Source organism: Zingiber officinale, chromosome 2A (genome assembly GCF_018446385.1).
Source record: "Zingiber officinale cultivar Zhangliang chromosome 2A, Zo_v1.1, whole genome shotgun sequence".
In the NCBI taxonomy this organism is placed as follows: Eukaryota; Viridiplantae; Streptophyta; class Magnoliopsida; order Zingiberales; family Zingiberaceae; genus Zingiber; species Zingiber officinale.
The window spans coordinates 165,910,169-165,981,711 of NC_055988.1; the positions used below are offsets into that span (position 1 = coordinate 165,910,169).

The 71,543-nt window shown below is 36.0% G+C and overlaps 5 protein-coding genes and 1 long non-coding RNA gene across 9 annotated transcripts; 1 reads left to right on the forward strand and 5 right to left on the reverse strand.

The window, feature by feature from the left end:
- Positions 1-14,026: 14,026 nt before the first annotated feature.
- Positions 14,027-26,208, reverse strand: LOC122043054 (E3 ubiquitin-protein ligase CHIP-like). 2 transcript variants are annotated; one of them, XM_042603499.1, is made up of 8 exons: positions 26,003-26,208; positions 25,585-25,656; positions 25,426-25,515; positions 16,763-16,834; positions 15,640-15,773; positions 15,383-15,530; positions 15,194-15,304; positions 14,027-14,339 (listed from the first exon to the last, which is right to left on the reverse strand). In XM_042603499.1, the coding sequence occupies exons 1-8, from the start codon at positions 26,186-26,188 to the stop codon at positions 14,214-14,216; spliced, it is 939 nt and encodes a 312-aa protein (XP_042459433.1). In that variant the 5' UTR covers positions 26,189-26,208; the 3' UTR covers positions 14,027-14,213. The 2 variants fall into 2 exon arrangements, with proteins under 2 accessions (XP_042459433.1, XP_042459434.1); XM_042603500.1 differs by having other exon boundaries at positions 25,426-25,489; positions 25,589-25,656; positions 26,003-26,207.
- Positions 26,209-26,927: 719 nt separating this feature from the next.
- On the reverse strand, positions 26,928-32,070 carry LOC122043056 (protein root UVB sensitive 6-like). Its single transcript, XM_042603501.1, has 13 exons — positions 31,603-32,070; positions 30,971-31,069; positions 30,734-30,847; positions 30,240-30,311; positions 30,049-30,159; positions 29,836-29,955; positions 28,958-29,059; positions 28,801-28,873; positions 28,095-28,178; positions 27,954-28,018; positions 27,739-27,840; positions 27,471-27,662; positions 26,928-27,357 (listed from the first exon to the last, which is right to left on the reverse strand). The coding sequence occupies exons 1-13, from the start codon at positions 31,933-31,935 to the stop codon at positions 27,289-27,291; spliced, it is 1,536 nt and encodes a 511-aa protein (XP_042459435.1). The 5' UTR covers positions 31,936-32,070; the 3' UTR covers positions 26,928-27,288.
- Positions 32,071-34,152: 2,082 nt separating this feature from the next.
- On the forward strand, positions 34,153-35,714 carry LOC122040249 (peroxidase 47-like). Its single transcript, XM_042599582.1, has 4 exons — positions 34,153-34,478; positions 34,561-34,746; positions 34,849-35,011; positions 35,085-35,714. Exons 1-4 carry the CDS (start codon positions 34,263-34,265, stop codon positions 35,480-35,482), a joined length of 963 nt encoding a protein of 320 aa, XP_042455516.1. The 5' UTR covers positions 34,153-34,262; the 3' UTR covers positions 35,483-35,714.
- Positions 35,715-38,203: 2,489 nt separating this feature from the next.
- Positions 38,204-41,419, reverse strand: LOC122043057 (glycosyltransferase BC10-like). Its single transcript, XM_042603502.1, has 2 exons — positions 40,272-41,419; positions 38,204-39,047 (listed from the first exon to the last, which is right to left on the reverse strand). Exons 1-2 carry the CDS (start codon positions 40,776-40,778, stop codon positions 38,406-38,408), a joined length of 1,149 nt encoding a protein of 382 aa, XP_042459436.1. The 5' UTR covers positions 40,779-41,419; the 3' UTR covers positions 38,204-38,405.
- LOC122043058 (putative methylesterase 14, chloroplastic) lies at positions 41,294-44,336 on the reverse strand. Of its 3 annotated transcripts, XM_042603503.1 has the most exons (7): positions 44,147-44,336; positions 43,534-43,827; positions 42,660-42,692; positions 42,251-42,490; positions 42,040-42,183; positions 41,796-41,930; positions 41,294-41,722 (listed from the first exon to the last, which is right to left on the reverse strand). In XM_042603503.1, exons 2-7 carry the CDS (start codon positions 43,789-43,791, stop codon positions 41,450-41,452), a joined length of 1,083 nt encoding a protein of 360 aa, XP_042459437.1. In that variant the 5' UTR covers positions 43,792-43,827; positions 44,147-44,336; the 3' UTR covers positions 41,294-41,449. The 3 variants fall into 3 exon arrangements, with proteins under 3 accessions (XP_042459437.1, XP_042459439.1, XP_042459438.1); XM_042603505.1 differs by lacking the exon at positions 42,660-42,692 and having other exon boundaries at positions 42,251-42,487; XM_042603504.1 differs by lacking the exon at positions 42,660-42,692.
- Positions 44,337-68,266: 23,930 nt separating this feature from the next.
- Positions 68,267-68,751, reverse strand: LOC122043059. The gene is made up of 2 exons (XR_006129431.1): positions 68,609-68,751; positions 68,267-68,542 (listed from the first exon to the last, which is right to left on the reverse strand). It is a non-coding gene; the product is annotated as an uncharacterized LOC122043059 (long non-coding RNA).
- Positions 68,752-71,543: the final 2,792 nt, after the last annotated feature.

Below are 71,543 nucleotides of genomic sequence, written 5' to 3' on the forward strand. Positions count from 1 at the left end.
GAAGCTTCATCCTCAAGGGAATGCACCGAAGGGAACAAGGAGGGAGCATACTCCTTGTTTCACATTCAAGATGATGAAGCCTCCACCTCTAGGATTGAGGGGGAGCAATCCTTGGTGACGCCGGATCAAGAAGAAGGAGAAGCTTCTACATCCGGGTCAAGTGAAGAAGAAGAAGATGGTGCCACCTCCGAAATTCAAGAAATAGCAAATGGAGGAGCAAGTGCCATCCCTACACAAGAAGGTATAAATGTTTCAATTAAAAATAAAAATCATATAATATGTTTTGAGTGTAGGGAAAGTGGGCACTACAAGAGCAAGTGTCCCAACTTGGCCAAGAAGAAGGGTCAAGTGGACAAAAGGGCAAGGAGAAGCCCAAGGAGACCACCCCCGGGACAAAGAAGAGCAAGGAGCACATTGTGTGCTTCTTGTGTCAACAAAAAGGGCATTACCGAAGTCAATGCCCCAAGGGGAAGAAGATGGTCAAGGCTCATGGAGGAAGCTCTAGTCAAGGGGGAGCCTCTAAGGTAAAGAAGAAGGTAACATTTATTGAGCCTACTCCTCTACATTATGGTAAAAAGCATGATAGTTCAAATTTATATCATTTTAATGCTATTTACCATGAAAATAGAAAGCATGATAGTGTTAAAGAAAAACATATAGCTTTTCATGCTAAAACTACTACACCTAAGGCTAGGATTGTAGGTAAAAATCTAGGCGTAAACTCTAAGGATTTTAGATACAAGCCTAGAAACAAAAATGCTCATGGGTCAAATACTAAGGACTTAGTGAGAGAAAATCAAGTCTTGAGGTCAAGACTTGATAAAATGGAAAAGACCCTAAAAAGGATGGAAAATATCCTATTAGGGCAAAATGAGCATAACCTAGGTCTAGGAGCACAAAGGTCATCTAATGGCCATAGAGGTTTGGGATACAAACCAAAGGCTAAGAAGGATGTGCCCTCTTACCATAGAGTTCCATATAGCTACGGAACAAACCCTAGGTCTAGTGGTCAAGCCAAAAATACTAGGGAAGTCATCCCTAAGAGTATTTTTGCAATAAATGTGACTAAGACTTCTAAGAAGTCTAAGAAAGTCACAAACAAGGTCACAAGGGAGGTTATCCCTAGAGTTGACCTAGAAAATGTGACCAAGGCTTCTAAGAAGCCCAACAAGGTCACTAGGAAGGTATCTAGGGAAGTTATCCCTAGTGAGTACCTAGAGCATCCAAGGAGCACCAATAGGTGTTGGGTTCCTAGGAGCATCTTCTCTACCCCATAGATGGGTTAGAGAGTGTCAACTCCGATTAGAAGGGTAATTAACCCAACTTTGAGGAAATTGACACTCAAGGAGCATTTTCAAGGTTTAGTTAACCTTTGAAAATGAAATGGACCTATTATTTACTCCGTGAAAGAGTAAAATGTGCCTAATGGTGGAAGATTTGATTTTAATCTTAAATGGCACATATTGGAAAATTAATAAGAACTATCAAGTTGGGTTTTTGGTATGTTCTTAGGCAATTTAAGGCAATCCGGGCCTTAAATTTAAAAGTGCTGCTCTTGAGGAAAAATGGAATATGCCAACATTTGAGGACATGTTCATTTTAATTGGCATAAATTAATCAAGGGAATAAGAAATGCAAACTTAGGCTTTGGCATTTTCTTGAAGCACTTTGGGCAAGCTAGGGTTTAAGTCTTAGGATTAGCTAAGATTAACGATACTTAGATAGGTAATCTAGGTATATTTTATTTATGCTAAACCTTGCCATGATTGTTTGCTCATAATATGCCATGACATCATATTTAATCTTATTTGTATTTTGCATTCATGACTTATCATGAAAAATACAAAAATACCATGTCATGCCATACATACATCATGTAGTTATAGGAATCTTTCTTTTGAAAGCTATTTTATTTTGATGTATGCCATAACATTATCATGCATTATGTTTATTTCCTTAAAAAAAAAAAATTAAGGACATATGGCATTAGTTAAACAAGTGGCATTTGTTTAAAACAGGTGGAATAAACAAGTGACATTTGTTTAACAAGTAAATCAACAAGTAACATCCTTTGTGGATGTCTACCTCTCAAAATGCCTAGATAGATATGCATGATCCCTAGAATAGGGCAAAACCAAAATCTTACATCTCACAAAGACCTATAAGGTGACTTATATGTGTTTTAGTGCATATTATATACAAGTGAGATGTTAGGATGATGAACAAAACTCAAGATGTTGATTTAGTGCATTCTTTTGAGTTTTAAGTTCATCAAAACACATAGTTATGTGTTTTCCCATCATTGGGAAAGCTAATGTACAAGCCATGTGCATTATGCCCAAGGAACATGATGGGATATTGGTTTTGAAAATGTTTTTAAAATGTTTTTGGAAAACCTTGGTGAAGGCTATCTTTTGATAGTAATCACCATTGAATAGTTAGACACAAACTTGAAGAAAAACACTAAAGTTTTTGCAAGCTTTCAAGTTTGTGTCAATCTTTGAAAATATGATGTATTTTCATAGAAAGCTATTTTCCATGATTAAGTATGCCCTAAATAATGTCTACACGAAATTTCATAATTTTTGGATTTTTGTAGAATTTTCTAGGGGTTTCTGAAGTTGACTGAAATGGAATTTCAGCAACTATCAGAGCTCCGATCGATCCATGGATCGATTGGAGTTCCATGAATCGATCCATGGATCGATTCAAATGGCAATTCCTCGAGCAGAAGCTCGCTGGATCGATCAGCCGATCGATCCAGGGAGTCTGAATCGATCAGTGGATCGATTCAGAAAGGTTCAATCGATTGGAACCCAACTCCAATCGATCCAAGTTGCTGATTTTGGCTGGGAAGGCCTGATTTCAGCATCTTTGAACCTATTTTAGTCTAGGTAACCATTCCAAACCCCTTAAATACATTTGTATACATACAAAGGGTGTTTTCATGTTGAAAACAAGGATGGATTGGTTAACGAAGACTAAGTAGAAGTTTCGGTTGAGGTTGTTTCAAATTTTGAATATTTGAACCTCAAAACTTCTAAATTTGGGTTTCCTAAAGGTTTAGGGATTCCAAGTCATTGTTGGTGCAATGACAGAAGTTACCACCATGTCTTTAGGGGGAGGGACTCTTTAAAGACATGAAAATTATTTTTCATGAACCTTGGAAGGTGGTTAACCTTCTGTTGTGAACTTGCTCAATGTTGAGCATTTAAACTTGAAATGGGAAAAATGAGGAGTGGATATCCTCATTATTTCAAGTGGACACTCAAGTGGTTGAAAATGCTCAAGGTTGGATATTTGTCAACATTGAGGGAGAAGTTAAGGATAAATGAAGGGTATGGGACCTTCATTATCGTGTTGATCACAACGAGTGATGTTGTGAACAACGATGAGCAACTCTTCAGGGGGAGAGTCTTCAACAAATGGATTTGTTGAAGTGTGCCCAGAATTGGAGCATCGGTTGATGTGTGTCCAACGATGGGTTGATGTGTGCCAATAGGGGGAGAATGAAAGGTCCTGTTACATGGGGGAAGTTAGGGGAGAATGAAAGGACTCATGAAAGGGAGTAAGTTAGACTTTCATTACCTAGAGGGAGTTTGCCCTCTTAGGGGGAGAATGAAGAGCTTAATTTATGCTTTCATTACCTAGTGGCATGAAGAAGGAGGCTACGGGATTAGTCTAACTTACATGTGGTATTGTAAGTGTTACTGTTGTATTGTCAAACATCAAAAAGGGGAGATTGTTGGTGTAACATCCCTCAGGTCAAGGTTGACCTGGTTGACCAAGCTTGAGTCTTGGTTTGGGTTTAGATGTTTGATAATAAGAAATTGATTGAAGAAGAGTCAAGTAGGTCAAGGTTGACCGGATACTTAAGTAGGAAGCCCTAACTGGGATGTTAGGCAGTATGAAAGTCCTGGTGAGTGAAGCCAGGCAGATGGGAAATCCTAGTGAGTGAAGCCAGGTGAAAGTCCTAGTGAGTGAAGCTGGCGGATGGAAATCTGGTGAGTGAAGCCGGTGAAAATCACGGTGAGTGAAGCCGGTGAAAGTCCTAGTGAGTGAAGCTAGGTGAAAGCCCAGTGAGTGAAGCCGGGCAAGGGAAAATCCGGATGGATCAAGGATGATCGGACATCTGGTGGAAGTCCAAGGGATTGACCGGATGGATACTTGGCATGAAAGAAAAGTCAAGTAGGTCAAAGGATTGGATATGCAGAGAAAAGTCCAAGTGGGTCGAAGGATTGACCGGACACTTGGTGGGAGTCCTAGCAGTCAAGGAGTGACTAGATGCTAGGCATGACATACCAACAGTCGAGGTTGACCGAATGTTGGTTAGGGATGTTTGGGACTTGGTTTTGGACAAAACCAAGTCTTGGATCGATCCGTGGATCGATCCAGCTCTGATCGATCGGTGGATCGATCCGACTGTCCCAATAAAGCTTCGGATCGATTCGTGGATCGATCAGATGTCCCAATCGATCGATGGATCGATTGGGGACGACTATTGGAATAGCCGGATCGATCCGTGGATCGATCCGCCGTTCGATAAGCGCCGGATCGATCCGTGGATCGATCAAGCTCCGATCGATTCGGAACATTCAAATCGATCGGGATCCGGCCGTTGGCGTGCAGGCGAGCGTGGTCTTCGGCATCTCTTTACGAGCTCTTCTCGGATTTATTCCAGCTCCTCCACAGCTCTCTACAAGCACGTGATCGCGGTTCTTGAAGGTTCTTGGAGGCTTTCCAAGTCAAGAGGCGGATCTATTGCAAGAGGAAGAAGTTAGGGTTAGGGTTTTTACGGCACATCTTGTAAGCTTTTGCTTAACTTGTATTTCCCTTTCTTCTTCTTGTATTGAGAGTGTTGTAGGGCTTCTCCGCCTTTGGTAGTTACCATAAAGGAGTGTTATTCATAGTGGAGGGTGTGTGCGTTGGTGTGGATCCTTGGATTAGTCACCTCTTGTGAGGTGGATACCAAGTAAAATCCTAGTGTTAGCGTGTTTGTGTTTGTTTCTGTATTTTCCGCTGCACATCCAAGAAGAAACAAGCAACGAAGAGCACCGAGCGAACGCGACGAGCTATTCCCCCCCCCCCCCCCCCCCCTCTAGCTACTTTTGGTCCTAACAGATGTATCATGGTAAGTTTGGATATTTTGTATTTAACGTTGACTTATCAGTACTTTTGGATGTTTATGATTGTCAGTACTTGATATTTGGTTATGTTTTATTTTGTATTAAATTTTGGAGATATGACCACTTGTTATATGTTTTGTATTGTTTTTTAGACAGTTTTATTATTTGTTTGTGAGCATATTGTATGTTGTGTTGGTCGTTGATTGTGTGGATTGTGATTATATATGATTTGTGTTTGTCTTACCATCGTTTGTGATGGTTTTTATTATATAAAAATTGTATATATGATAAGTGGGAAATGCAGGGCAGGGATTTCAAATTTTTTACTGCATATTGCCGACGAAATCTACATTCCGTCGGTAATTTATCGAACAACAACAAGTTTTTACGATACCATGCCGACGGAATTAACCTTTCCGTCGGTGTTCACCGACGGAATTCTACATTCCGTCGGAGAATACCGACGGAATATTGAATTCCGTCGGAGAATACCGACGGCATATTGAATTCCGTCGGTAAGCACCGACGGAAAATTGAATTCCGTCGGTATTCTCCGACGGAATGTATAATTCCGTCGGTATTTTACCGACGGAAAGGTTAATTCGGTCGGTGATTACCGACGGAAAGTTTATTTCCGTCGGTAAAATACCGACAGAATTTGATTCAGTCGGCAACCTCCGTTACATGCCGTTTGCCCTTTGCCGACGGGATAAGTTTTCTGTCGTTAATAAATACCGACGGAAGTCATACATTCCGTCGGTAATTTCCGACTGAATACAATTTCCGTCGGTAAATTAAGCGCCGACCCAATTCTTCCCGATGTCAGAAATTCCGTCGGTATTCCGTCAGAAAGCTCATTTACCGACGGAATGCCGACGGAATATTCAGTCGTTAATCGCGACTCTTTTTGTAGTGGTAGGAGCAATCATCTGATTGGGAGATTGCTGGAACAATTCCCCTCTAGTTAGGGTTTGACCAGATTGGTGTAAAGAAGAGTCAAGTAGGTCAAAATTAACCGGATACTTGACTAGGAAGTCCTGGTGAGTGAAGCCAGGCAGTATGAAAATCCTAATGAGTGAAGCTAGGTAAAAGTCTTGGTGAGTGAAGTCAGGCAGATGGGAAACTCTATTGAGTGAAGATAGGTGAAAGTCCTGGTGAGTGAAGCTAGGCAGATGGGAAGTCCTGGTGAGTAAAGCCAGGCAGATGGGAAGCCCTGGTGAGTGAAGCCAGGCACGTGAAAATCCAGGTGGGTCAAGGTTGAGCGGACACCTTGTATCGATAAGTCCAAGTGGGTCAAGGTTGACCGAACACTTGGCACGAGGAGAAAATGTCCAAGTATGTTAAAGGGATTGACCGGACACTTGGTAAAGAAGACCTAGCAGGTTGAGGGTGACCGGATGCTAGACATAATGTTCCAACAGGTTGACCGGATGTTATTTTTAGGGACTTTGGACTTGATTTGACAAGTCACAAGTGAGCCGAATTGATCAACCGATCTATTGACTCATACCCAATCGATCGGGTGGTCGATTGGGTGAGTCCCGCGACAACACTTCCTCCCAATCGATTAGTGGATCGATTGGGAGGGAATCGTCGTTGCACAGAACTTCTCCCAATCGATCAGTCGATCGATTGGGAGCCTCCAATTGATCAGCTGATCAATTGGGAGGCTGGAAAATCGCGACAGACCTTGAATCGATCCGAAAATCAATTCATCCAGAGAGCACAGAGGCACTCTGAATCGATCAACCGATCGATTCAAAGCCTCCCCAATCGATTGAGAGCAATTCAATCAATTAGGATCCGACCATTGAGTCGCGATAAAGTCGTTGCGAGTGTCTTCTTCGACAGAGATCTTCGATTCCTCTTTACGCAATCACAGCGACTTCTCCATAGAGACTCACGCCAATTCTTGAAGGATTCCTGGAGCAAGGGTTGCTGTCCTTCCAAGTCAAGAGGCGTTCTACAACAAGAAGAAGAAGTTAGGGTTGGGGTTTTCTGCTGTAAATCTTGTAAGATCTTACTTGTATTCGCTTCCCTTTCTTTCTTCTTGTACTGAGAGTGTTGTAAGGCTTCTCCGTTTTCAGTAGTTACCGTAAAGGAGTGTTTTCATAGTGGAGAGTGCTCGTGTGTGTGAATCCTTGGATTAGTCACCTTTTCTTAAGGTGGATACCAAGTAAATCCTTTGTGCTAGCGTTGTATTTTTTGTTTCTTGTTATTTCCGCTGCATATCAACACCAAGAAGCAAACAACGACGAGCGCGACGAGCTATTCACCCCCCCCAAGCATATTTCGACCCTAACAAGTGGTATCAGAGCGAGGTCGCTCTTCACCGGAATCATCGCCGGAAGGGGCAACAATGCTAGAGGTTGAAGAAGTTGGAGAAAAATTCTTCAAGTCAAAGATTTCATCAAGCTCAACTTCAAATGGAATTCGGAGATGGATTCAGATTCGACACGAGAGTGCCTCCACCATTTGTATCCATAAGCTTCGATCTTTGGAGATCAAGAATCGAAAATTTTCTTATGATGGAGATAGAGCAATGGTTTACTCTAATGGAAGGCTTTGAAGTTCCAACAAATTCAAAGGGTAAAATTCTCAAGAAGAGCAAATGGAGCCAAGAGCAAATTTAAAAGAGCGAGGCAAATAACAAAGTGACCAAGCTATTGATCAATTTGTTGCCAAACAATATTTTGGCTCAAGTTGGAGAATTCAAGGATGCCAAGGAGCTTTGGAGCAAATTGACAAAGATTCATGAGATCCCCTCCACTGTACCAAATCAAGAAGAATCCAAAGAGGGCGACTCAGTGAATCAAGATCAAGAGCAAGAGCACTCCGAAGTTGAGAGATGCTCAACTTTCGAAGAAGAAGTCCAAGAAGTCTCATCTTCAAAGGAATGCAATGAAAAGGGCAAGGAGGGAACATACTTCTTGTCCCATATACAAGATGAAGATGAAGAAGCCTCCACCTCTAGGATTGAGGGGGAGCGACCTTCGTTGACACCGAATCAAGAAGAAGGAGAAACTTCTACATCCGGGTCAAACGGAGTAAAAGATGATGCATCCTCCAAAAATCAAGAGACATCAAATGGAGGATCAAGTGTCATCCCTACATGCGAAGGTAAAAATATTTCAATTAAAAATAAAAATCATATTATATGTTTTGAGTGTAGGGAACATGGACTCTACAAGAGTAAGTGCCCAAAATTGGCCAAGAAGAAGGGTCAAGTGGCACCAAGGGGCAAGGATAAGCCCAAGGAGACCGCCCCCACAACAAAGAAGAGCAAGGAGCACATTGTGTGCTTCTCGTGTCATCAAAAAGGATATTATCGGAGTCAATATCCAAAAGGGAAGAAAGCAGTCAAAGTCAAAGGAGGAAGCACAAATCAAGGGGGAGCTTCCAAGGTAAAATCCAATGTATCATTTATTGAACCTATTTATTTGAAAAATGGTAAAAATCATGCTCATTCTAGTTTATATCATTTTAATGCTATTTACCATAAAAAATAGAAAACATGATAGTATTAAGGAAAAACGTGTAGCTCTTCATGCTAAAACTACCACACCTAAGGTTAGGAAGGTAGATAAAAAATTTAGGCAAGAACTCTAAGGATTTTAGTTATAAGCCTAAAAATAAAAATGCTCAAGAACACAATGAAAAACCAAAATCTAGGGATTTATGGAAAGAAAATCAAGTCTTGAGGTCAAGACTTGATAAAATGGAAAAAATTCTAAAAATGATGGAAAATATCCTAAAAGGACAAAATGAGCAAAACCTAGGTCTAGGAGTACAAAAGTCATCCAATGGCCATAGAGGTTTGAGATACAAACCTAAGGCTAAGAGGGATGCTACTTCTTACCATAGGGTTCCATATAGCTATGGAACCAACTCTAAGTCTAAGGGCCAAGTTAAGAATACAAGGGAAGTTATTCCTAGGAGTATTTTTGCAACAACGAATGTGACTAAGACTTCTAAGAAGTCTAAGAAAGTCACCAAGAAGATCACAAGGGAAGCTATCCCTAAAGTTGACGTAGAGGAAGTGATCAAGGTTTCTAAGGAGCCTAAAAAGGTCATTAGGAAGGTATCTAGGGAAGTTATCCCTAGCGAGTACTTAGAACATCCAAGGAGCACCAATAGGTGTTGGATTCCTAAGAGCATATTCTCTACACCCTAGACGGTTAGATAGTGTCAACTCTAATTGGAAGGATAGTTAATCCAACCTTGATGAAGTTGACACTCATAAAGTATTTTCAAGGTTATTGTTAACCTTTGAAAATGAAATGAATTATTTGATTACTCTTTGAAAGAGTAAAGTATGTCAAACCTTGAAGAATTATATGTAATTTTATTTGGCACAACAAATCAAAAGTAAAAGAAATGTCAAGTTGGGTTTTGACATTTTCTTAAGAAAATATGGACAATCTAGGATTATTTTTAGGTTTAGCTAAGGAATTAAGGACACTTAGATAGATAATCAAAGTACTATATTTAAGCTACATTACCATGCTTTGTTTGCCCATCATATGTCATGACATCATTTTTGCATTCAAATTTTATTATGAAAAATACAAAAATACTATGTCATGACATTCATACATCTTGTAGTTATAGCGAATTTTCTTTTGAAAAATATTTATTTTTATGTATGCCATGACACATCATGCATTATGTTTAAATTTCTTACAATTAAGGATAATGACATTTACTAACAAGTAACATCCTAGGTGGATGTTCATAATCCAAAATGCCTAGATAGATATGCATGATCCCTAGTTTAGGGTAAAATCAAATTTTACATCTCACAAAAAACTATAAGGTGACTTGTATGTGTTTTAGTACACATTAGATACAAGTGAGATGTTAGGATGATGAACGAAACTCAAGATGTTGATTTAGTGCATTCTTTTTGAGTTTTAGGTTCATCAAAACATATAATTATGTGTTTTCCAATCATTGGGAAAGCTAATGTACAAGTCATATGCATTGAGCCCAAAGAACAAGGTTGGATATTGGTTTTGAAAATCATTTTAAAATACTTTTGGAAAACCTTGATGAAGACTATCTTTTGAAAGTAATCATCATTGAAAAGTTAGATACAAATTAAAAGAAAACACTAAAGTTTTTACAAATTTTCAAGTTTGTGTCAATGTTTGAAAATAGGAAGTATTTTCTTAGAAAAATATTTTTCCTTGATAATATATACTCTAAGTAATATCTACATGAATTTTAATGATTTTTAAAATTTTGTAGAATTTAGGAAATTTCTGAACCTTGCTAAAATCAAATTTCAGAAATATCAGGTCTTCAATTGATCACCTGATCGATTAGAGTGCCTCAATCGATCGGGTGATCGATTGAGAAGGTTGTTTTTGCGAGTAGAAGCTCGCTAGATCAATTCTCCGATCGATTCAAACATCCTGAATCGATCCATTGATCGATTGAACATGTTTCAATCGATTGGGACCCAACCCAAATCAATTGGGAATGCTGATTTTGGCCGGGAAAGCTTAATTTCAATATTTTCAACCAATTTTAGTCTAGGTAACCATTCCTAACTCCTCAACACACATTTGTACACATTTAGGGGGAGTTTTCATGATGAAAACAAGATTGGATTGGTTAAGGGGGACTAAGTAGAGGTTTAGGTTGAGGTTTGGTTTCCATTTAAAATTTTTTCAACCTCAAAATTTCTAAATTTGGGGTTCCTAACTATTTGCGATTGCAAGTCATTGTTAGTGCAATGACCGAAGTTTGAAGCGTGTCTTTAGGGGGAGTTATTCTTTAAGGACATAAAGATTTATTTTCTAAAACCATTGAAGGTGGTTAAACCTTCGTTTAGACAAACAATGCTCAAGGTTGAGCATTGAAAAATAATGGAGAGTAGATATCTTCATTATGGGGTTATGGATGTTCTAGGATGAGCATCATAACGTGGAATAATGCTCCAGGGTGAGCATTTAATACAGTGAAGGGTATGAGACCTTTATTGTTGGATTTGTTAATGCTCAAGGGTGAGCGTTGAAGAAAATGAAGGGTATGAGACCTTCGTTGCAATGTTGTGTCCAACGAGTGAAGTTGTGACCAACGGTGAGTAACTCGTCAGGGGGAGAGTTCCTTTTGATGTGTGCCAATAATGGGAGAATGTAGGGTTTAAGTTAGGCCTTCATTACCTAAAGAGGGAGTTTGCTCAAGTATGAATGAAGGAAACCCTCATTCATACTTTGGCAGGAAAGGAAGTTGAGGCTATGAGATTAGCCTAACTTAAAGGTATTGTCAAACATAAAAAAGGAGGAAATTATTAGTGCAATATCTCTTGGGTCAAGGTTGACCGATTTGACTAAGCTTGAGTCTTGATGTTTAGGTTTCGATATTTGACAATACATGGAGTCTGACAATACGTGGAGATTGCAGGTACAATCATCCGATTGAGAGATTACTGGAGCAATTCCCCTCTGATTAGGGTTTGACCAGATTGGTGTGAAGAAGAGTTAAGTAGGTCAAGATTGACCGGATACTTGACTGGGAAGTCCTGGTACGTGAAGCCAGGCAATATAAAAATCCTAGTGAGTGAAGCTAAGTAAAAGTCCTGGTGAGTGAAGCCAGGCAGATGGAAAACCCTAGTGAGTGAAGTTAGATGAAAGTCCTGGTGAGTGAAACTAGGCAGATGGAAAGTCCTGGTAAGTGAAGCCAGACAGATGGGAAGTCCTGGTGAGTGAAGCCAGACAGATGGGAAGTCCTGATGAGTGAAGCCAGACACGTGAAAATCCAGGTGGGTCAAGGTTGAGCGGACACCTGGTATCGATAAGTCCAAGTGAGTCAAGGTTGACCGGACACTTGGCACGAGGAGAAAAAGTCCAAGTAGGTCAAAGAGATTGACCGGACACTTGGTAAGGAAGACCTAGCAGGTTGAGGGTGACTGGATGCTAGGCATAATGTTTCAACAGGTCATGTTGACCGGATGTTGGTTTTAGGGACATTGGACTTGATTTGGCAAGTCACAAGTGAGCTGAATCGATAAACCGATCGATTGATTCATGCCCAATCGATCGGGTAGTTGGTTGGGTGAGTCCCGCGACAGCACTTCCTCCCAATCGATTAGTGGATCGATTGGGAGGGAATCGTTGTTGCACAGAACTTCTCCCAATCGATCAGCCGATCGATTGGGAGGCTGGAAAATCGCGACAGACCTTGAATCGATCAGGAAATTGATTCAGGCGATTTCCAAAGAGCACAAAGACGCTCTGAATCGATCAACCGATCGATTCAAAGTCTCCCCAATCGATTGAGAGCAATTCAATCGATTGAAATTCGACCGTTGAGTGGCGATAAAGCCGTTGCGAGTGTCTTCTTCGGCAGAGATCTTCGATTCCTCTTTACGCGATCACAGCGACTTCTCCACAGAGACTCACGCCAATTCTTGAAGGATTCTTGGAGCAAGGGTTGTTGTCCTTCCAAGTCAAGAGGCGTTCTACAAGAAGAAGAAGAAGTTAGGGTTAGGGTTTTATGCTGTAAATCTTGTAAGATCTTACTTGTATTCGCTTCCCTTTCTTTCTTCTTGTACTGAGAGTGTTGTAAGGCTTCTCCGCCTTCGGTAGTTACCGTAAAGGAGTATTTTCATAGTGGAGAGTGCTCGTGTATGTGAATCCTTGGATTAGTCACCTCTTCTTGAGGTGGATACCAAATAAATCCTTTGTGTTAGCGTTGTATTTTTGTTTCTTGTTCTTTCCGTTGCATATCATCACCAAGAGGCAAGCAATGACGAGTGTGATGAGCTATTCACCTCTAGCATATTTCGATCCTAACAAATACAACATCTTGGAACTCGTCTCAAGAAAGCTATAGTTGGAGAGAACACTCGTTGGGTATTGTGTTATCTATAGCTAAGAGCATCTCCAATGCAAAGTTTTTAAAGAGGTTTGTAAAATGAAAAAGTTAAATAAAAAAGTTATAACCATTGTAGATGTAATGTTTGAAGTTTGTTGTTAAAGAGCAGTAGTGAAATTTCAAAGTTATTTTTTTGTGTTGAAATTGATGTAATATGCATGTAATCATGCAATTACATATTATAAAATGGAGCATACAAAAATCATTTAAAGCTCTAACTATTAGAGATGTTTCAATAGGTTTTTAGAATGTTGATGTGACATGATGTGACATATTGAGATCATAAAAAATTTTTTTGTAAAACTCCAACTATTAAAGATGTCCTAACAAGATGATATCTTTCAACTTTTGTTTACAATAATTGTTTGGTATTCCCATGTAGGACTGGTCGACTTCTATATTACATGAATCAAGATGGGTCGAAAGAGTTATACATGCTTACAATACCCGATGACACACATCTAGGATTCACTAATTATGCTAGTCACTATTCCAAAGGCTAATAGTCGCCCATGATTTACCTCCTCCTTGTTGACCCTGGTACAGATTGACAGGGACTTTGGGGGCGAACATATTCGTCTTTTACCACAACTAATACAACATGATGGAACTCATCTCAAGGAAGCTAAATGTTCGAGAGACCACTTGTTGGGTGTTAAGTCGAAAAGGGATGCTTGGATGGATGGACACAAGATCTTCGACTAGCAAGAAGTGGTAAGAGCAATCGCTCAAGAACATCAGGCGGGTTATGTTCGACCTAATTGTTCGACCAATGACATCGCTTTTCCAATAACAACATTTGAAGCCAAGCACAATTTCATTTTTCCAAAAACAAAATTGACTACCACATGCAATGATTAGTTGGTTTAACTTCAAAGCATTTAACTTGAATTTGCATTGAAAAGAATATGATAAAGAAAAACCTTCCATCGAATTGGCTCGGTTGTCCTCCTAATCTGTCCCTATTGAAAAATATACAGTTCCAAATATGAGATTCACATTCATTTCTAACTAAATTTTCATCAGAAAATGAAACCATTTGTGTGTGTATATATATGTACATGAACACTGCTACAATCCTGAAGGTTGTTTATTAAGGATTATCGAAAGAGAAAGTAATGATTAAAGAATACAACATACTCTGTTTGATCAGATGATTTTTTTTTTCCTTTTTGTTTTGGTTGGTGGAGCAAGGAACCAGGATCAGCTCATCTTGTACGCCCAACCATGTCGATTCAGGAAGGACTGAACAGCTTCTTTGACGGCAAGGTTTGGCACCAGCTGGTGTTGTTCTAGTGGCACCCTCGTCACGGGATCAAACTTCCCGACCTGATTTATGGCTTACAAGAGTTTGTAAAAAGAAATTTGATGGACAAAGCACAACATTGCCGGTTTCGGAATGCTATTTTCATACAACTTGAAACAAATCAGCATGCATGCACAATGGAAACAGAAAATACAAAAATACAAGGCCTTGATCAAAGGTTGAATTGCTGCACAAGAAAATTACGATTGAGTACAAGGATCGATATAGCTTTATGATACTTCAAGTTATGTCATTAAAGTATGAATTTAGTACCAACTTAAAAAAATAGTTCGATCAATAAATGGAATTGGAAATCACAAACTGTGTAGACTCTATGTCTGCGGACAGTTGAAATAATAGACTTAAAATGATGGCACAAACATGGGAGTGAGAATGCTTTATAGCTCTGTATCTTCAAATTAGTATTTGTATAGGTTACTATCTAAAATAAAGTAAGTGGTCTAGTTCTTGAATAGTAGTACTCCAATAAGGTCTAGCAAATAAATGTTTCAGACGTTTCCAGGATCTAGTAAATAAATACCAGACCCTTTCCCTATACAAGGAACCTTTTCTTCCAACACGAGAATTTCAAGCTTAATATGTCTCCTAATAAAGGATGGTCGTGACGAATTCTCCTCCATCATGAGAGTTGGTAGACTGTTGTACCAACAACAGGAAGCTAAAAGAGAAAAAAGAACATTCTTGGCATTTGTATTTGATCGACTTTTGCATCTTTTGAGCAACCCCCCATGGTTTAAAACAGACAATAGACTCGATGCTTTCAATATTAGAAACGGAAAGAAAAAGAAAAAAGGTGATACATGTTGGGCGAATACCAAAAATAAATACAGATATTCTACAATGAAAATGACGATACCTTCTGAAGATGATCAAGCAACACAGCCCTCTCATAGGTAATGCCACTAGGAGTGATCACAGGATCCCTGAAGATATCGAGTGAGATTTGACAGCAAAGATAATCAGGCACCTAAAATATCACTAACAGAGTCAGATAACAACAAATGAAAGAAATTGTCTTAAATTTGAAGTTATTGGCATGTCTCACATCCTTGGGTCGGTCATCTTCTCCGGCTTTGGTAAACACCTCTTCGAGATATTGCAACTGCTGCAACCGTTCATCTGCAATTTCCTCAGTGCCATCTTGAGAATCCTCAATTGCATAAAAATTCAGAAGAGCTTTCTCGCATGTTTCCCTGAAACAAGAAAACAGTGATGAAAAGGTTATTCGTGGGTAATCAAAACCTCTGAATTATGTAAAAGCTTCATTTATCCAGAAACATAGTATCAGCAAATGACACTTACTTCAATTTCTGCAATTCAGATGCCCTCTTACTAGACATATCCTCCCATTCCAAGTACTTCGCTTTGGAAAGGACCTGCCATATTTCTTCAACAATGTAGCTTGAAGGTTTTGCACCCCTTCCAAGTTCTAATGCCTGCATCAGTAGTTTATTATCGTTAAGATTGTCACTAATTAAGTATTATGAGTGCCGATATAACCAGTCCAGATAACAAATCTCTAACTAAATGGATCCCTAACTAAATCTCTTTAAGTCATCCATTTAGACAAATTTCAATTCCCTAAATGGGATCCCTTTGCATCTTCCATTCAAACAAATCTTGTCCCTAATGAAACCTTTTGAGTGATGACTCCCTATATGGATCCCTTTGACTTGTCCACTTGGACAAATTTAAGTACTATAATCAAAATCCTAATATATCTACTACATTTGTCTAGATCCCTTTTAGTTAATTTGGTCGCTTTGTTGCTTATTTTGTTATTTTGGGGTCCTTGGTTATTTGTATCCTTAATTGTTTTTAATTCATTTCCAATTTTCTTTAGGTTGAAATGTTTATAAGAGATGAAGTTTTCAATATATTTATCATCCTTGAAATAAATTTTAGCATTAATTAATGTTTATACAAGAGCCTTTTTCTTTTCTGTATGAAAAAATCATCTATGCTTCATTAATTTCAATATCAATTCTCTATGTAAGTTTGATTCGATTTGTTGTATAGAATTGGTATCAAAGTGACTTCGTCCTGCATCACTTATGCTCATTCATGATAAACATATGATGAGATGACTAGACACAATGCTTTAAAAGACTCAACAAAGTCCATATGCCATACCAAATATTGTAGACAAAAACTTCAAGATCAGAGTTTGCAAAAGAATAATTCCCAACTAATATCAAATATGTAGAGGAAAACCTGAATTGAGTGTCATGGTATAAAAGTAAAAGTATTCAATGAAATTTTTGTGAAAAAGATAAATTACAATTTTTGATAGTCTTTAATGTTTCCATTGAAAGATAATATTCATACGTAGGCAATGTGTGCCTTGAACAAATGATATGTGCAAGACTTCACCTAATTGAAGACAAAATAAAAATTGGAGAACACTCCATAAATCAAAGTATACCTTTTGCAATTGCTTGATTCCTCCAGAATAGTCATGCCTCTCCAACATTGCATGTCCCATCATATAGTGGGCCTGCGCTACCCCAATAGAAGAACTTTTGTTAAGTCATCAACAATCATCAAATGATAAGTAATGGCATGCAATCAGGACATTCAATCATTGAGGAGACTAAAAAACAAACTACAGGAGTTCATCGTGCAATGACTTTTGTGATAAATCAAGTATGAACCCCTCTGTCTGTCTTGTCTAGTCTGGCTATTTAGTGTGTACCAGTCCAACCATGGTCCTTGATTCTTGAACCACCATCCACTGAGAGCAATATGGATCAAGGCATTTGTAGGTTTTTCACATGCCAAACCATAAGTACCACCCAGTACAGTTGGTATATCACTAGAATGGGTTTAAGTATAATCACTGGTATAGCCCAATATGTTTCGGAGTAACCTATCGTGGAAGTTCAGGCCTCATCTTCAGCTATTTAAATTATTTAAGAGCATTCTAAATCCAAACTTCTCTAATCTTCTCTCCCTCAAACACTAATGAGTTCTAGTATAAAAAAAAAGAGCATTTCAAATGTAAGAAACTTTCTGAACCATTACAAAGATTATCTTAAAAGAAAGAAAGGAAGGAAAACCAACAAGGAACTTGTACAGGTTGGATTTTTTGCCAAAGGACTTGAAGATTTAAGGATTTTACAAAATGGAAATGCTGCACCTCTATCAATGGGTATTTATCCTCTCCAATATAGAGTGTTCTGATATAAGCATGAACTATTGCCCGTTGAATTCTAGGTATTTCTTTGTCCATGTGATATATCAATGGGGTCAGATCACATCCTTAGTGATGCAGGCCAAGGCATGACAAATTGACAATGAATGACAAGAAGACCGAGCAGATCTAATGGCTGTATCTTAGTTCAATATGCATGTGACCTTTCTTCTTCTAAATTGTTACAAACTAGAACTTTGTTTTCTTAGCTCTTGTCTCCATTGATATACATGTGACTTATTTATTAGCTACCAAAGCTTCTACAATTGAATTGCACATCAAGCTCAATATATATGTGACCTTTCCTTCTTCTAAATTTTTGGCTCCTGATTCCTTTTCATTTACCCCATCTTTTGTAGATTAGGGGCTTTATACCTCCTCATTTTGATGAATTGGATTCCTGCATTGAATTGAATACGTACTCCAAACTTTATCTTGTTTATATGTAGTTATTCTTTTAGAGACAATATTTGCTTGAACCTAGTAAACAAATGTGGTCTAATGTGGATATTGAAAAATTTGCATTCAGGAGAATTCTAGATCTTCTCTCTGAGTCCCCTCTTTATAAACACTTCCCTCTTTATAAACAATTCAATATATCTTCTTTGATCAAGATCCAATTCTGTTTTGGTTGGAAATGATTCTTTTCATATGCATTCAATATATCTTCTTTGATCAAGATTCAATACTATTTTGGTTGGAAATGATTATTTTCATATGCATATAAAATCTAGCTTTTGAAGAATAAGAGTTATTAATAATGATTAGTTGTACATAATTTTGAAGTTCCAGATGAGGTTCTTCCAAGTTACAAGCAAAGGTGAATGACAAATTACCCAACCTAGGCAAAATAAATTTTATAGATAATAACTACTTTCTGCACTTGGATATGCTGTACGCCTGTGGATTCATGCTAAATTTAAGCTCCTACATCTCCAAAGTTCTTTGCGTCCACTGTAAATGATATTTACTGTTTCAATAAGAGGCTATATAGGATGAGAGGCACCATCTTAAATCATAGAAAATAGAAAGAATGGTCAACCAGATATTTGGATGACATGGGAACTCAATATAGGCACAATATCTTTGATATACAAAACATAAACATGTAGACAAACTGTTCATAACGTTGATTTCATTTCAGTGATTCAGTCTTCTAACAGAGATGGAATGGGAGTCTTATCTGTTAGTCTAATTTGCATTTTAAACAAATATAGAACAAAGATACAACAGAAAATCCCTTAATCCAGAAACAACAGCAACAACCAAGTCTTATCCCACTAGGTGGGATTAGTTATATAGATACTTCTATGTGCTTGGGCTCTATCCCCTACTATACCATCATTTATAACAACAACAACCAAGTCTTGTCCCACTAGGTGGGGTCGGCTATATGGATTCTTTTACGCTATCGACTTCTATCTCCAAATATATCATCATCTATAGTTAAATAAATTTTATCTTATTTTATTGTTACTAACCAAGTCTTTTTTTGTCTTCCTCTTCCTCAATTTGATATTTGTGTTCGTCATAGTTTCACATCGCCTAACTTGAGCATTTATTTGTCGTCTAAGTACATACTCGTACCATCTTAATAATTTTTTCTCAATAGATACAACCCTGATTTTTTTTCTAATGCTCACATTTTTTATTATGTTCATCCTCGTATATCCACACATCCACCTTAACATCCTCATCTCTACAGCTCTCATCTTCTACTCATATGCTTGAGTCATAGCCCGACATTTAGCTTCATATAACATGGCAGGTCTAAATTACAATTTTGTAGAACTTTCCTTTAAGTTTTAAAGGTACTTTACGGTCACATAAAATACCCGACGCCCTCGTCCATTTCAACCATCCTATCTCTTTCAATCCCTCCATCATTTTGCAAAAATGATCCTAAATATTTAAAACTCTCGGTTCCGAGTAACTCATCATCTCCTATTTTAACAATTGTCTCATTGCGTCTAATATTACTAAGCTTAAATTTCATATATTCTATCTTTATTCTATTAAGCCTAAAACCTTTCCCTTCTAGTTTCCCACCCAGATTCTAGTTTAGCATTTACTCCTTCACGTGTTTCATCTACCAAAACAATATCATCTGTAAACAACATGTACCATCGTACTATGTCTTGAATGTGTGCAATGAGTTCGTCCATAATTAGTGTAAAAAGATAGAAACTTAGAGCATTCTTCTTCATGAAAATATAACAGTTTTTCTTCTAGTGACCTGGAAGCACAGAGAATAAATGGACCACTTGAGCTTACATAAGTTATTGGCGTTCTTGTATTTTATAAAACGGGAGGTTGTACCATATATACTTTCTCCTGTAACATAAAAAAACATACCTCGAGTCCTCGATAGCGTGAATGATATCACAGACAGATAAGAGCCTCACGTGTGACTCCTCTAGCGGTATCCACGCGCACTATATCACGAACTTGACACGATCTGTTAGGTGCTAGCCTCTTGAATCAACAAAACCTTGGAAGCACTACCGATCTCTTCCGATGGAAGAAAGCGAAGAAGAAGTCAAGAGAGAAATGGAGAGAAAGAGTTCTTCTTAAATCTTTCCAAGGATGACTACTTATAATTTCCAAGGAATACGAAGAGTTAAGGTCTCCATTAATTCTTCATTTATAATCTCCATTAATTAAGAAGATGAAGAGTTATGACCTCATTTATGACATTCATTATGATGATTCTTTAAATTCTCTATTAATCATCATTATGATGACTCTTCGAGTTCTCCATTAATCATCATGATTATGATGGCTATTTGAATTCTCTCTTCTTTGGATCAAATAAACTCATATTTGATCTTGATCTTGACTAGCTTTCGATATTTCAGAATTAATTAATAATCCAATTAATTAAATTCTGAAATAATCAATTGGTTAATTTTAGTATCCACTAAAATAATCAATTATAAATAATGTTCATGTCTACGTGCTATGCGTAGAACCCTCTAGGTTTTATACACGAAAGCAGTGTAAATCCATAAACAAACTAAGGTAACCGTCCAGCAATAGTTTTTAGCCACCTAACGTGATAAAATTAATATCAGTCATAAACTATAATCCACCATGAACCGACTACTGTATAATTCAATCTCTTCATCTAAGCCTACATCCCAATTAATTCAATACATTATGCATCATTATCAAATTAATTGTTTTATTTTATTTCGAAGATATAATAGACTTCTCTTGAATGATAAATCATTCCTCCCATGATCATAGATTTTGAGTCACTAATATCTCTATCAAGCGACCATGATGTTAACTCCTAATCCAAGAGAGCGATGAATCTTCTATTGACTCAACACTATTCTCTCTACGCTTTGTTATACACCCAACTATTGTATTAATCACAATCCAATTAAAGACTGCTTTTAACGACATCAAAGCCCATAACTCCACGCATAGAATAAATGAAGGTCTCAAGTCAAAAGATCAGTTACACTCGTTTATAAGAGGAATGACCAATGATGTTTAATATGTGGTCTCCTCTTAAGCGGGTCGTGTCTAGTGTACCTCTAAATTCAAGGCACCCCAAGTACAACTTGGATATCCATCCCTTGGTCTATCTCGACCTAGTTATACTTAGCGTTGATCTAGATATCCGTATCCTCTCCAGATATCTATCTGATCAAGGACTATTTTCAGATTAATATACCCATTAATCTGTGATACTTTATCATTAATCATATACGTACAGAAAAGTAAATAATTAATGATAAATACTTGCCTTTATGAAATAATTATCCCCAAAATACATAAGGAGTGTCTTGGCATATAAGTGCACACACTAATAATCTTTCACTCGCACTATTGCCAAACACTATGGATTCTCAGTCCTAGGCTCCTTACATGGGTCTCATGTTTCAATCCAAGAGGCTAGCACCAAACGAATCGTGTCAAGTTCGTGATCTAGTGCGCGTGGGTACCGCTAGAGGAGTCACACGTGGGGTTCTTATCTGTCTGTGATATTATTCACGTTGATCAAGGACTCGAGGTATGTTTTTTTATGTTATTTTGTAAAAAACTATATGTACCACTAAGAGATCCATGATTTATTATATGTATTCCGCTACACTCCGATTCCAACAGTGGTATCAGAGCTTATTCATATGGTTGGATCATATAGTACGAAACCTCTTCTTCAAAATTTATTTGAGGAATCCGTGTTTCAAGAGATTTCAAAGAAATCTAAATTCCTTCATTTCCCGTTATATGCCTTAATATTGCTGGATAGAAATAAACTTTATCTAATAAATGCCTTAATATTTCTTGATAGAAATAAATTTTATCTAAAAACCTGTAAAGTAATACATGTTGTAATTTAGATATAAATTCCTTATGGCATAAGTACATTAATATGTTAAAATCTTCGAGGCCTATTTGTCTTAAAAGACTACGAGGATTAATGGAGATAAATCTTGTAATGAGTTTGTGCAAATGTGGAAGAAGTTAATTATGGTGAGATATTTTAATAATTATAAAATCCCTTAAATATATTAAAGTCAAGATTTGTTAAATGCCCTCCACTAATAACTATGATGATAGTTAGAGTTTTTACATAAGTCAGTATAGCTCAGCCGTAGGCTTGTGTCAAGACATCTATAATTTATCATAATTATTATTGGGTTGACTTAACTCAAATTCGTTGACTTGTTTAGCTCAGCTAAGGTCAATTGATTCGAGGAGTGTTGAGAATATAAGACTCGACAAGAATATACTGAAAGTCACAAATTTGTGATTGACAAGTTAAGGCCTACTTGATGAATGTAGTATGAAGGTACAGCTCAGCTGTGTGCATACTATATGATTTAGGGTTTCAGTTCTATTAGAAATTGTCACCAACCAATTCCTGATTCTAACAGTGAGGGTTGTTGGACTTGAATAAAATAATAGGAGTTATAAAAATCCTTTATTAAATATATTTCACAAATACTAAAACTCTGTTTTAAATTTTAGATGGCAACACAAGTACCTTATCATTGCGAAGTATTCTCGAGAAAGAGAATACCCTCCTCGATTCCAACTACCTGGATTGGTATAGGAAATTGAAAATCGTCTTAAGACACGAGAGAAAAATTTACGTGCTCGAAGATGAACCACTGAAAGAGCCTAGACCCGATGCTTCAGACGAAGATCAGTCATATTATTCTCAGTATATGGAAGATGCACTAGATGTGCAATGCCAGTTATTCCGCTTGTCTGGTCATTACATCCTCGTACATATCTTTAATTAGTTCAATATATATTACGCTAACACCTTTCTTTTATAGAATTCTCTATATAATTACTCTTAGGATTTTATCATAAGCATTTTCTAAGTCAATGAATATTATGTGCAGATCTAGTTTTTGCTCCTGATATTTTTCAAATAATTGTCTAAGAAGAAGTTTAGCTTCTATTGTCGACCTTCCAGAAATGAATCCAAATTAATTTTCGACCACCATGGGCTCCTTTCTTAGTCTTTTTTCTATTACTTTTTTTCCAAAGTTTTATGGTATGACTCATTAGTTTAATACCCCTATAGTTTGCATAATTTTGTATATCTCCCTTATTCTTATATAAGGAAACTATAGTACTAACCCTTTATTCAGACATTGTTTTCATTTTCAATATCATGTTAAATAATTTTGTAAGTCATTCAATACCTTGTTTCCTTAAGCACTTCTATACCTGTATCGGAATATCATCTGGTCCAATGACTTTTCCATTGTGCATCTCATTTAAAGCTTGTTCTGCTTCTAAAGTTTGAATTCTATAATAAAAATTTAAATTTCTATATTCATTTAACCTACTTAAATTACCTAAGTTAAGTTGGTCATCAAAACCTTCATTAAAAAGTTGATGAAAATACATCTTCTACTGTTCTTTTATTTCTCAATAATTTATTAGTACTCTATTACATTCATCTTTAATATATTTTATTTGGATAAGATCTTTTGTCTTTCTTTGTCTCACTGTAGCTATTCTATAAATGTCTCTTTCCCTTTCTTTTGTATCCAATTTTTAATATAATCATTCAAAAGTTTCATTCTTTACTTTATTCACTATTTTCTTAGCCTCTTTCTTGGCTATTGTATATTTTTTAAAATTTTATTCGTTCTTACAAATATATAATTCAGTATAAGCTGTTCATTTTTCATTCCCTTTCTCTTATACTTTCTCATTCCACCAACAAGATTCCTTATTTAGTGATGCATGTCCCTTTGACTTACTGAGTACACTCTTAGCTATTATTTTCAACTTTGATATCATCTTATCTCATATGGTATTAGAGTTACCATATATTTCACCTAATATTTGTACTCTTATCTTCTCTTTAAATATATTTTGCTTCCCATTCTACAACTTCTACCACTTAATTCTAAGAGTCGTATATATATTTCTCTAGGGATAACCTTGCAATATTTACAAATCTTTCTATTCTTCTTCCTAATAATAAGAAAGTCAATTTGCGATTTATTATTCCCACTTTTGAACGTGACTAAGTGTTTTCCTCTTTTCTTAAAAAATATAGTAGCTAATATAAGGTCATATGTTATTGCAAAATCTAATATAGTTTTCCCTTCTCCATTTCTCATTCCAAACTCATAACCCCCATATACCCTCTCATATTCCTCATTTTTCACTCCGACATGTCATTTAGATCACTTCCTATTAAAATCATTTCATTTGGTGGAATGTTTTGTAATACTTCATCTAAGTTGTCACAAAATCTTGATTTGATAGCTTTATATAATCCTACTTGCAGTGCATATATGCTAGTTATGTTCATAGTTTCTTTTGCCACTTTTATCTTAAGGGTTATAATTCGATCCCCTTTTCTAACTTCTCCTACAACTTCATCCTTTAACGATCTATCTATAACAATACTCACTCCATTTTTTGCTTTACTCTTTCCTGTGTATCATAACTTAAAACCCAAATTTTCTATCATCTTTGTCTTCTCGCTTACCCATTTTGTCTCTTGTACACACAAAATACTAATTTTTCTCCTAATCGGCATATCTACTAACTCCATTGATTTACAAGTGAGGGTTCTTCCATGTTTTAAATTTTAGACTATTAGTTTCCTATCATATTTACTCTTATCGAACATATGGTGTGAGAACTCTTGTCTATTTAACATTACACCCAGCGGTCATTGCCGATACGTTACAGTCGGACCCTGCAACGCGAACTCTTGCATATTTAGCACTACACCTGAGTTTTGGATGCAACGGTCCTTAACGAAAAATTACAGTCGGATCCTACAACTCGTTCCTTCCGGGGAACAACCTATCATTAACACAGTGGTTTAATGGATCCATTCATTGGACATTTGTCATAGTTTTAACGTTGGTTGGCAACGAAACGTAATCCTCCTCCTTTATCCGGGGTTGGGACTGACCATGACTGATTCGTCATGGATGGAGTTTATATCACCATTTATATTCAAATAAATTTTATTTTATTTTATCATAGCTAACCAACTTTTTTTTATCTTTCTCTTCTTCGTTTGATGTGCACGTTATGCAAGCATGAAAAAGCATAAGTTAGAATGCAAACGGTTGTACCTAGGACTAAAAGAGGCACAAGTTGATAATGTAGGGTATTTAAACTAGCTAAACTAAATCTAAAAAATAAATCTTTTTAATGATCATTGCAACTGAATTGGCAACAGGGAAGCATCGCCAAACTTTACGCATGGAGTGACATTACTCATCAACCAATTGGATAGCAAGCAAATGTAAGGTTGAAAAGAAAGATAAAGGGATAATCAGTAGACGAGACCCTCGAATTGGGGTTACATTGAATATAGCAATCAAGAATATGGGCAAAAGAGCAATCTAAAAGGTACAAATGGACATTAAAAAAAATGCAATTACCTTAACGGAATGGCTGTCTAGATGAAGAGCACTTGTACAGTCCTCTTCGACCCTATCCCATTCCCTACAAAACTCAAAAAGCAAAACAGCCTAATACTAATTAAGATACCTATGTGGAAGAATTATAGCAAGAAAACAATGAGCGCATATGATTGTTACAAACTTCCGCTTCATATAGCATAACGCTCGGTTCGTCCAATAGACCGCCACATCCGGGCACAAGGTAATAGCCTGTTTTGTCAAATCACGCAATCAATCTAACATAAAGAATCGCGTGGAAAAGGAAACTGGTGAAGCAAGATTTCACGAAATGAATAATCGATCATGAGAACATCATCCGAAAGTCCAATTTTTTGGTTCTCACCTTGAGATCTACACCAGATCACTCAACGTGAAAAATACATGGATTGCAACAAGGGAAAAAGAAAAAGAAAGCATTTTTACAAGAAAATTAAACGTATCTCCGCCAAGATAGAGGGGAAAAAAACAGAAGGATCGATGGATCAAAGGGATAAGGGCCGTACGGATGCAATGGACCGAATTCTCCACGGGCAAAGGTGGAAAATGGAAGCTATACCTCGGTGTACGCATCGATGGCGGCGCCGAGGCGATTCTTGCTGAAGTAGCTGTTCCCATCTTGCTTCAGGATCTCCGCCTGCCTCGCCACGCTCGCCGGCACCGGCGCCATCACGCTGCCGCCCACCTTCCGCGACCGCTCGCTCTCGAAACTTCCCAATAGACGAAACGACGCGCAAGGAAGCATGGCCGACGGAAATGTGGAGTAGTAGTTAAATAAACAGGATGCGAGGTTGCTACTGTAAATATCATTTAATTTTATATCTTAAACGAAATTAATATTGTATTTAACCATTTTTTTTAAGTCTTCTGTTTTTTTTTAAAAAATAAATTTATTTATTTATGACAATAATAATAATAATGATAAATACTTTTAATTTTTTTAAAAAAATTATCATGACCAATTCAAGCTCCTTTAACAGGGATCCATACCTCTAACTAACTACAACTTAAAAGAAACCAACTCAAACCGAGTTCAACTATATTTAAATTTATTTATTTTCTTATCCAAATTATTTAAATTTATTTTAAAAACCTTATCAAATTCACTTATCGAGCCCAACTGTTATATAAATTAAATTATTAATTTACTACATAAAATTTATACTAGTATTTTTAGATAATTTAAGATTGTAAAAAGTTTATAAATGCTTATTTTTAAAAAAAAAATTAATAAATAGGTTTATTTATCCATAAATGAATTGAGTTTACTAGGGCTCACCTTGTTTATTTAAAATTAACTTATAATATATTTTACTAATTAGAAACTTTTATAATGGGAGATTGGGAGTTTGATCTGCTGCGCGCCAACTGCTGCACGGCAGCGTCCGCGGCCAAGGGCACGCGACCACGTGGGTTGACTGCCCCATGTCAGCGCGGAGACTGCCGCGCAGCAGAACATTACTCTTAATAATGATAGTAAAATCTCCATTACCATCACTGCTTTCTATCACCATTGCATCTCAAGCTCTATAATACAGTCAGGGAGCCAACAAATTTATACTATTACAACAAAGAACTGAAAAAGGGTATCGATACTATCGGATAGCCAATCGAGAAGCTAGCAATTCCAGTGCTATGCAAGCAAAACTGTTTCGGAAAATGGTCTGTCTCTTAGTTCGCAATGCTAACACTTTCTCAGGCTGCATTGGCATAAAATGCTAATGATCAAGAGTAGTGATTCACTGTTCGTGTGTAAGCCACCATCAAATTTACTCTTTGTCGAAACTTAAACATGAATCCAGTTAAACAAAGGGACCTCTGAATTTTATGGACAGCGATTGTAGATCAGTGTTGTAGAGTACTAACTAGTCGCGCTCTACCGGGGTTAAGCAACGAGTGGGACATTATCCATCCCTACCAAATGAGAAGACATCGTCAATAGAGAGCTAAGAATTATTCAAAATATGAATCAGTTTGAATGATAGAAGGCAGTTCGAAAGTAGAATGCTTATTCGCGAATGCATCACCTGTTCAGTAGCTTTATTCTTGAATGTCGTATACGAAGATGACACAATCTTGCAAGACTCTGCGATATGAGAAAGAAAGTTGGCATTTGTAGCGAGCAACGGTTCTTCGTATCTCGATTGGCCGGTGCTCCTAAATTTTGTCAAAGCTTGTTTTGAGTGTGACGAACAGATGAAAGACAGAAGAACATGAGCCTGTGGTAAAAGAAAGGTGTCCGATAAGTTAAGCAGGTGTTTTATGTATATTTGACATTTAGTAACCAGTGCTCACATGGAAAGCCGCTTTAAGTACATCGTCTGATTTTGCTTGATCCTTGAGCAATGCATAGATTTTACCCTTCGAAGGGTTATATGTGATCATGTATCTCTCCTCCTGTGATTGGACAAACAACTCAAACTCCGAAGATAGAAGTAGAAGATGCAACAAATAAAGCTGGGAATGTGAATTAAAATTGCAGCGAGCAGGAATCATAAGATCAAATATACCTCGAACAAGGGCTGGATAGCGACAAATGAAGATGGCTCCTGGAATGCTTCAGAAAATCTTGATCCTGAACATAAGGTAAAATAGATATAGCAGTGCAAATTGTAAAGGTGAACAGGAAGAGTCATTTATTTGTCGCATACCTATAACAATTGGTGTACGGTTAGACCATGGAGGATTAAAAATGTTCTCCTTTACATTGCCTTCCCTTAATGATGGAACAATCCCTAGAAAATTTCAAGCATTGTTAATAGAGGTTACAGAAGAAGATATTATACAAAAAATCTATTCCAAAGACAGTCGAATGTCACTAAGTAGTCAGAGTAATAGAAATGAAATACATATTTAAATTGGATAGAATTGGAAGTGCGAGGGATAAAAGATACTCTAGTTAAGAGATGAATATTTCTAGTGGCATAGGCTTGCATAGCATATAATGCTGTTTCCATATAACCAACCCTCGATAGTTTGGACTACTAACACAACTTGAAGTAGAAAAAACTGCCTAGAAGAAAATATGAGTTTCCTTCTTTCCATTTTCTAAAAATGAAAAATCATATCATTATTATCGAACACCATTACCAGTTTATTTGATTTTACTATAACAGCAGTAAATATCTATTATACACAGAACTCTTTCAAACTTCTCTGTTCATTAACTGCCTTAGAATTTTGCGAACATCACATTGCCTACTTGATAGATCCATCAAATGAGGGTAGACTTTAGTTACACTATTTACTAGCTGAAGTTGATCAGAAAAGTAGTTAAGTACACAACATCAAAGTACTTCATGATATCTTGGTGCAAACAAAAATGCATTTAAACTGTATATATCTTGCTTCACGTACCAGTCTTGATGAAGGAATCCACTGCCACAGCAAATCTTTCCCTGTTTAATGTATTCAATACTACTGATTTGACCTAGCAAAGATGTAGAATACACATAATAAACTTGTTGAAATAGTAAAAAATGACACACAGCACCTTGAGCCGACAGAGACTAACCTCCTGATATGAGCTAAACAGATACCCACATGACAAGAATGTGAATGAGGCCACCAAAGATGGATTTCTTTTTGATATCATGATAGACAGTCCAGTACCCAACTTAAACAAAAAGGGAAAATTTCTATCAGTAGCATTTTGATACAGTTCTACAGCAAAAACTTGTAAAGGAAGGAAAATGAGGGATACGTCAGACAATTTATCTGATTTTTGAATGATAACATTTCTCTGTCAAGCATAAAGGCAACAGAGTGTAACTTATTCAAAAAGGAAGTTATTCCTGATAGTAAGAATGAAGCAAATGCAAGTGAAGAATGATTTCATCGATATTATAATTGTCTGAAAGACTTTTTCTGTAGAACTTAATTCTATTTAGCATTTGTGAAGGATCCAAAAGAATGCATAGTAAGTCAAGTTGGCATGCCTTCTAATCTACAAGTTAAAAGCTTTCTGAGGTAACTATGAATTTATTTCATTTCTTTAATTTTCTCTTCTTATTAGGTTCCAATTTTGAAAAGCTTGCAAGAACTAAAGCCCATCTAGAGAATAAAACTTTGTGGCACCAAAAAGATAGAAATTTGAAAAGATAGCATACCGTACACAACCTGCTTTACCAATTCGACTCATTCTAAATTTTGCAGAAGTTAATATGCTTGAAGAAACATCAAAAGTTTTTTTTTATTTAGGTCAAGTCATTGAAATTGAGAAACAAGCTAGAAAAAGGGATAGTAACTGGACTAACCCATGCATAATAAAGTAATAGCATGCACAAGTCTACACTGCAAGAATAGTTGGGACGACTGCCTACCGAAGTGGAAAGTGTTCTCAAACATTTAGAATGTCTATATTCCAGGTAATTGTTGAACAGAATAGCCTACCAGATCAGCGATATTGGCAACACATTCTCCTTTAGCAGTGACGTCCCCTATATTTTCTCCTTTGGCATAGGCCTTGTAGATTGGAGTACGTGTAGATGTCGATGTCACAGCAGCAACATTCTGCAAGGGAGACAATTAAGGTATCACACATCATGCAGATCCTATTATCCTCAAATGAAACTAGACATTGAGCGCATAGCTTTGCTTCCTAACCTTCAGAACATTGGCCACACAAGCAAGCGGCAAGAAAAGCTGTGGAACTGCAGCAGTTGCTAACTCTACTCCTGCACCTAACTCCATCAAAAGATCACCAGCAAAGCGAAGCTGTTGGAAATATAAACTATCAGTCAACAATTATTTGCCATATACAGAAGCTATGAAATGGAAAGAGCACGAGGGTATACCTGCTTCAGATCATAGTCAAACTTTTTTCCTTGACGTGAGTAGAGCATTTTGCCAACCCGGCCAGCTCCATCCTGGATAAATTTTGAAGATATGATTAAAAGCCAAAATGAAGTACTTGGTCAAACAGATTCAGTATGGGAAAATGAAAATTGTTTCGACGAACCAACACAGGAAATATATCATTGTTTTTTTTATTCTTAAACTAACAAATAAGCAAATAATTCTTCAACTAAGCAATGCAAACTTTGATTGTTTTTACAGGATGAATTAAAGTAATTATTTACTTTACACACTCAAGCCAAGGGTATACACAGGAAAGGACAGTAACATCAGAAGAAAAAAGTTTAAATCTAGACATTGAATATTGCTATCTGAAATAGTTTAGGCTCATGGTCAAGAAAAAAGGTTTAGAAAAGATTAAGTCAAGATCATTACATAAGCAATAAGTGAATTCAACATAGACTACTAATTTTTCTGGGAAAAAAAAATTTACCTTGAGTATCCAATTGATGGCAACAGCACCTGATGCAGCTGTATTTTTGGATACTCCTACAGAGTTTAACAGTGTCCGTGTTGTGAAAACACCCATGGCTCCACCAAAGAAATGCTGAACAACAGAAAGAAACACTAGTGAGGAACTCAAAACAAAAAAGAAATAACAATTTCCTTCATTGCTATAAGAATAAAGTAACAAATGGATTCACACTACTTCAGATAAACTAGTATTTACCTTCAAAGCCCTCCATCTCATATATGGGACATAAGAAGGGGTCACACTGTCAGGAAAACCTTCAGGCACTACATACAATCTTACGAATGACATCAACTCCTGCATGTGAATGCATATTTAGCAATTCAGCATGGATCTACAATAGCCATCTTAAATACACAAAATATAAGTCGTCACTTGCCTTAGGAGTCACAGGAAAAAAAATCGACAATACGTTCAGGAATTTAAGCATAAATAACTTATCTTGATCATCACAGAGGTACGTAGGTGAACAAGATGATCCACATTATAGGGGGCAAAAATGAACTAGGACAGCATGGTGAAAGACTAAGGGCAAGCTTCCTCATTTCACAGGATGCATATTGTTCAATATCCGATTTTAGTTTCTACAAAGCCAAGATATTGTTTTGACAAACATTTCTAGGGAAAGCGACCTTGAAAACATCTTCAGTATAATGATTTATGATCTGTCATCTTCCTTAACCTACTGAAGGCAGAGTCTTTCTTTAGAACATCGGCGAACAAGAGACAGTGCCATATAAAAGACATATATAGTCTTGCTTCGTTTCACCAAAAGAGATTAAAATCAATGCAGAGACGAATCGAAGCAAAATAATGCTCAGAGATGTCACCTCCAAGGGATCCACGGGGCTCTGCATCGGGACGGCGCGCAGAGACGGTCCCTTCCGCGCCTTAGTTCCGGGCGGGCATTCCACGTCGTCCAGCACATAACTCCACCTCCTCCCGTCGATCTCCTCGCAGCAGAGGACCCTGGGAGCGGTGAGGGTGAGGCCGAGGCCGGGGTCGACGGTCGCCCCGAGCCTGACCTCGGTCTGGATCCGGTCGTCCCGCAGCGGCAGAGCGGTGGGTGAGGCGAGGGTGGCGACGGCGTTGGCGCGGACGGCGTCGCGGACGATGTCGCGGGCCTCGAGGCTGGGCGAGGGCTTCAATGGACCCGGAGCCATGGTCGAATCGAGGCGGCGGATTGGGCGCTGGAAGAGTGAGGAAGGGGGGATTTAGAGGGCGAGAGTAGAGGGGTCGCCTCGGTTGTGTCGCCGGCGATTTTGGGGGCGTCGTCCGGGTTGTGACAGCTCCGCATAAGCATAAATACTAAGAAAGGAAATAATAAAGAATTGGAGGGTGGCGTCCAAACTGTTGCAAAATTGGTGGCTCCCCTGGCTGCGGGTCACCGAACCGGTCCGAGTTGGTCCATTTTTCCAAGTCGAACCTTCTATGGTGAAAAATATGCTCCGCAAAGAAAATAAAACTAACCCAGGAGTGCGTTGTTAGAGCGAATGGAGTTTACTATTTAGAAGGAATAAATTATAAAGAAATTTATCAATATTTTATATTTATTAAAAATTAATTTTAAAATCTATTAATGTAACCATCTATACAGTGCCAACTATATTAATCCAGCGAGTAGAGATGGCAACAGGTCCATGTCCGGATTGAGACGGGTTTGATCAAATCTGAGACCCTCCCCCATCTCCCTTTGGGCCTCCGTCTCGTTCTAAGAATTTGATAGGACGGATAAGATTTGTTAGATTTGTCATATTTTATTTTTTTAAAAATATAAAATAAAAAATTTTTAAAAATAATTAAATATTAAATTTATTTTTTAATATTTATATTAATAATATTTTGTAATTTTCGTAATATTATCACAAATTAAAATCTATCAATTCTAATTAAATTAAAAATTAATTATCAATTTTTAATTAATAATTAATAAATAAATAAAATATTATATGGCACGGGTCCAAAGCTAGTCCAATTAAACCCATGACTCATCCTGGATCCGCCTTGAGACCTGTTTAAACGGGTCTAAATATATTCTATCGAAAGGATTTGTTATGAGGATAAATTTCAATCAGTTCTATTGTCATTCCTATTATATATTTATCTTAGATGTTCCACATAATCTGTCTTGTGATGGGAGATCCAATAAATTAAAGGACGAGAGGAAATAAATAAGTGTGTTATTGATTTAGAGTGAGATTGATATTGATGATAACATATGATATAAATTAAGAGAGGAAAAGTTATTTTGAAATTTTTATTTGATACGACTCGTGTGCTTGAATAATTTATAAATGCTTAAAATTATGATGATAAATGTGTTAGAAAAAAACACTCAATTAAAAATAATAAAATAAAATTTATATATAGATACTCATTTTGAATACTTAATCAGTTGGATCAACTAACTTGTCCGTCCACTGACAAATATTAATTTCATAAAGTATTTAACAGAGGAATTAGCTTGCACCTGAACGCTGAGCCGCTGACCGTTAAAAACTTGCGTGGTGCGAGTCCATTCGTGTCACTGTTCGTGTTTGTCCCATGCCGTCGCTGAAGTGGAAATGGATAGCGACCGGGGTCCACTTGAGTCAGCTCTAATTGTCCTTTTATTTTTCAAGTGCACGCCTAAGAAATATATATTTATATTTTTCCTAATTAATTGGATAAAAGTAATAAATTTATAATAATTTTTTTAATTATTCATTTAGATGATTTATAAGCTATAAAACCGTATTAATTCTACCTTAATCCTCATGTTTCTTTTGTTATTATTTCTTTTATTATTTGTGATTATCAAAAGAGATTTTCTCAATATATCTTTTAAAAATTAGATTTTAATCAAACAATTAAGAAGAATACTTTTTGCGTCCTAAATATTCATTTTTGTCTCAAAATGATGATCATTTTAAATTTTATAGTGAAAACTAGCAAAATTATAAACGTGAAGAAAACTTTGGCTAGTGCAAATCTTAGTCACGATCCACCTTGTAGTAGTGTGATGAAACATCATCCACAAGCTTGCTTTGAGGTCAAACAAACCCTAAAATATCTCACACCGTATCGAGCCAAAACGCACATAACTTGTCTCCCATTCATACGATAGTATTTTTTTTTAATCAAACGCTAATGCTCGCTTTTTTATCTTATCATAAAGATCGATTATATTATTTCAGGCATGAAACTATCCTTATCTTAGATCGTGCATCCATTTCTCATCCAATTGTTGCGCATGACTCATTTCCACCGTCTATGTAACCCTAGTTGCATGAACACGGATCGAGTAGAGTAGGATGTTGATGCAAGACCGATACACCCACTAGGGTGAGCCCCGATATAGAATGTGCTCCAATTTGCATACGATGACACTATATATATGCATCCCTAGCTACAACACAAGTCTAGCGAAGTTTGAGCTCTTAGGGTTTTTTCCTACTGAAACCCTATTTTTGAACATTTCAAAAATTTGGAACTAAAGTAGGTAGAGAGGATGATGAAGTCTTGTTTCGCGGACTTGATGCTGACGATGGTCCTATTGGCTTCGGGAGTTCGAGTTAGCTTCGGTGCTTTGTCTTCGAGTTATTATGCCATGACATGCCCATTTGTTGAGTTCACAGTGAGAAACACCGTGAGCCAAGCCTTGCAAAATGATCCTACCCTTGCGGCAGGTCTCCTCAGGCTCCACTTCCATGACTGTTTCGTTCAGGTTTAGTTATCGTCATTGCGCATGAGTTAATCTTCCTTTGTTTTCGACTCACTTTCTGTTAACTATATATCATGAGTTGTAGGGATGCGATGCTTCTATTTTGATTGACGCTAGTGACAAAACAGCCGAGAAGGATTCGCCCGCCAACGAAAGCATTCGCGGGTATGAGGTCATCGACCAAGCGAAGCAAATGCTGGAGGATCAGTGCCCTGGGGTCGTCTCGTGTGCTGATATCATTGCTATAGCAGCTAGAGATGCGGTTCTATTTGTAAGAACTAACGAATTATTCTTCATCCATCATCATCATCATCATCATCATTGTTGTCATCGTCTACATGTATATCGTATTCATTGAATCGATAATAATTAGGCTAGAGGTCCATATTACGACGTAGCGAATGGAAGGAAGGATGGTAGAAGGTCGAGAATAGAAGACACGATTAACTTGCCACCCCCAACCCTAAATAGCACCGAACTCATCAAGATGTTTGCTCAGCATGGCTTTAATGTTCAGGATTTGGTGGCTTTATCCGGTAAGCAAACTCGACTACTAACCCTGTTACACTTACCTTTTCTTTTATCGCAAATGTGAATTGTGACCGTTAGGGGCTCACACTTTGGGGGCCGCGAGGTGTGTATCGTTCAATCAAAGGTTGAGCAACTTCGACTCGACCAACGAAGCTGACCCGACGATGGACTCCAACTACGCGAGGATGCTGCAGAGGACGTGCAACGCGGGAAACAACACGCAGGTGGGGTTCGACTACACGAGGAACCGATTCGACGTCAACTATTTCTACGCGCTGCAGGCGAGGATGGGGCTCCTCATGTCCGACCAGACTCTGTATAGCAACCCTCGGACACAGTCGATTGTGAATTCTTATTCGATGGACCCAAGGAGCTTCTTCTCTGATTTTCAGCAGGCAATGATTAAGATGGGGGCCCTAGACATCAAAGAAGGCAATCAAGGGGAGATCAGGCTAAATTGCAGAAAATTCAACTAAAAGACATTTTTAAAAAATTAAATAAATAAATATTTTGTTAAAAAAAAAAAGTTCTATGCTTTGTGTGCTCCCTCCATGTTGTAATAAGTTGTGCTCTAGATGTTATGGATGTTAGTCTTTATCCGACTCAAGTGTAAATTTAATGTTGATCCATACACGGGTCGATTTTTTTTCTATTATTTGTAGTAATTTTAATTTAAATTAGGATTAAAGTTCTAATCGAAAAATATAATTACAAGCTCCATGTTTTCCAAAATATTATTTAAGCTGAAAAAATATTTTTTTAATGCATTTTATTCATCATATTTCGGTTAGTGAAGGAATTTATTAAAATCATACAATTTGTTATTTTATCGAAATATGATTGGATTTGACGGAGAGTAAATTTGAGAATTTATTAAATGCAATTACAATAAGAGATATTGAAGTTATGAAGCATTTTAGTTTGCTTGAAAAGACATAAGAGAGGGGAAGGATCATTTGCTGCTACTTCTCACTCCTTCCCCTCTCTTCCTCTCAAGTAATCAAGACCTGTGAGCGTTCGCTCGATTCCTCTCCACCATTGATTCCACACTTCCCTTGTTTCCTTAGTTATGAACCATGTGATAAAATTGATTGATTGACTTAAAGAGTTCGAAATGATATGAAATTTAAATTATATATGTTCATCTAATTCTTCTGATTATATTCATGTTCTCAAATATCAATTTGATATACTATATTAAAAATAATAATTTATTAAATTCGAATTAAAATTTTTAAATACATTCATATTAAAAAAATTATTATCTTAATATATTATGTCAAATTGATGTAACTGATGACCTAAAGAGCTTGAAACAATATGAAATAAGTCATATGTTTATCTAGTTCTCCTGATTGATACAATGTAGCAATCGATTAGGGACTTTACTGTGCCGATGAATAATATCCCGAATCGATTGTTAAAATGTAACAATCAATTGAGGTAAATACGGGACAAAATAAGTATGAGATACATGATTTGTTAATTTTAAAACTTAGCTATGTGATTTTGGTATTCAAAAACTTCATCTCCGTGGTTTGATAATTTACTAAAATAAATTAAGCGAAGTTTAAACAACTATTTCAATTACTACTTTATTTAGATGTGAACATCACATAACTCGGCTCTACTTAGCTCATTTACAACCACAAAACTGCTCTACACCCTTAGAACAATATATCCAGGGTCGGCTCAAGACATAGGGCATTAAGACCTATGCCTAGGGCCCATCAGATTTCATATATATATATATATGAAGTTGTATATTAAATATTTAAAATTATGGTTAAAATAAATTTAGCGAGATTTATTTTCATTGATAATTTTAATTTTTTACTAGTCAAGTTATATTTACTCAGTAATTTTAAATTTTTAAGATTTAATCAATAATTTTTAATAGATTGTTTTTATTTTTTTTTACTCTGATTAAATTTAATTGATAATTTTAATTTCTTACAATTAAAATTAGATTGGGTTAATAATTTATTTTTTAATTAAAATTTAATTAGTAATTTTTAACTTTTTATTGATAAAAATGTAATTTACTAAGACAAATTAAATTTTTTATTAATAAATTAAAAATATTTATGAGTTATATTTAATTGATATTTTTTTATAGAAATTTAATATTACACTATTATTTTTTTATATTTTTTTTTTGTTCTATATACTGCTTCGTTATCAATTTTTAAAAATTTTATTTTTCTTTCAATTTTTTAATAATTCACCATGTTTATTAGTTAACTATTTTTGGGTAAATAAATTTTACTAATAATTTATCAAAATTAAAATTGATAAAAGGATAATTTGATTTATGAAGTTCCCTCCAATACAAGATTTCAAGAAAGAATCTATTTTGCATAATGACTATATCTAATACTCGAATATATTTCTCTAGGTTACATATAATAATTTTATTGTTGTGTCAAGACTTTCTTTCCTCAAAGTTAAAATTAATTAATATTTTTTTAAATAACAATTAAAATGCATATTAATAATATTATAATAATTTATTACTAGTTTCCAAATTAGTTAACATAAATATTTTTTATTTTTTAAATTTTACTAATAAAGAAGTGAAGTTTGATGCAAGATAAAGTTATTAATATGTGACATAATTTGTCACTACTTTCAATTGTATAAATTATTATTGGCAATATATGAAATTATTCTTTTAAATTTTACTAATAAAATTAAATGTTATCCCTAAGACATGGTTGAGTTGGCTAATGAACAATGGGCAAGGGGTTGCGGTAAATTCGAGAAAAAAGTAGTAGTCTAACTACAACTTCCTGATTTACCTCTTTATAGATTATCGTAAAATTGATCGTGTTAAGCTGTTAGGGTGGCAACTTCTACTTTTTACTATAACTAATAAAATTAAACATCTCTAATAATATTTATTTTAAAAAATATTAAGACCTTACTTTTTTATTTTTTTATTATTTTTTTGCCTAGGCCTCAGGATTGAGACGACCCTGAATATATCTCTACGGTGGAGTAGCTTTGGTCATAGTTGCTCGACCTGATAATCCACCCTTGGGCAAAGTTACTACAAGGTGGAGCACACCAGAGGTATTTTATGTATCAAATTATGGATGAAACACTGTTTTAATAATTTTTAAAAGACGAGCAAATATATTCTACCTATTTTTAATCCCTTATCAAGGTCCCAAAAAACCTGAACACGTCCAAACTGTGAAAATCAAATGAATTTGTATTCATAAAAAATCAATAATGACATCTTTATTACTGGCCCTATTCTTTGTTTGAATATAATAAATTTAAGATGCCTAGATTTAAAGAGTTGGGTCAGGATTTCAAGCTGACCTGTACAATGTTGCCAGCCCAGCAGCCACATCAGCATGAAAAAATAAGTAAGGATTCGGACTAAAAGCTTCAGAATCCCATTAATGCCGAAGAGAGGGCGAGTAGAGGACCCAAGGCATTAGGAGCAAACTTCCTCGCGAAGAGGAAACAGACGGATGTTGGTTTCGAGTTGTAAGTACACGAGGTGCCGTTGTTTCTAATCGACCGGATAAAGTCTGCCGTAATGTTGGGAGCACCGTATGTTGCCGGATGAGGCCCGCTCCTTGACCAATCGACCCAGGTTACGGTCCGATTGGAGTTTAGAGACCCATGGAACATGTTCAAGTAAGTCGGTATATAGTGCTCGTCGGGATAACAAGAAGGCTTGCAATATTTCCGGAATATCGAGTAGTACTGGTAATCTGCCACGATATACACCGCCAGTTCTCGGTTGAGCTCAAACCACTGAGAACCTTTCCTCCAGTGATAGAGCTTGATTGTTGGGGCCATGCGACGGTTATAACGGCCACGGGCTTCTTGTGAGTTCTCGTCGTAGGATTCAACAAAGCTGTGAGCAGAATAAATGAGGTAGTTATAGACGGTGGTGAAGTTGTACACAGGAATGCAACTTTCAGAGAGGAGGACAAAGCGTTCGTTGGAGAAATCCAGCAAAGCATTGGCCAAGAGACGCTTCTCTGCATCTACTAATGTCACTGATCCCCAAGAAACCTCCTGCAGGAAGAGAAGTTGTTAGCATCGAGAAATCGCAGCATTTGCGAATATGTTAGTTAACAAATTCTTCATCATAGTCTACTAGGAAAAGAAAGATTTATCGATTTAGCGTTTATATTGAAGTGCATACTAATTTTGTGTGCTCAGCTGTTTACTCACAATTGACTGAAATCCCATCAGTTCAACTAAAGTTAACATGCTTAAACCGGTTTACCGCCAGCAAAATAAGCTGTTGCAAGTGACACGATTATATCTTCATTGTCCAGTTCTATGCTTCAAACTAATATTGTGTTTATTTGGAGAGAAATAAGAGGAAAAGACAAGAGAAGGAAATGAATTTGCTAATTTCTCCTGTTTAGTATGGCTACTAATTTGTCTGGATCAGAATCTTAAACGTCCAAGTAAACAAGAGAATTTGAAAATTTCTTTTCTTTTCGCTCCTACTTCCGTCCAAGTAGACACCACACGGTTTTCCATTCAGTATCAGCAAAGCAATCAAGATAGAAGGAAATGAGTGAAAGTAAGATAATGTAATTGTTTTCAATTTACTTGCAAACTAGTTTCTTTCTCTACTATTTCCTCATCCCTTCAAGCAATCATAGCCAACTAAACAACACTTGAAGATCACACATACATACCCTCACTAATCATAGCAAAGTTTCATACCTTAATTGGAATGATACTGTTCTGATACCGTATTAGTAACTCAATGTATGGTGTTGGTGGAGAATTGGTTGAAGATGAAGAAAGGAGATGAAAAAGAAGAAGAATAAGAAGAGCATACATCTATATTCCTAACTCTCATATGGAATGGTACAATTGTAACATTATATTACATAACAAAGGCTAAAAAAAACATAGCACATCAAAGGGTGTTGAATGTTAGTATGACACGATACTCATCGACATCATTGACACAACAACACAAGATAAATTGCTTGTGCCAAGTAATTTCGAATTCTAGTAACTTATCAGAACAATAAGTTTCGACCATATCACCAAACACGGTATGAAATTTCAAACTATGCACCATACACTATCCTACAACAAGGTCAAGGAAAAGCAATTCATCTCTCACCATAACTAAGAACCTTCAACCAATGAAAGCCTCATGCATCAATGAATCTATATATGTGAGACGCTAAGAACTACAACTTGCAATTTCGATCATGAGACTAAACATGCATAAGAGAAATTACTACAAAAACAAAAGATGAATGTTACCTCGCTAGGGATCTGCCGGCCATAGAAAGCAGAGTTTGTAGAGACATTAAGTTTGTAATCAGGAAGTGTGTGGAGATACACTGAATACTGGCCCTCATGGCCTTTGAAGAATCTGTCCCATAGCCGAGCGAAAGGCAGAGTCCCCCTTGTCATGAACATAAAGGCAACCTTCGGCACCCTTTGAAATGGGTACTCCTCCATTTTCGGCGCCATCGAAGCTCTCCAGAATAGCTCCTCATCTGTCATACTATGAATCAGATGCTGAGGAGTCACGAAGCTCTTGAAGCCCAGAAAGTCCTTATCGCAGTTGACAGAGTACATTGTGCCCGGGAAGAAGATTTCGGTCTGTGCGTTGAAGCGACCGCTCAACGATAAGCCTATGACCAGCCCCGCCATGAATACGACCAGAGCAGAAATGAATTTGATCAGCCTGGTCGACCAGTTTTTCCTCGAAGGCAAGTGGAAGAACTCAGCTTCCTCTTCGTCAGGTTTGTTCCTTGGCTTCATCTTGTAATTTTCCGATCAAAGGAAGATCTTGATAGAAGAGGAAAGCGACCGAATCCACCAAACCCTAAATCCTTCGGGAAAAACTTGCAAAATCATCCAAATGCAATACCTACCCGGCCAGATATTTCAGAAGCAGATCCACTCCTCCAAAGATCGAGCTTTGCCACCGATTCCTGCGGGGAAGCTTCTTCAGGAGCGATCACCAATGGCTCGTAGCTGCGTGCGTCTCGACGCCTCCAGCCGCCCCCCTTCCTTGGCAGCGATTCTAGGATTCATGGAACGAAGAATCGAGAACTCGTGGAGAGAAGAAAAGAGGAAGAAAGATTAAAGAAAAATCGTCCTTTTGCTCTTCCGATCGATCGCAATTTTCCATGGTCAACGGATCGACTGCGATCGAATCGCCCGTTTCAAAATGTGCACCAATGAATGTTGGTCATGAAGAATATAATTAAATTTATATAATTATATAATAAATTTGAGAATTTAAAAATAAATAAAATTACAAATTCCCCAACTTTCAAACTTGTTTGTTTCTTTACCTTTGACTATAAACAAACAATCTTTTAAATTTAGTAGTATGACAATAATAATAGTCCATAATTTCTACTATTTTTAATCTACTTTCCCTCCTTTTCTATAAAATTTCGTGATAGATCGAAGAATAACTTTAGCTAAGGGAGTTGCATGATTTCAAGCAAAATTTTGTGGAGAGATTGCGGTTTCGAGAAGAAGGGACAGTGGTCGCTCCCTTTGATCTTGTAGACACCACGAGCGGGGTTCTCCCGCACTAGCTTCTCTTGGATGTTAGGCGAGAGCATGCGGTCGTCAAGTGTTTGGATGAAATACCGTTGCACCGAGCCATAGTTTTCGGGGGTTAGAGATAACTTCTCCATGATCGGTGGCAATGGAACGGGCCTCATGGAAAGTGAAGCCAAACTAACATCCTGCAAGCGTCGTCGTTCGATAAAGAACTTTCGATAAGAATCCTCAAGATTTCAAGAGAAAGGTGAACCAAACCTTGTTAGGACTCTGATTGAAATATAGTCCCTTGAGCTGTTGTTTGTCGAACATTAGTCCGGTCGGAGGTTCGTCTCGCCCATTTCCATAAATTAGAAACTGAGACTCTTTCAGGAAAACATCGGCAGATGCTAACTGTAACCGGAAACAAAATTGCAGCTTTATAGTATCATAAGTTCATAACAAGCCCTTTCGATCCGTTGACAATGCTGAAATAAACTGAAACAATGATCGTGCTACTTACTTCCTCGGAGAGTATATCGAAAGGTTTCTGTCCATCCGATACCATTGTCGCGGTAACGAATATCGCCTTGGATACCTTTTTTGGGAAACGCTCTGATGCATAAGATACAGAAGCACCTCCGCAGCTATGGCCGACCAATATGACCTGAAACTTATTTAACGATAAGCAACTTCAGGGTTCAAAGAAAGGCATGCGTGGATGATCTTCTAACCTTTTCGTCGCCGGGGAGGCTCGTGAGATAATCGGTTAGTGGTTTTGAGTAATCTGCTAAGGTTGATATTTTGTTTGGATCTGTAGTATTGATCCCTGATCCTCGGAGATCCACAGCAACAGGATGCAGACCTGATTCCTCCAATAGTGAGACAGTTTTGTACCAACACCATGCTCCAAACCCTTCTCCATGAACTAGAACAATTTTCTTCGTTTGAAGATTCTCGAGAAAAACTTGCTGCTGAAAGTGCATTTTCATGTTCCAACGAAAATTGTTAGCCTCTTAACCCGAAATAGAAATCAATTATGAGAGGAAATAGAAAACAATAGTGAGCTAGAATCTCTAAAAGCCTATGAGAATTAAATGAGGTAAATTTTCGCGTACTTAACCCTTCGTCTTCGATGCATACCTGTGTCGGATACTCGTACCTTCGTCCAAAAGTCTGAGTACATAGGGTAACTAGTATTCAATTTCCAATAATTAATGAGAACGATATGGGATTCACAGATGCAACTAAAAGTAACCTCACATTCATCTCAACATTTTTATCACTACTAAACCAATTTTTTGGTAAAACTCTTCACACAAGGCATTGAAAACTCTTCGATTCTTTATCCTATACAAATCATTCTTTTACAAATCAAAAGCTTACACAAAGATACGTTAAAAAAGATATCCATTGCATCGATGTCTGAAGTATGCTTTTCTAGTTGAGTAGATATAACATGTATGTCCATGTTTACTTCATGTGAGGGCTCTGAGACAACTTAGTATCTACACTATTTTGCAAATCTACGATCTAGAAAGACTGAAAGAGAGCATTGAGTTCAAGAGAATCGATGACTAACTCTAGCTATTTAGACCTTTATCACTAGAAAAAGGACAAGTACGAAGCTTTTCGATCCTATCATATTTCTGTCTCCTCACAATTTAACTTGGAATTGCAATTTGTCTTTTGAATATCATAATGGGTATGTTTTATCGACAAAAGAAGTACGGTCCACAGGCCTTATTAGCATCTATAAGACCTTGTCTCCCTTTGTATCGTGATTGCGAATTCAATCCTAACAGTGACTCTTAGCCATCCACACCTATATTATTAATATATACTGTGAATTTTCTTGTTTTTTTTTTGCCAGATGAAAATAAGAACACCATGCTAACTTTTAGCAGTTGGAAAAGCTATCACTGATTTACTTACCAATCTGTAATTTCAAAAGGAGAAAGCATTCAAGAACAAGCTTGTAGTTCGATGCATCAACAGAATTGCAAGCAGAAGTTACCTGCTTTGGATTAGCCAGCGAATCAGGGAGGTCTCGCCTCCGTGAGCTCGTGGAGCCGATCCTCCTTGACATGGAGCCTTCAAAGCGTTGCGACAGCTGAGTCTGCTGTATGGCAATCGCCAGCGCTCGACGGTGCAACAGCTCCTCCTCCGACGCCGCCATCGCTCGGTGTGACCTCGACGCCGGGTCCCGCTTGCTCCGCGATCTGGTTCCGCCTCCCGGATCCGCCTCAGGCATGCAGCCGCACGCGTTCCCCATGGAATAAGAGGGGAAACAACAGGGACGACTCGAGAACTAGAAAGAGGACAATTTTAAGCAACAATCTTAATCGATTTGCAGTTTCGACAAAGAAATCAGAAGATTACAACTTCAACGAGTAAAAAACAAAAAAACTGAACTTTTTGAAGAAATATCCACACAGAAGGACCACAGAGCGTGGTCAATTCAAGAAAATTGACGGGAATCGAAGAACATAAAGGGTTCTTCCAAAAACCACACAAATAAATTCAACTACAATAATGAAAAATAAATCAGATTTTGCGAGTAGAGCAACAACAAAACCTGCAAAAATTGCAAGAAATAACCACACAAAAAAAACACAAAGGGCGAAAACCTGAGGAGGAGTATCAAGACCAAGGATTCAGAAAGCTCCGCAATAAAGATACCAAACAGAGATTCCAAATCAAAGCGCTGAGATTCAAGAAGGGAAGAAATTAAAGATTTTGGAAGGGTTTGATGGGAGATTCGAGGCTCTTTTCGTCGCCATTTCGGAAATCGTCCGATGAGAAAAAGCAGCTTGTGGTTTGGTCGCATGTCATTTAAATTCCAAATATTTATTTATTATTTTAAATAAAAATAGCATTTAATATAATAATTGTATTTATTGTGATATATTTAAATTTTGAATATCGACTTTTTGTTAGATTTAGTGAAGAGAAAATTTGCTTTAAATGGTGAAAATATAATAGAAGATATAATCATTTAAACATATAAATGAATGATATTAATTCTTTTAAAAATATAATAGTTTATTTTTCAAAAAAGAGTTTAATTAATATTTGACTTCGAACTTATTTTTAAAAAATATATTATTATTTTTTATAATATTTTAATAATTCTATATTTAAATATCTATATATATTTTTAATTAACTAGTTGCATTTTTAATCTAATTTTAAAATAGCCCAAAATAAAAAGGAGTTAAGAATTTTGATAGAAAGAGTTGTTGATTGGACTCTACTAGCTAATAACCACTCAACTATAATGGCCATGTGTCTCATTAAAGCATCTGACTAAGGGTGTCTTGTCCTTTTCTACATGGAAATTAAAATAAATAAATAATTATATTAATAACCTAAGTACTTGTTTATATTAATTGTAAACAAGTGCGGCTCAATCCTTTTTCAAAAAGGTACAACATATACTCATACATGGTAGGCGCATAGCTAAGTTGGGACGGAGGAATGCGACTCCTCCCCAAATATGTATAATTGATAGAAATAAGTGCCTTCAATTATACATCATTTTTATAAATCAACTCGTGGCCAAGACTTGACTAAGTTGATGTAAAATTATCGAATCAAGTAAAGATTAATTTCTGATAAAATAGAAAGAAATATCCTCTCATAAAGTGATCTGCTCAGTTGCTTAATTTATTTCTCTATAAATAATTGTGAAATTGATCGTATTGTGTGTTTGCAAATCAATTCTCATACACCACTCTTATTTTTTACTTTCCCAATTATGCAATATACACTCTCACTTTTTACTTTCCCAATTATGCAATATATATATAAATATTTAATTATGCAAAATACACTCTCACTTTTTACTTTCCCAATTATACAATATATATAAATATTTATCTAAGACTATTTGATTGAGAGAGAACAATTAGAATATTTCACTTATTTTATAATTGCACAAGGGCCATCAATTGAGAGAGAACAATTAGAATATTTCACTTATTTTATAATTGCACAAGGGCCATCAGGCACATCCTAACTAAACATTTTGCGCACACAATTCATTATATTTGAGCACCAAAACATATAGTGAAAAAAGTCATTTCACTTTTTTCTTTTCAATTCTACGACTTTCTCTAGTAAAACCCTATCCTTAGTTCTCTACCCCATCTATCACCTTGTTACGCCGTCGCCTTCGAATCACAACAGAGAAACTCAAGAGAGAGATGGACAGTCCGACAATCTCTAATCTCTAACTCCAAACTCGAATCCTACCAATCTATCACTGACAATTCTTGATCTCCACCGAGCTCTTGTTTAAAGTGAAATTTTTTACTTCCTTTCTTTCAATTTCCCTTTGATACGGAGGGTATTGGAAACCCCATGTAGGTGTCAATCATTTTTCGAATGAGTTGGTCAAACTCCAGTTAGATCAATGTGATTATGGATAACCAATTGGACTATATGAACCCCCAAGAAAAAATGGTGACTCACCGCACCAGGGTCCTCTTAGATTAGAGACGTGTTGCCGACCGTACTTTCTCGACTACAATGGCTATGCTCCCTTCAACTCGGCTCACTCCCTCTAACTTAGCCTTTCAAAGGACCTTCATTCAATCGAAGTACTCCTACCCATTGACCGCTCAGCTAGTTTAGCGACATCATTCCAGTTAGATTCTTGTAACTTTAGTGGCATGACTCCTCCTAGGGATGTAAATGAACCAAGCGTTTATGAACAAACTTGGTGTTCGGCTTGGTAAAAGCTTGTTTATATTCGTTTAATATACACAAGATTAATTAAATAAACAAGCTTGAACAACTCATTAAACTAAATAAACAAGCTTGAACACATATGTGTTCAACTCATTAACATTCATGAATAATGTTCATAAACAACGTTCGTGAACAACGTTCGTGACCATATTCATTAATAAAACTCTTTTCAATATGCTAAATAAATAATAAAATAAAATAAAACAAACAAACAAGCTTAAATTATCAGGCTTAACAATCAATTAAACAACTAAAGTTTCAAACAATCAAACAAGCTTGAATTGAGAGCTTGATAACATCTAAACAAACCAAACTTGAACCAAACTCAAGTCAAACTTGAATTGAGACCTCAGTAACATCTAAACAAGTCAAGCTCAATCTCATAAAAAATAAACCAAGTCAAACTTGAACAGTCATTTCAAAAGCTTGGTTCATTCTAAGCTCAGTTCGACTCGATTATCTTATCAAACAAGCTTGAACACCCCAAAACTCGGCTCGTTTACAGCCTTAACTCCTCCTCTGCTTAGCTCAAATACACACAACTGTTTAAACTTTATCGATGCCCATGGGTTGTGATAGATCGTTTGGAGCGATAGAGGGGGGGTGAATATCGCGCGTTTAAAACTTTTTCTTTTAACCTTTTGAAACCAAAGTCGTGCAACGGAAATAAGAAAAAGACACAATTCGGTTACTTCGTTTGGAGCCTAGCTCGACTCCTACTCGAAGGCCCGCGGTCCTTGACCGCACCGATGGGCAAAGCACTATAATCCTTCTTTCCGAAATCCTCGGAAAGAAGTGAATCGTACAATGGAGCAAGATAGTAACACCCTACTATCTTGCTTAAATAAAATTACAAAGCAAGCTTTAATTAAATTATATCGACAATGAATTGCAGATGAAGCTTAGGTCGGCACTCCAGACGATGTTGCTTGTTGAGCTGACGAAGATGAGTAGCGTGAGCAGCTTGCAGAGTAGCACAAGAATTGATCAAAAAGTTCTCTATCGCCTCTGACTTCGAGCCTCAATTTATAGGCCTTTAGCGTTCGGTCGACCGATCCCATTGTTTGGTCGACCGAACCCGCTCCCTCCATCCTTCCTGGCCGAAGTTTGAAACTGCCTCGGAAATCTGCATTAACTGATCTTTAATGGTTCGATCGACCGATCATGCCTTTCGGTCGATCGAACAACCTCCTTCCCTATTCGTCGTGATTCTGCTGAGATCATCAATTAATGCTGAATAAATACTGATTGGATCGGTCGACCGATCCTCTAGTTCGGTCGATCGATCAGTCTTTTTCTTTTTTCTGCTGATCGATGCTGATGGTCTGTTCTGTGCTGAGTCACCATGGTTCGGTCGACCGATCCTCTTGTTCGGTCGACCGATCAAGCTTTGACCGGACTGTACTCGTTTTGGTCTGAACTGATACCTGCTTTGAGTTGACTTGGTTCGATCGACCGATCCTCCTATTCGGTCGACCGATCAGGTCGAACCTGCAAAACAGTGTTAGATAATAATCCTGCAAAACATAGATTAGCACAGTAATATAAAATGCATGAGTAATAATATAAGACAGTAGAACTGTCTTGATCTCAACTTAGAAACCTACCCGATTTCTTCAGTTGGATCAGCGACCTTAGGTTGTTCCCTTTAGGAACTCGACCTCACTGTCGCTCCTCCAGTTGCTTACCTCAACTTACCTGCCAAACTGTTAGAGTGTATACTGAAAGTCTAAGCTTTTGTAGACATTTATTTTGAATAAAGAATCACATTTGGTCAAATTTATCTACATTTATTTGTAGTTGTTCAATTAATTTATATTGTAGATAACATAGTATGTGGTGTCACATACAGAAGATAATGTTATCAGTACCTTATAAATTATAAACAGTAGCTCACGACCAAGATGGAAAGGAACAAACCATTGGAAGGTCGTAGTGTAATTAGGAATTAGTTTATCTTAACTATATAATTACACTAGTACACTAAGAGTGTATTGAGTAGGACCATTAGAGGTCGTTTCTTTTATACTGACTTCATAAAGGAACAAAGACCTCAGTTATTATGGAAGTGTGTGCTCTTAATCCTAATATAATAACAAGCACATATATTTGATATTTATTTCTTTAATTTATCAATGGTGAGATTTAGTTCGATAAATCAATAAGCCCGATAAGTTGGGAAATGATATCACTTATAGTGTGTGTTATTGATTATAAAAGGAAACTGTGTCCTACTGATCTAGGTTGATAATGTCCCCAAGAGGAGCTCATAAGGATTGTCATGTTAAACCCTGCAGGTGGACTTAGTCCGACATGACGATAAGGTTGAGTGGTACTACTCTTGGACTAAGATATTAATTAAATGAGTTGTCAGTAACTCACTTAATTAGTGGACATTCGACATCTTAAACACAGGGAGACTAATACACTCATAATAAGAAGAAGCCCAAAAATATAATTTGGGATTGGTGCGATAGTTCAATAATAGTTCTCTAGTAGAATGAATTATTATTGATAAAATTAAGTTGTGTGTTCGGGGTGAACACGAGATGCTTAATTTTATCGGGAGACCAAAACCAATTCCTCCTCTCGGTCCCTATCGTAGCCTCTTAGTTATAGAGTATTATACCCACCTTCATACACATGTTGTAGGAGTCGACCAAGCTAGCTTGAGAACCAAGCTAGGGTCGGCCAAGCCTTGGTTCATGGGTGGCTGACCCTAGCTTGAACCCAAGCTTAGGTGGCCGACCCTATTAAAATAGAAAAGAATTTTAATTTTAAATTTGTCTTATATGGAAGATATAATTTAAAAGAGAGATTAAAAATTAAAATATCTCTTTATAAGTTTCTACAAAAGATTAAGAAAAGAGATTAAATCTCTTTCCTTATTTGTAGATTGAAAGGATATTTTATTTTTCTTCTTTGTAAATTATTCACATGTTGAAAAATTAAAATTATAGAAATTTATTTTTATCAATCATGAAGGGATTTTAAAGGAAAATTTTATTTTTTTTAAAATTTTGGAAACAAATAAAGAATTTTAATTAGTTGATTGAAAATTACCTTATTTGCTCTTCCATGAGGTGGCCGACCATGACATGGGTTATTAGGAAATTTTATTTAATTTTTATTAATTAATTCATATCAAGGAAAGTTAAGGAAATTTTATTGTAATTAAATTTCCTTATTTGCCAAAGCTAAGGATTATAAAAGAGGGGGTTTGGGTGCCTTCAAGGGTAACAACCTCTATTCTATTTTCTCCCTCTTTTCTTCCTTGGTGTGGTCGGCCCCTTCAAGTTCTCTTCTCTCCTTTGGTGTGGCCGAACCTCTCATCCTTCTTGGAGATCAAGTGGTGGCCGGATCTTAGCTTGGAGAAGAAGAAGAGAAAGCTTGCATCCCTTGGAGCTTGGTTGGTGGAAAAAGTTCTTCATCTTTTGAGTTGTTTTGTGCTCGGCCGAAACTTGAAGGATGGAGAAGAAGGTGCTAGGTGGTCCTCGTCTCGGAAGATCGTTGCCCACACAACGTTCGAGATTAGAAGAGGAATACGGTAGAAGATCAAGAGGTCATTATTCACAAAGAAAGATATAACTAATAATAGTTTTCCGCATCATGTTAGTTTTGTTTCTTTGTAAAAATACCAAATACAAAAGGCATGCGATTCTAATTTTTCGAATTAGTTTTCGAATTTGTGTTCTTTTGTTTTTTCTTTTCCTTGTGATTTGATTGTTCTTAGTGGTTAACCTAGGGTTACTATGGGAAGGTTAAATATTTAATTTCCTTAAAAGGCTTTGTCTAGTCGGTGGTGGTTGCTCCCATATCCAAGAAGGCCATGTGCCTCGCCATGCAGTACTGGAAGCCGATTTTGGAAATAGATATTTAATTGTCTTTGTGACCTAGGTGATTTGGATCGAACGTGTTAAGTTCCGCAGGAGATCCAAGTCTAAACTTAAAAAAACAAATAAATTAAACTTAGAATCAAACGTGTTAAGTTCCGCAGGCAATCCAAGTTTAATTTAAAAAGAACACATGATAGCTAGGAAAAGGTTCAGATCTTTGTACAAAATTTTTGTACAGTGGAACCAATAGATTTTTCGAGTAGCAACCAACACAAACATGGTCCTCCATACCTGTTTGGACTTTTGCCTGCTCAGTGTCTGATCGCCTGATCCACTAAGACTTTTCCTGCAATATTATATTAGCAAATAGCAACAATAATACAGAAAATAATGGTAAACATAAACCTAAATTTACCGAGATCCGCTAGTCCGGTCGACCGCGCTCGGTCGACCGGAAATCATCCGATCAACCTTGCTTGGAGTTCACTCCTCCAAGACTTCTCGTTACCTAAGGTTACCACCCCCAGGACTTTCTCCACTTGGCTTCACTCACCAAGACTCAGTATTCGGCTACCTAGGGATCAAGTCCTCTAGACCTATCCACCTGGCTTCCACGACATACAGAGATTTCCCTTACCTAGCCTACAACTAAGACTCAGTATTCGGCTACCCAGGGATCAAGTCCTCCAGACCTATCCACCTGGCTTCCACGATATACCGAGATTTCTCTCCTTGCCTAGCCTCCAACTAGGACTTCCCTTGCCTAGTCTACAACTAGGACTTCCCTAGATCAAGCTCCATATTTAAACATACTTAAACATATTTGTCTGACATTAAAATCTTGGAGGTTGATTGCACCAACAGGTTGTTCTTCCACCGAACCAGTACCCTCTTAGTTTAGAGGCACACAGCCGAGCGGATAATCCCGACCTCATGGGTAATGCTCCATCTGACTTCATAATCCACTCAACCAGCTCTTATCATTATCCGACTCTATGGGCATAGCTCCCCACAATTCTCTATAGATGAAGAAACACACCATCAGACCAACTCGCCCGAGATTAGGGGCTCCGCTCTTATATCTTGCACTATCTCAATGGACCCCCCACTATCTAAACTCTTTTTATGTGAGTTAGGCCCTAGAAACCCAATGGGCTCTATGATTCATGATGGGCTAACCCCGTAATAAATATTGCACATGGGATGTCAGAAGCATGTGAGATAGTATCATTATATAGATACGAGATATAGGTGATGAAATTGATCGATGTAGTAAATATATAGCGATTTGACATTTTGAAATGTCAAATCGCTATATATTTAGAGAAGTGTGAAAATGGGCAATAGACTTCGCCACTGTTTACTTCGGCAATCAGCAATTGCGAAGTAATATATAATAATCAACTTCGATAATAAATTTGATGCAGTAAATACAATTTTATACTTTATAGGTTTAAAAACGTGGACCTCATTTCTAATTTTATCTGACTTTTTACTTCACAATATATATTTAGAGAAGTAATAAGTTATAAAATAAATTTTATATAGATAATTGATGAAGTAATAAGGTAAATGGATTAATATTGGTGTTATAGTTGATTAAAAGTTGAATTGGTTTATTATAAACTCTGTGTTTTTCACCGAACCCTAAACTCTGCGTTTTTTCTTCTCGCGTTTTCTCCTCATCCCTTTCTCCCCGACGCACAACGAGTGAGCGATTTCTCCCTTTCGCACGACAGCCATCCGAAACTAGCCTTCTCCTTCGTGCCCCTCCCCCCCGACGGCTACCTCCTCCTTCGGTGTTTCTCCCCGACGCGAGACAATAGCTTCTCCTTCAGCATTTTCTCCCTAACGCTGAGAGTCACCCGACACTAGGTTTTTTCCTTCTCGACCCCTTCTTTCCTATGTTGTGCCTTTAATATTCTTCCTATGGATATCTCTTCTTTTTATTTTGTTTGTTTGTTGAAAAAATAATGATTCACCCAATCACAACTCCTATCTTCTTCAACCGTGTCATTCTACTCTTGGTCTCAATTAACCTTAGAATGAATGAATTTGAGCAGGCAAGTCTTTGTCACTGGCCTTGCAATCAATCACTCACAACTTGTCTTGATTAATTATTTACCGTCACAAAGCCAACCCTTCATTGAGCAGGCAAGTATTTTGTCACTGGCCACAAAGCCAGAATTGTCAGATCAATACAAATTCTAAATACGTGAATGCAAAGTCTTTTATTTTTTGATTTGTCAATTTGACTAGCAACCAGCCCTTTGTATCTATGGCATTTGATCTGTCATTTGTATTGATCTGACAATTCTGGCTTTTTCACTCTTGTATCTATGGTTTATTAGATTAAAATGGACTCTGGCCCTTTTTTAAGACAAAAAATGTATTAATCTTTATGGTAATTGACTAGCAACTTATATCAATTCTGTCTTGTGTTTATGGTAATTGACCAACCCTTAAAAATGGACTTCCACAGTGATACCTACACTTGGTTTATGGTAATTGACCAGCAACTTATATTTATGGTTTATTAGATAAAATATGAATTGTAGATTCCTCTCCATATGATTGAAATACAAGAAATGAAGGCCTATTTCTCACTTTCTATTAATGTAAGAGTTGGAATCTTAATTATAAGAACCCTTTTTTTGGAAAAACATAAATTAGCCCTATATATAGTGATAAAAATTCTTTTTTTTTTTCTGGTAATTAGTTTCAGCCAACCTCTATGTAAGATATAGGAGTTTAGGTCACCTCTACTCTGTATAACTTGAAGCAACACATAACACTCTTGTATTGTCATTCGACTGGACAACTCCCGCTGGCTAAAAGCTTCATTACAAATCATTATATGATTATTCTAACACTTGTACAATTTATGAATTAAGTATCATGATTGTTTATCCATTAGAGAAATGTTATGCAATGTAGGTTGACCATTTTATAGCTCTCTCTACAATGCAATTATGTATTTACAAATCTATATTGTTATTTACAATGCAATTATGAAACTATTGATTACTCTTTTGTTAACCAACACATATTATAAACAACTTAATACTATTAGAGATTAGTATGTTAATTTTAATAAATATTTCTTCATACCACACACCAACCTCTTTGGTCTGTCTCTTCTTACTTGTATTAGATTTCACAAATTGAAGTTCCATGCATTTTACATTTTGAGTTGCATGTAATATTGTTTAACTTTTATTTATTGACTTTAATATCTTCAGATTTTGATCCATTTGTTTGGAAATTTTGCTTGATTGAAATGGATAAATCCTGGATATACTTGGATAGAAGGTCTAAACAGTATGAGGAGGGTGTGGAACAGTTCATTAGAGATTGTTTACAGAATCCGAATATTGACCCCAATGACATTCATTGTCCTTGTTGCAAATGTATCAATCTTAAAAAAGGGTCGGTTAAGTCCATTTTAGAGCATCTTTATTTCCATGGTTTTAGTCAAAATTACGTGAATTGGATTTAGCATGGTGAGCCTGCTAAAGATGATAAAGTAAAATGGAGTGTCAACCAGGGGCCAATTAATAATGATTATGACAACTTTGAGACTGCTCATATCTGTGAAGCAGTGTATGATAACTATACAGAAAATCCTGAAGCGTTTATGAAATTTTTGGAGGAATCAGAAAAGCCGTTATACAAGGGATGCCAACGTTACACAAAGTTGAGTACACTTGTGAAACTGTACAATACCAAAGCAAGACATGGAATGAGTGATGCTCTATTTTCAGATCTACTATTGGATTTTGGGGATATGCTGCCAAATGATCATAATCTACCATCCTCAATGTATGATGTAAAAAAGACATTGAGTTGTTTGGCGTTGACTCATGAAAAGATTCATGCTTGTTCCAATGATTGCATTCTTTATAGGAAGCAATATAAAAATTGCATAAGCTGCCCTAAATATGGTTTGTCACGGTGGAAGCTAACAAAAAACAAGGTTGAGAAGAAAGGTGTTCCTGCTAAGGTGGTTTGGTATTTCCCTCCCATACCAAGATTTAAGCGCATGTTTAAATCCTTAGAGACCTCAAGAAATTTAACATGGCATGCAAATTCTACAAGAGTTGCTAGTCAATTACGTCATCCAGTTGATTCACCATCATGGAAGTTGGTGAATTATATGTGGCCCGACTTTGAAAGTGAGCCAAGAAATCTTCACCTAGCACTTGCAGCTGATGGTATGAATCCTCATAGCAACCTTAGTAGTCGGTACAGCTGTTGGCCAATCATGTTGGTCAACTATAATCTACCTCCAGACATGTGCATGAAGAGGAAATACATCATGCTAACTATGCTCATTTCAGGGCCTAAGCAACCTGGAAACGATATAGATGTTTATCTGGAGGTGTTAGTTGAAGATTTGCAACGATTGTGGGAAGGAGTTGATGGAGTCTATGATGCTTATCGAAGACAGTTTTTCACTCTTAGAGCAGTTTTATTATGGACCATCAATGACTTTCCTGCCTATGGTAACCTTAGTGGATATACTACACATGATTATTATGCTTGTCCAGTATGCGGAGAAGATACTTATGCAAAGCACTTGGAAAATGGGAAGAAAATGTCATTTGCTGGCCATAGACGATTCCTATCACGATTTCATCCCTATCGTAGGCAAATGAAGGAGTTTAATGGCATGGAAGAACTTGGAGAAGCAGCTAGACCATTATCTGGGATTAAGTTGTTTGACAAACTTTCTGACATAAGGTGTGCGTTTGGTAAGAAGCTAAGTTTCAGAGGGAAAAAAAAGAATGCAAAGGCTAATAAGTTGGAAGTCAATATAGATGAAAAAGATTTAGAAGCAACAAATTTCAAAAAATGTTGGAAGAAGAAGTCAGTCTTTTTTAAAATTCCTTACTGGAAACACCTGCATGTTAGACATTGTCTCGATGTTATGCACATCGAGAAAAATGTCTTTGAATCCCTAATTAACACTTTGATGAATGTTAAAGGAAAAACCAAGGATAATGTGGCAGCAAGGATGGACATAGTTGAGATGGGAATTAGACCTGAATTAACACCTATAGTTGGTGAGAAGAGAACATATCTTCCTCTTGCTGCGTGCTCTTTCACAAAAAAAGAAAAGTTACAAGTGTGCAAGTCATTAAAGGATATAAAAGTTCCGGAAGGTTTCTCTTCAAACATGAACAATTTTGTGTGCATGGATCAGCTGAAGTTGACTTGCTTGAAATCCCATGATTGTCATGTTTTAATGCAGCATTTCCTGCCAATAGTCATACGTGATGCGATGCCAAAACATGTTAGATATGCCATCATAAGATTATGCTTCTTCTTCAAAGATATTTGTTGTAAGGTTATGTTAGAGTGTATACTAAAAGCCTAGCTTTTGGTATAAACATTTATCTAGAAATAAGAATCACATTGGTCAAATATCTACATTTATGATAAATGTAGTTGTTCAATTAATTTATATTGTAGATAACATGGTGTGTGGTGTCACACACAGAGGATCATGTTATCAGTACCTTATAAATTATAAACAGTAGCTCACGACCATAATGGAAAGGAACAAACCATTGGAAGGTCGTAGTGTAATTAGGTATTAGTTTATCTTAACTATATAATTACACTAGTACACTTAGAGTGTATTGAGTAGGACCATTAGAAGTCGTTTCTTTTATACTGACTTTATAAAGAAAACAAAGACCTCAGTTATTATGGAAGTGTGTGCTCTTAATCCTAATATAATAACGAGCACATATATTTGATATTTATTTCTTTAATTTATCAATGGGTGAGATTTAGTTCGATGAATCAATAAGCCCGATAAGTTGGGAAATGATATCACTTATAGTGTGTGTTGTTGATTATAGAAGGAAACTGTGTCCTAGTGATCTAGGTTGAGAATGTCCCCAAGAGGAGCTCATAAGGATTGTCATGTTAAACCCTGCAGGTGGACTTAGTCCGACATGACGATGAAGTTGAGTGGTACTACTCTTGGAGCTAGATATTAATTAAGCGAGTTGTCAGTAACTTACTTAATTAGTGGACATTTGTTATCTTAAACACAGGGAGACTAACACACTCATAATAAGAAGGAGCCCAAAATGTAATTTGGGATTGGTGCGGTAGTTCAATAATAGTTCTTTAGTGGAATGAATTATTATTGATGAAATTAAGTTGTGTGTTCGGGGCGAACACGGGATGCTTAATTTCATCGGGAGACCAAAACCAATTCCTCCTTTCGGTCCCTATCGTAGCCTCTAATATATAGAGATTTATACCCACCGCATACCCACCTTCTTACCCATCCAATGGGGCCGGCCAAGCTAGCTTGGAACCCAAGCTAGGGCCGGCCAAGACCAAGTGGATGAGCCATGTAGGTGGCCGGCCAAAGCTTGGGTCCCAAGCTTAGGTGGTCGGCCACTAGAATATTAAAAAGGATTTTTATTAAAATTATTTCTTATGTGGATATCATGATTTTAAAAGAGAGTTTAAAAATTAAAAATTTCCTTTTATAGTTTTCTACAAAAGATTAAGAGAAGAGATTAATCTCTTTCCTTATTTGTAGTTTAAAAGGATGGTTTTAATTTTTGGTAAAAACTTTCCTTATTTGTAAATCATCTACATGTTTAAAAGAGAGTTTAAAATTTGAAATCTTTCCTTATTTGTTGATTAAAGGAGGATTTTAAATTTTAAGAAAACTTTCCTTTTTAATCATGTTCATGATTTAAAAGAGAGTTTAAAATTAAATATTCTCTTTTATAAGTTTCTACAAAAGATTAAGAAAAGATTTGATATCTTTCCTTATTTGTAGATTAAAAGAGATTTTAATTTTTAGAGATAACTTTCTTTTTATCCACATGTTTAAAAGAAATATTTTAATTTATTAAATTTCCTTTTTATAAACCAATCATGAAGGGATAAAATTATTGGAGAAATTTTTATAAATTTCTGGAAACAAATTAGAAAGTTTTAATTCTTGTTTAATTAAAACTCTCCTTGATTTGAGGAAATAAGTGGCCGGCCATGTTTAAGTGAGAAGAAAAATTATTTTAATTAAAATAAAATTTTCCTTTTCATGACAAAAGAATTAAGGAAGTTTTTAATTAAATTTCCTTATTTGCCAAGACCAAGGATTATAAAAGAGGGGGTAGAGAAGGCTTCATGGTGAACAACCTCTATTATTTTCTCCCTCTTTTCCTTGGTGTGGTGGCCTCCTTCCTTTCTCTTCTCTCCATCTTGTGGCCGACCTCTCTCCTCATTGAAGATCTGGTGGCGGATTTTAGCTTGGAGAAGGAGAGAAAGCTTACATCCCTTGGAGCTTGATTGGTGGAAAAAGATCTTCATCTCTTGGAAGCATAGTGCTTGGCCGAAACTTGAAGAAAAGAGAAGAAGGTGCTTTGGTGGTTTCTCATCTCGGAAGATCGTTGCCCACACAACGTCCGAGGTTAGAAGAGGAATACGGTAGAAGATCAAGAGGTCTTTCTAAAAGGTATAACTAGTAATTTTTCTTTCCGCATCATACTAGTTATTTTTGGAAATAATACCAAATACAAGAGGCATGCGATTCTAGTATTTTGAATATGTTTTCGATGTTGTGTTCTTTTGTTTTCTTTTTCTTTGTGATTTGATTGTTCTTTTCGGTTAACCTAAAGTTATTTTAGGAAATTAAATATTAGCTTTCCATAAAAGGTTTTGTCTAGTCGGTGGTGGTTGCTCCCATATCCAAGAAGGTCATGTGCCTCGCCACGTCAGTACTGGGAACCAATTATGGAAATTAATATTTAATGGAATTAATAACTTAAGGTGATTTGGGTTGAACGTGTTAAGTTCCGCAGGAGACCCAAGTCAAAACCTAAAAGAACGAATAGATTAAGTTTTGGATCAAACGTGTTAAGTTCCGCAGGCGATCCAAAATTTAATTTAAAAGAACACATGGTAGCTAGGAAAAGGTTCAGACCTTTGTACAAAATTTTTGTACAGTGGAACCTCTAGGCTTTCCGAGTAGCAACCAACAGGTTATAGATGTAGCCAAGTTAGATAAGCTACAATCTGATTTGGTTGTTACACTCTGCTTATTGGAGCAATATTTTCCCCCATCTTTCTTTGATGTCATGCTTCACTTAACAGTCCATCTTGTTCGAGAAGTCCGATTATGTGGACCAGTTTACTTCAGATGGATGTATCCATTTGAAAGATGCATGAAGGTGTGTAAGAGTTATGTAGGTAGTCGAAAACATCCTGAAGGTTGCATTGTTCAGAGATATTTAGCAGAAGAAGCAATTGAGTTTTGTTCGGAATACCTTAATGACGTTGATCCTATTGGGGTCCCTCAATCAATTCGAGACCCAAAAGCAAATGTTTCTGGCTTCCAAGCATGCAACACACCAATTATAGTGCAACAAGTTGATCTGCAGCAAGCACATTTGACTGTATTAGAAAATATGGAAGAAGTATCTCCATATATAATGTAAGTGAATTGTATTATTTATAATTCTGCATACATAATAGAGATTATCTACTCTCACACAAATTTATATATTAATATTTCTGTGAACATAAAATTTTCTTGAAATCAATGTTTCCCAAAAAAGAGAAAGATGAAAGGTGGATACAAGATGCTCACAACAAGAGGTTTATTGACTGGTTTCGTGCAAAGGTGGATATTAGATTCATCAATTTTTTACTATCATTTGTGGTGAATAATTTGTAACTTTTGTTTTTAATCACCATAATCAATTTGACTACATGCCAGGTGGCTGCTGAAATTGACAGTTGCAATGATGGAACGACATCAACATTAACATGGTTGGCCCATGGACCACGTGCACAAATCCTTAAGTATAATAGTTATGTGATAAATGGTAATTTATACCAAACAAAGGCGCGAGATGATGACAGAGTTTGCCAAAACAGTGAAATTTCTTTAGTTGCCAACATTATGCTTGTCTGTAGTGCTAAAGATAAGAATCTCTTACTAACTGATGTGTCTTTCTATGGAGTGATTGAAGAAATATGGGAATTAGACTATCATCAATTTCACATTCCTCTTTTCAAGTGTGCATGGGTTGCAAATGACAAAGGCATAATCAACAACGATGAATGTGGCTTCACCTTGGTCAATTTGAACAAACAGGGACACAAGAAGAATGAATTTGTGCTTGCAAGTCAAGTCAACCAAGTCTTTTATATTGATGACCCATTAAAAAATGGGTAGTCAATTGTTCTCCCAGTTCCAAATAGATGTTATGTGGGAGATGATGATGATTGGAGCAGTATTCCCGACTCTCGACCAATTGATGATGTTGATACTCATTGCATTCCTGCTCATGAAAGATACTTTAGATCAGAAGCTAAGGGTGTTTGGGTCACAAAAAAGAAAAAATGATGTTTTACATTTTTATGTCATGTTTATGTTTTGAATAAGAAAGGATGTTTTATGCACCTTACAAAATTATGTTATGCAATTTTATGTCATGTTTATTCTTGTGTTGTTATTTATTTATGTTTGTGTTATTGTAATTATATATATCATGTTTATGTTACTGTTATTGTAAATATTTATGCTATTGTACAGATTTTAATATTGGTTTTATTTATATTCTTATGCAGACAATACTCGATGGGTCGTAAAAAACAGAGAGTAGTAGTTGATGAGATACAGGGAGTAGCTGATGTGGAGTTACATGGAGCAGCCGATGCAAAGTTACATAGAGTTACTGATGGAGAAGAATGTTCTGTAGATGTTCAGAAAAACAAGCGAGGGCCTACATCAATGTGTAAACTCACTGCAGATGCAAGATGGGGAAAGAAAGCAAAGATTGATTATGATAACTTGGGACGACCATTATACAATGCAAATGGAAAGGCATTGCAATCGTACATCGGCTCTATTGCTAGAACCATGGTGCCAATCAACATAAAGTCTTGGCCTATTGTTCTAGAAAATATAAAAAAAAATTGTGGGAAGAAATCTCGGTAAGATTAATATATACATACAATCCCAAATCAAGTTAGCTGTATAATTGCCTTCTTTAATCTATTGTCATTGCCTTCTTTAATATTCCAACTCTCTATTACAGAATGTGTTCGAATTAGCACCACAAAGTGAGGCTGCTGTGATGAGTTCAGCGTCTCAAAAGTGGAGAGATTTCAAAAATAAACTCACTAGTAGATTTGTTTGGCCAAATAAAGACAATCCTGAAAAATTAAGTTCTCCACCGGGTCAATATCAGATCCCAAAAGCAGTTTGGAAAGCATTTATAGATGAGAGACTTCATCCATCATGGGAGGTATGTCATATGAATATTGTCATGTTTTCTTTTATGTTCATATTAAACATTAGAAGGATTGCATCTTGTGGACATCTGTAATGCTCAAAGTGGCATGTGGTTATCAAAGATGCAACAGTTAGAAGAACTTCTCAAAAATTAGGTATTTTTATAGAAGACAATAGAAATCTTATCACTTCTAGTAGAAATCTTATCACTTCTAATAAATCTTATCACTTCTAGTAGAAATCTTATCATGTTGCTTGGATCACATGTGCTGTCATGGCCAAGATGGGAACACCCTGGGGTATTACATTCCCCAGAAAATTCAGTGGCAATTCCTTATTATTTATCTTACAATTCATGTCAGTTCCCCATCTCCACAACCCATAACCCTTTGTAGATATACTTGGAGCATGCTTTCTCTAAGTGGCTTTGTGATTATAGTTGAGACAAATTCCATTGAACTAGAAGAGTTCTTTTTTGAAGAAGTTGCAGGATTTGCCAAAAGAATGACCTTAGGTATATCCAACTGATCATAATGAAAGACCAAATGCCAGCATTTGTCAGCCATATTTCGTGTTCAATTAGCATCAAATTCATAGCTACTGTCTCACTAGTTACCTTAGCATCTTATTTCGTGTTTCAATTAGCATCTAGTATATATGTCCTCTCTTAGTGAACTGCAGAAACAAAACCCATGTATATATGCCCTCTCTTATTTCGTGTTTCAATTAACAAAGGCTAGATACTTTAATTGAATTTGCTATCAGATTTGTGATGATTTGGCGTATTCTTATTTACTTTTTGTTTTAACAAATGCAATTGTAAGCAGTTCCCATGTGTTATCAAATATGCTCAATGTTCACTTCAACATGAGTACTTTGATGCAAGATCCCATATGTTATCAAATACTCTTGAAATTCCAAACTTTTCTGCAATTGTAACATAACTTTCCTGTTATGACTTGTGTTGATATGACTATGCTTTCTCTGCCTTCCTTATTGTTCAACCTGCTGAGTATAAATAAGATGGATTGATATCAAGAGTTGTACTGATTATTTCCACATGGTGTTAATTTTGTTCAACTTCTTGAAATTTTTGTACTGATTATTGTTCAACCTGCTCAATGTTGTACTGATTATTTCTGCAATTCACATGGTGTTAATTTTTTGCTTTCCAGATTATTTCCATACTTAATTCAAGAATATAATGATGTAGGGTATTCATGAAAAGCAAAAAAAGCGGACAATGCATTATAAATATCATCATCGGCTGTCTCGCAAGGGTTACATTGGTTTGGAGGCCGAATTGGTAAGCTATGGAGCATTTTATTTATCATTTTCAAGTAATTACTCAATATTATTTAACTGGTCAATTTTGGAATTGTAGAGGGAGAAAAAATTAATTGCTGAAATGAGGAAGTTGATAGATCAATGCTTTGTCGTAAAGCTCGTGAGGACAAATCTGACAATATAACAAATATGGAGACAGCAGAAGTCGCTAAGAAAATTGTAAATGTTTAGTTTTATCTAATTTTCAAATTTCCTAGATAAATAATATTGGAGTTTTTAGATTGATTTGTTACATCCCAAATTGTAGGATGACTTGTTGGAAAAGAAGGTCAAAGGAGAGTTCAAATCTTCTAGAATGAATGATGTGTTAACTACCGCCTTAGGCAACCAGGAACACTATGGACGGGTTAGAGGTGTGGGTGGATGTGTAAAACCCCAACTCTACTTTAAAACTGCAAGAAGTAATAGGGAATCAGTCCCAAAGGATTCGACCGACAACTTCAAAGAACAATTGGAGGAGAATAAGAGTTTGAAGGCTGAAGTAGAGAAATTGAAGGCTCAACTTGCTCAGGTCATTAATAATCAAACTTGTGAGGCTGTGATATCGAACAAGTCCTCAAACATGAATGACCCAAAATGGAGAGATGATGTGGAGGTTTATGAATGCAACACTTCAAACTTGGAGGTTATATATTTCACAATTTTATGTCAAATTGATTCTTTTTTTTTTTCAAATTCAGATATTTATATACAATTTATTATTATTTTTAAAGGGGAGAAAATGTAACTTGGCCGTGAAACAACGTGAAAATGTGGTGGCGTACGGCACAATACTATCAGAAGGAGACCCAGATATATTGATTCATCATGTTCCACTTGGGGAAGGGAATTTCAAGATATCTATTGATGTTGTCATAGATGAAAGAGCAGAGCACCCAATCCCAATTCGGTCTGGACCAACAATAGTCAATGATGCTGTTGGAGCAATTGTTGCTTGGCCTAAAGAGTTGGTAATTCTACCAACAAAAAAGGTACTTTCAGTTTCTATGAATAATTGGTATTTGAAAAAAATCTTAATTATCATTTGAATACTCATATAAATATTTTAAATTATTGTAGAAGAATGTGCAACCACAATCATTTGCTCTATTGGATGTTCATGGTCATCAGGATAAGTACAAGGAAATTGAAAAAACATTACCGATGACATGCAAGTATATCTATTCATATGTTGTCAAATTGATGCCGGAAGATGAGAGTATACACATAGAATTTGATGAAGCTATGTTTGGATGTCCTAAAAGTGTATAGTTGCTAAGAGAAGATATCTTGTGCTTTATGGAGATGAAAGAGATAGGTGCTAGGCAAATTTTGGTTTACATGGGGTATGTTATATCTTAAATACAATATTTGTTCAAATGCTATGCTTCGTTTGCAATATTAATTCACATACTTTTGTTTGGTTTACATGGGGTATATTTAGATTTGTCATTACTTTATCATTACCTTGCAATTATCTTGTAGTTACCTTTACAAATACTTGAAGAAAGAAAATAGAGCTGAGTATGTTTCATTTGTGGATCCTGGTCACATACCAACATGTGGTGTGGGCGAAGAAGGCAGTAAATTGTCACAACATATTGTTGAGCAGTTGAGAGCATCAAACAGAGATAGTATCTGCTTCATTCCATACAATACTGGGTAAGATTTTAATTATTTATCAATTCCTACTACATACTAGTCAATGTTATATTTTCATTTGTCCAGGTACCATTGGATTCTGACTATAATTAATGAAGATAAGAATATGATATATTTATTGGACTCTTTGAGTAATAGGAATCGAGATCATGCTTGGCAAACTATTGTGACCAAGTAAGTAGTAGATTATGTTGATTGTGAATATATACATTAAATTCATTAGAGGTTGAAAAAAATAACTTTCTATTTTTTACAATGTAGTGGGGTTAAGTTATACAATGCATCAAGGGGTATTTCAAAAGGACCTGATTTTAAACAATTGACGTTATGTATTATGACTATGTATTTAGACATCAGTTAATAATTCTTATTATTTGGATTATAACTTATTGATGACATTTTCAATTTAATTAGGGTAATCTAAAGCAAAAAGGTGGTGTTGAATGTGGATATTGTATAATGCGATAAATGAAAGAGATAGTCTTGGATGAATATCCTCAATTAGAGATGAAGGTGAATTTCTTCTTTATAAAATATCTTCTTTATGAAATATTGAATCATTTTACATTGACTCTCAAACTTCTGTTTATGTTTCAGTTTGCAATATCAAAAAACAAACAGTATTACGATCAATCTCAGTATGATGAAGTCAGAAGTGAATGGAGCGAATTCGTCTACTTCTATATAGGTGCTTAAGTGTAGGCTGCGATATAAATTTTGGATTGTATTTAGGGATTTTTGTATACAAAAAATTTTGAGTTATGGTTATACGTGTCTTTTATGAATACACTTTTGGATTGTATGTGATACATATTTATGATATATTTGTTTAATTTTGATGGTGAAAAATATTGTGTGATCATATACTCTTTTGGCCAATTAAAATTATATTGTAAAATATTATCAATTACTTCGACGGTAAGAATAAATACTGAAGTAATACAACACAAAAGACTTCTACAAATTTAAATAGTGGTGTAGTTAAATAAACTATTTACTTCACTACTGATCAAATTTGAGAAGTAGTTCGTATCAATTACTTCGCTACATTTGAAGCTTTTTGTTGTAGTAAAATATGCTCTATTACTTCTATACTATGATGAAGTAGTATGATAATAAATACTTTGACTAAGTCAAATTATGCGGAAGTAAAATAAAACATTTACTATACCAAAATTAAAAAAATGTGAAGTCGTATACATATTTTATTTCGTCAAATAACGCAACTTATGAAGTAATATATCGATTTTACTTCGATATTTTTAAAGCTCTTGATGAAGTAATATAACTTTTTTACTTTAAAAACGGTTCGATTTTGAACCGATTTTGAACCGGTGATAGACTTCGGTAATGTGTGGTGAAGTAAAAAATTTACCCTTTTACTTCACGTACGTCTACTTCGGTAACTAATTACCTATTACTTCGGATAATATCCGAAGTCTATTAACAATTTTCACATAGTGAATTCCTTAACCATAATATAATGCCAAATTAATGATGGGGGCACAAAGAGATTATAAAAGGAACTCGTTTCAGCGAGCACAGGTATGCTTAGTCTACGTGTGCAAATTATATTTTTCTCCTGTTGTTCATTTTCCGCAATGCCTTCATCTCACTGACTTGAGCATTGGAGTGATTGTGTGGGATACCCCTGGCCCGCTCACTAATACTTTTTTCCTCTCCACTTCATGGATTTGCAGGCGTCCATGTTTCAAGATTTTCTTTCCATCAACCTTGAAGTAAAATCACTGATGGCCCAACTTTTACCAATTTCAGATAGGATCACCCTTCCTTTTTCTATGTTTATAGTTTGCATCATTGGTCTGTTGCACGACCTTTTGCCTTATTTATTTGTAGTCGTAGAGTTTGATCCATTTATGTTTTTTGGTTGAGATCCAGAGTTCTATCTATGACATCATTTTTTTGTATTTGATTCTGTTCTAAAATTAAAACTGTTGTTGATAATTAGGTGGAGATCATCCTTATAATTGAACATGTCTTGATTATTTAAGACCTCACTTAATCATCTTAATTCACTGTGTAGTCTGATATTTTATTTTTACGTAAGATTTTATTATTTTGTATCCATATAAACTAGGCAAATTAGATTCTATGTTTTCACATGTCAATTAAGATTTATCAAGTCCTCATTTGATAATCTCGAGAATTGTTGAGATTTTTTAATATATATATTTTTATTTTTTTATGATCTCATGGGTTGGTCCGTCTAACTCACAACCTATCTGGCTTAAATTAGATTAAGGATTTATTAGTTTGTCGTAAAATATATTGGACTAGATGTGTCTGATACAATTGATAATAAACTTATTATTCAGCATTTTCAAAGCATAAAATCTCTAAAAGTGTTATTGTAAAACATACAAAGTTAATATATGAATTTTAGGCTACGTTTAGTTGGGCATAATGTAATTGAGCTTGTAATGTAATGTAATATAATCTTGATTACATTACTACGTTTGATAATGAAATGTATGTAATCTTTGATTACAAAGGTGATTACATTCTTTTGTTTGATGTCCATTATTTTTATAAGGAATGTAATTCGTATTATTATAAAATGACAAAAATATCCTACGACTTCTACCGGCGGACGCTACATTTTTGTCGGAGCTTGCGGTGGCCGCTGTCGCTGGCCATCGCCAGGCGTCGTCGCCGGTCGTCGGCTGTCGCGCGATCGCCGGCGGTGGTCACCGGTCGCCGATAGCCTGCGGTCGCCGGTTGCCGGCGCCCGTCGATCGTCAGCCGTCGGGGGGCGATGGCAGTGGCGGCAAGCGAAGATGGGCAGCCAGAGACTAAGGGTATATTTGACATTCAAATTTTTGTTAAAAGGTGACCTCGTAATGTAATCGGATTACAATGTATTTGTTTTGTAATCCAGATTACAAAACTTCATTACATTTTGTAATCCAGATTACATTACATTACAAGTTAAAAATGAAACCAAACAAAATAATCAGCCTTGTAATATAATCTGAATTACATTACAAAGCAGATTACACCCTACCAAACACAGACTTAGTACATTTTGTATTGTTTATTTAATTCACCCTCAATTAAAAATCCTAATTACATCATTGATCATAGTTGTTATAATTATATAATAATTATGATCTCATAACTGTTATAATATGTTTATTAGAAATAACTATTTATATGATAACCATTTCAATTCATAACTGTAATAATAATATATAAACTAGTATTGATTAGAGATGAATTTTTCATATTTAAATAATTATAAATTATAACTACAATAATATAGTATTATTAATATTGATTAGAATTAAAGTATTTATGTTGTAATAGTTAAGATCTCGTAGCTATTACAATAATATTAAAAATAAGGATATTTTTTAAAATAAAAAAAATGTGGAGTTTTGTTTTGATAATAAATGGAAAAAAGAGGAATATTTTTGAAAATGAAAATGTATTGAAGTTTGATGAAGTATTGTTTTTGTAATATATATAAAAAATGCTCTAGTGACTATTCCATCCTTTGAATTTTACCTTTTGTTATATTATTTTGATATTTTTTTAATAAGATTAAAATACAAGTATTTTTTAAATAAAAATATAATAAAATATTATTTTAATATATTTTGAAAGCTTTTGAAGATAAAAGAAGCCCTTTTAATTTTTGCCCTCTAAAATCTTTTGGAAAGTGAAAAAAAGTTACATTATAGAGAAACTTTTGACTTGTTTTTGAAATATTTTTGAGCAGTTTATGAAAAGATGCTCTTTATAATTAATAATGGTCAAAAAGTGTCCCCTATGATTATTCTTTAGTTTTTTTTAAAAGAAAAAAAGAAAAGGTACAAATTGATTTACAAAAATAATTTATCATCCAAAAGAAAATTATAGAAAAAATATTAATATTCTACTTATTATTTTTTAAAAAAAAATTAGATGTGCAAGGTAATTAGGGAATTGGCTTTCCACTCTAAATATTAATATCGAATATTCACTCATTTAGGTAAAAAAAAATAAGTTAATGTTGTAGTTATAGTGAAACTCCATATAGAATATCAATAAGTTGTCCTATAAAATAACTTATCGTTAATTTTTTTATTAAAATAAACTCTTTTTTAAATATAATATAACAATATTCTACTTAGGATTTTTAATACTCAAATTAATTTGAAAATCAGCTTGCACTTTAAATTTCTTTTTTCGCTATCAAAGTGGTAGATAGGGTTAGGTTAAACAAGTTTGGTAGGGCTTAGCTAACAGTTGGTGGTTAGTGTTTCCTTTATGCCTAGGACTAGTATTCAATGTTCTTTGTTTGTGAGCAAAATTGAATCCATTGTTTCATTGAATTAGTATTCTTCTTAGCTTACTTTAAAACATGTTTTTTGTCATCCTACTTAAACTTACTTTTCTTCAATGCTCTTATTGTTTTTAGTTTCTAAAAGATAGGGAACCTCGTTTCGTAATGAATGTGCGGTCCCTAGTCATTCAAATCGATAAATTAAATGACTTGAAAGAGTTAGAACGAGTCATTCAAATCGATAAATTAAATGACTCGAAAGAGTTAGAACGATCAATTAATGTCCACTCCTTTCTAGTTTCTGACTCTTGAATTCTTGTCCCCATAGAATGCGTAGTTGGTTAGAGAATGACAGCTTTGCTCACAATGAGACAAAGGATTACTCCTTCCAATCTCTAACCATTTGACGATCGGCTATTAACTATAACATCCTTGTTTACTACAATTGGCTCTTGAATTTCCTACTATTTTCAACTCTTAAACTTGGCGATTGGGCTCCTAATCTCACTAGTTCGGTGTTCTTTAAAAACTTAGAAAATGAGAAACATAATAACTCGAGTTGTCAGTCTATGATGGAACGAAAGGAGAAGCGGGTGTTTTTGAGTTGAAGTTTAACTCGAGAATAACACACACTAGATTGACAGATCTAACAGTTGACAAGAGAAAAGGGAGCAAATAACCCGATTCACAGACAAAAACAAGCTACTAGAGACAATTTTACGCGAGTACTAAAAGAACCAAATATACAGTAGGGGAATTGTTCTTCCTCTCCCTCGCGCACAAGACTGATAAGTTCTTTCACACCTCTAGCATGATCAAAAATTCCAGTTTCTGACTTGGTCCCGGCTCATAGCTCGACTGCGTTGAAGGCGGGGAGTTCCTGCCACACCTTGACTACTTACCACAATTGGCGATGGTGCTACTTTGGATGTCGAAATAGCATTACCTGTCCCAGTGGCAGCTACGGTGACCCGGCGAGCCAAGCAGGTGATAAGAGCTGCGCATTGCCCGTCATCCTCTGAGCTTGAACTTGACACGGAGTAGCTCCTGAATGATGGCGATGGGCTACCAATGTTACGGCATGCAAGGCAGGTCAAACTCATTGCCGCAACGTAAATGAGCACAGCAGCAACTGTGATACAAGAGCCAATTATCAGGAGGAATGAATGACAAGTTAAAAAAAAACACTCAAAACAAAGATGGCGAGAGACAGTCACATTGATCATTCGATATGTAGAAGAACCATGTTCTTTGATCAACCCCGACAACAAGTTTACGATCATAATTTATGGAATACACATCATTATTGCTTCGAAACAGCATCTCAAAGCATACATTTGCTTTAAGAGATAAAACAGACTCTCAGGTCTTTAAATCTACAAGAATTTATTTTGTCCTACGTAATGTGGTACATCCAAGTCTACCTAATCAGGCATATCTAACAAGAAAATAGCAATAGATAAAGCTTAGCTCCTCGAGAGCTTTGATTCAGAAGCTAGAAATATCCTAATCATTAAATTGTAATGCTGAACTTTAATTGCAGACCTAGATCTTACAAAAAGATAAACGTTTAGATTTAACATCCTTAGTGATGATCTATTGTTACTGCCCGTGTTTTCAAAAACAAACACTTGGAATTATCTAGGAAACAACAAAAGTAACATTTCAACATTAACAGCGTAGGCAAAGTGCTAAAGCAAGAGAACCACTTGTAGGAAAAATGATAGTATTTATCTATAAACACTCGGTCGACAATGATGTGGTAGCATATAACAATAACCTTTCCTAGTGAAGAAATACAAGTAGTGGGCAACTTGCAAGCGTACCCATCAAATGGCATAGCTTATATATACCCTTATCGGTAAAAAGGTCAATCAAAGATTACACATTTTTGTTAGTGTATCTATTTTCAACCCATGAATACTTTTGAATTCAAACCTTCAAGCAAACTCAACTACAAAGAATCTTCATCTAGCCAAACAGTCTGAGTCAGAAAATTGCAGTGAAAACCTCAGAAAATAATGCATCAAATACCTATATTCATATGGATACTTAGACCTGGTCATTGCACATCATAATGTTATGTTAGAATAATTGTTCTGTATCTATGAAAAATATTGCTTTCAGTTTTAATTCCTAATCGTTTTATCTTACATTTCTTTAGCTTTCATTTCACCCAAAAAACTTACTTTGTTATGCTTCTCATTTATTCAATATGATTACTTCCGTGTCTAAGAAGATCTAAAAAAACATTTGTTCTTATATTATCTGTGTTTCAATTGTAAGTTCTACTTACGATCAACAAAGAGCCCTTTGTCTAGTTTTAAAATATAATCCTACTGAAGAATGATGCTATTTCATGACTCCAATCCCTAGAAGGCCAGTGGTACTGATGGTGAGTAGAAAATACACAAATTATGTCCATAATCCATATTACAAAGCCCCTTTGTAGTACAGTGGATCCCAAATGTTAAGATTATAAGAGAGAACAAGAAAAGCTAAGCACTGATACTCATTTAAATAAAGAGGATAAAAGTGGAAACCGAACAAATACAGAAAATTACCCAAGGTAAAGCTAGAACATGGAGAACAGTCAGAAACCATTGTCTTCCTCAATATCTTGGCAAGAATTACCAAAACCTAAGATGAAAACCTATTTGGGAAATATGTTGACATGCAGAGATTTAAGGCTATATCTTGAATTAGTTTGTGTGCTAATAAACAGCATATGTGGAGCTCCAAGATTTGGCTGGATACCAAACAAAAACCATAAATGCCACCACTTATGCATTACAAGATAATCAAATAAATGACTAAAGGAAAAGTCCACCCTAGTATTATTTTCAAACTATTGCATCGTTACATGCTAGATAAGTCCACGCTAGGGAAGGGAGAGCAAAGATAGAACTTGGCGATATATAAGTCAACCATCCAATCCAAGACAATTTACGTGACAATCCAGTCAATTGAACAGAAAAGGTGGTACCCCATTTCATACCTATTTGCAATTTTTATTGAATCATTTACCTAGTCTTATTCAAACAGTTAGCATCAAACAAATTTCCAGTGTGCTTCTCGTATTCATACAAGAATCTTCCATCGAATGTAAATCAATAACTTTTCACAATTTAAATAGGTAATTATCTTTTCTTTTCTACCGTTCAAGATCATACCTTCGTTGTCCCCAAACCACGATTCCAGATAATGAGGCTCGCTGCAATCAATCAGGATTAAACCATCAATATCAACCAAACTAATAAGAAAGACAAGGCAAAACAAAAAGTAGTAGCTATATCCTTCCTGCTTAAAAGTTAGGGGAAAACAAAATCATCAGGTCGATCAACAATCATGATCTCGTCAAGATCAGATCTGGCCAAGAATACGCAGAACAAACAGATAAAATAAGTCCGAGGGAAAATCCAGGAAAATCAGAGCGATCGTAAGAAAATAAATCATGGAAGGAGGACAAAATCGATGCAGCATGAATCCAGCAAAATGGCTGTGGCGGAAAATAATCGAAAAGACAAAATCTTAATCGAAAGGGAGGAAGAAATTTTACCTTTCTCTCTGTTCCGTTCCTCCTCCGATCGAATTAGCTCCGCGAAGAAGGAACTGAGATCGGAGGGACTAAGGAGAGAGACAGAGACAGAGACAGAGACAGAGAACGAAGATCCAAATCGAAGGAAGATTTTGGCACTGTTTGTGGTGGAGGTGGACGACCATTATTAATAATGTCAAAAAATGGCGTCCTATTTTTGACTTCCAAAGTGTCTTTTTTATTTTGTAATATTTTTTATTGACAACGTAAATCAATTTTTCTATATTCAAAAATAAATAAAAGAACACGGAAAGATCAAAGTTTGAATTTTAATATAAATTAA

Bases quoted from the DNA above. Each gene is read 5' to 3' on its own strand.
- LOC122043054 (XM_042603499.1), bottom strand. From the start codon at position 26,188: ATGCTTCCTTGCGCGTCGTTTCGTCTATTGGGAAGTTTCGAGAGCGAG. The intron at 25,657-26,002 runs GTATAGCTTCCA...TTGACAAAACAG, and splicing joins CCATCGATGCGTACACCGAG to GCTATTACCTTGTGCCCGGA. The intron at 15,531-15,639 runs GTAAGTGTCATT...TTCTTGTTTCAG, and splicing joins TCTGAATTGCAGAAATTGAA to GGAAACATGCGAGAAAGCTC.
- LOC122043056 (XM_042603501.1), bottom strand. From the start codon at position 31,935: ATGGCTCCGGGTCCATTGAAGCCCTCGCCCAGCCTCGAGGCCCGCGAC. The intron at 29,956-30,048 runs GTTAGGAAGCAA...TCTCCCTTGCAG, and splicing joins GTGTGGCCAATGTTCTGAAG to AATGTTGCTGCTGTGACATC. The intron at 27,841-27,953 runs GTATATTTGATC...GTCCAATCACAG, and splicing joins CTATCCAGCCCTTGTTCGAG to GAGGAGAGATACATGATCAC.
- LOC122040249 (XM_042599582.1), top strand. From the start codon at position 34,263: ATGATGAAGTCTTGTTTCGCGGACTTGATGCTGACGATGGTCCTATTG. The intron at 34,479-34,560 runs GTTTAGTTATCG...CATGAGTTGTAG, and splicing joins TCCATGACTGTTTCGTTCAG to GGATGCGATGCTTCTATTTT. The intron at 35,012-35,084 runs GTAAGCAAACTC...TGTGACCGTTAG, and splicing joins GGATTTGGTGGCTTTATCCG to GGGCTCACACTTTGGGGGCC.
- LOC122043057 (XM_042603502.1), bottom strand. From the start codon at position 40,778: ATGAAGCCAAGGAACAAACCTGACGAAGAGGAAGCTGAGTTCTTCCAC. The intron at 39,048-40,271 runs GTAACATTCATC...CTCTTCCTGCAG, and splicing joins GCCGGCAGATCCCTAGCGAG to GAGGTTTCTTGGGGATCAGT.
- LOC122043058 (XM_042603503.1), bottom strand. From the start codon at position 43,791: ATGGGGAACGCGTGCGGCTGCATGCCTGAGGCGGATCCGGGAGGCGGA. The intron at 41,931-42,039 runs GTAAGTAGCACG...TTCCGGTTACAG, and splicing joins TCGATATACTCTCCGAGGAA to TTAGCATCTGCCGATGTTTT. The intron at 41,723-41,795 runs GTTTGGTTCACC...CGACGCTTGCAG, and splicing joins TCAATCAGAGTCCTAACAAG to GATGTTAGTTTGGCTTCACT.